The 72089-nt window shown below is 41.4% G+C and overlaps 2 protein-coding genes and 1 pseudogene across 2 annotated transcripts; 1 reads left to right on the forward strand and 2 right to left on the reverse strand.

The window, feature by feature from the left end:
- The first annotated feature begins 23429 nt into the window (after positions 1 to 23429).
- On the forward strand, positions 23430 to 27351 carry LOC133918555 (receptor kinase-like protein Xa21). The gene is made up of 2 exons (XM_062362481.1): positions 23430 to 26609; positions 26709 to 27351. The coding sequence occupies exons 1-2, from the start codon at positions 23705 to 23707 to the stop codon at positions 27098 to 27100; spliced, it is 3297 nt and encodes a 1098-aa protein (XP_062218465.1). The 5' UTR covers positions 23430 to 23704; the 3' UTR covers positions 27101 to 27351.
- Positions 27352 to 30006: 2655 nt separating this feature from the next.
- Positions 30007 to 34764, reverse strand: LOC133889319 (uncharacterized; annotated as a pseudogene).
- Positions 34765 to 41751: 6987 nt separating this feature from the next.
- Positions 41752 to 58213, reverse strand: LOC133918562 (uncharacterized). The gene is made up of 27 exons (XM_062362494.1): positions 57804 to 58213; positions 56768 to 56927; positions 55095 to 55187; positions 54654 to 54756; positions 54373 to 54535; positions 53688 to 53862; positions 52764 to 52883; positions 52072 to 52659; positions 51399 to 51986; positions 50791 to 50859; positions 49964 to 50077; positions 49617 to 49859; positions 49256 to 49303; positions 49022 to 49162; positions 47603 to 47749; positions 47461 to 47523; positions 47243 to 47353; positions 47071 to 47154; positions 46906 to 46953; positions 45660 to 45734; positions 45194 to 45289; positions 44884 to 44964; positions 44732 to 44803; positions 44289 to 44333; positions 43372 to 43455; positions 43177 to 43280; positions 41752 to 42504 (listed from the first exon to the last, which is right to left on the reverse strand). Exons 1-27 carry the CDS (start codon positions 57929 to 57931, stop codon positions 42384 to 42386), a joined length of 3864 nt encoding a protein of 1287 aa, XP_062218478.1. The 5' UTR covers positions 57932 to 58213; the 3' UTR covers positions 41752 to 42383.
- Between the last annotated feature and the right edge of the window lie 13876 nt (positions 58214 to 72089).

The following is a 72089-nucleotide window of genomic DNA, read 5'->3' on the forward strand; positions in this document are numbered from 1 at the left end:
GTCCGCCCCTCACCGCGCCGTCTGAGAAGCCAGAGGGCGGTTAGCGCCCCTACTGTCCTCTCAGAGGGCGGTAAGCTCAGTTTTATTATAAAAATAATAAAAATCCCAGATATTATCTAAGATAAAAATAATAAAAATCCTAGAAAAATATTAAAGTGAAGATAGAATAAATCCATATAAGTGAAATAAAAAATCACACTAAATGTTAGATAGAATGTGTATATGAGATGAGTACATAGAATTTAAACATTATTAATAGCATGTAGGCTATATCTAAGATACATACACAACTTAGGTAATAGACTAAAATGATATAACCATTACAGACGAAATGACCCTTGAAGCTGTCTGTACCTTATATCTCATTCCATCCAATGGTAATCGTATTATGGAGATTTTAGTCTACGTGGTGCCGGTATATACAAAAAATAATCAAAGTTAGGATCTCAGTTATCTGCCCTGTTGTCAAAGAATTCGCAATGGCGTGGAGTTCTCTGAGGAGTAAGCAAGAAGTCATTATCGTCAAAACCAACCCCTTCGGTTGTGGCGGAAATAGTAGAAGCACGTCCTCTTGTGGTTGTTGTCGAACAACCACCTGTTTCATGGCGACTCGAACCACCGCCTCTTTCACAATGGCGTGAATGTCTCGAATGACCACATTTGCGTCTCCAGTTATGTCCGAGTAGGCAGCCGTCACCTAAGAGTAGATGCAGCCCAAAAAAGTTCTCGATGAGTTTGTTTAGCAACTCTTCATCATAAGGGAATATCTAGTATAAAAAAGAACATACAAAAATATAAACATGTTTTAGAAGTGCAACATAACAATTAAATGGCACATGTAATAACGATGAGCGTACCTTAATGTGCTCCTCGTACCGCTAAAGGTGCATAAATATCATGTGTGCTCGCTTGCTAAAACACTTTACTATGTCGGCTAGTTCGCACACCCTGAGGCCACGTGGTCGGAAAACTCCTAACTCTGTCTAGTGAACGGCAGAGAAGAAGCTACGGTGCTTCTTGTCCACTACAGGGTCAAGAAGCTTGGGGTCGGTGGGTGCACCATATCTGCATTGAAACCAAATTTAAACAGTTTGTATTATACATATAAACACAACTACGTAAACAACATATAACATACAGGTACACACAGTTATATGAACATATTACAACATATAGATACACAATCAAATAGGAATGTAAGGTTCAAATACAACATATATAGGTAAGGCGGTCAGCTTACAAATATAAAATCAAGATACACTAAACACATTCACACTTGACTACCGTCATGACCCCATCTACACAGTAGGTGCATTTTTCGGACAATTTTAGTATGTGTGACCATTTTCATCACACTTGCTGCATCACTTTACCCTTGGACCTACCTCGGATTCATCTATATTGTTCCAAATCCACTGAGTTTGTCGATGTTCCGTTGTGTACTTCATATTCTCTTTATCTACCACGTACATTCGCGCGGGACCTGGATCACTTGTAAACATGTCAAAATACTATAGCTATAAAGCTCATAATTCCATGTCTTCAGTATCCGATCCTTCATAAAGTAGCGAGAACATATTGTCAGTCCAATATATTGGACTCCCCGCATGTAGATATGACGTGTGTATATGTCTTGTGTATCAATTGTGGCTTTTTTTCACGTATAGATGCATGTTCCATTGCTAAGCACATACTCTTGCACATGGTGCTCATGTCTACCACCCCTACGAGCCTTATCCCAGCACAAGACACTAAACATGTGCTCCGCAGTTCCTTCCTGATTTACGCGGTGCATATGTGCATTCTTTCTGACCTTCTCCATATAGTCACATAACATCGATCCATCTCGCATATGGTTATCTGTCATTTCCTTTGAAGCAGCTATGTAGCGATCAATGAAATATCTGCAAGTTTCATGCATAATGGCTTCAACAATTCTAACAAGTGGGAGGGACCTCATACCTCGCATAACCCAGTTGTAGATTTTAGCAAGATTTGTTGTCATTATGCCATACATTTTCCCTCCAGTGTCGTACATCAATGCTCATTTCTCTTTTGGCTCATTTTGTATCCACTGTGAGAAGTTCCTAACTATTGACCCTGACCTTCTTACTATCTAGGGAGTATCTGCTGGGATGGGTCCAAGAGCAACCGGCTCATCTCTAGTATATGCTACCTTAGCTGTCTGCTTCGTGGTTGGTTCGTTCAGTCTTACCCATAGTGCGTTGAACTTTCTCTGCTGGTTTTGGCTGTACAATTTCTTGAAAAGATTAATGAAGTCCTTGTTTTTGAATTGTCTGTAAAAGTTTCCACCCATATGCCTTATGCACTACCTGCTCTTCAAGTCGGGCCATTATGCTCTTACACATCGTCGAACACCGCCGTATTGCATATCCAACAAAGCCTGCAATAGCCCTACATGTCTCTCATGAATCAAACATACATCAGGTTGATCCAGAACAATAGCATTCTTGACCTGCTCAAGTAACCAATACTAGTTGTCCCCATTCTCGCTCTCCACGAAGGCAAACCGTAGTGGCATGACTTGGTTGTTCCCGTCTACCTCAATTGTAGACAATATCTGTTTTTTATACTTCCTAGTGAGAAATATCCTGTCCAAGCAAATAATGAGTCGACAGTATCTAAATGTCTTGATGGTTGCCGCAAATGCAAAGAAAGCATACTGCAATACTCGCTTTTCAGGCTTCTCACTCGAAGGGTAATGCTTGATGTCAAAGTAACTTCCAGGGTTTCTCGCATATATTGTGGCTAGTTGACATGCTAAATTGTCATATGAATTTTTGTATGTTTCAAACTTCATCTCAATAGCTTTCTGTTCCTCCCTCCATGGCTTGGGATAGTTTATTGTGTATTAGAATCTTTTCTCAATATAACAAATTATTAAATGTGGTTCATACTTTAGGTTGTTCACAATCTCTCTGTACATAATATTGGAAACAAAAGTAGATGATATGTTCATATGGAACAACTCTATTTTCTTAATGTGATACTTATGCTCCCTAACTATTGAGCACTCCTATTGGTCAACCTACTTCCCCCTGAATGCGTGCACCCATCATGGATAATCAGGCATTAAACACTTGACGTTGTACTCCCTTTTCCTTGACTTCACAACCTTGAACTATCTTTGAAGAGACAACGATTAGAATTTCACTGCATCAATAACAACCTCCTTAGTAGAGTACATAGCATCATGGGACACCTCGTTCTCATGATATTTCTACGGTATCCAATGACCCTCACTGATCACTAGCTTTGAAAATTCCTAATCCCTCCATTCTGTAGAAACAAGAGTATTTTCCTTCTCGTTAGATAAATCCTTATCGGCAATGGCTTCCTTGAGCTCCTGATCCTCCCTCTCCATCTCTTCAATTATGCTAGAGATGTGCCCCCTCATTGGCTACACCCCTCGGTTGCTCGTCCCCAACAGTTGTCGGGTGTGCTTCGTCCACCACTATCTGACTTGTTCTTGCTACTGCTTCCATAACATTTTTCTCTGTTAAATCCTTCCGGTACGCCTCAGCTAGTAGCACAAGAGGGAGACCATGTTCACATGCTATATCTACGTATTATCTCCGAGTAGATGTCGTATTAATCGGGATGAGCTCCCCGAAGTACCCTTGAGTAGCACGGCTCTCATCTGAAGCTCATGTTGCCAGGGATCCAATTGAAAATAGCACATCAACCACTTGCACACGCCCACTATGATTCTCTCATTGGCTCTACTAAGTCCCTTGATGACATGCTTACATCAAAAGAGATCTACACTGCTAGGACCATAACCAATATGAACTTCAGCATAATATATCTGAAAATATAGCTTATCGGACATCTTTGGAAACATCCAAAAATATGTTCAACGTTATTACTGGAAAACTATACTTATGATTATCGAAACTCTGACAAAATTACTGAAACTGATGATCACCTAACAATACATTTAGTTCGCTACAATCAATATTGCTCCTAAGAAAACTAACCAATTTAAACTAATTAAACCCCCATATACTTAATACAATTTCTAATTATCAATAATTATTACCTACATCACTATTTTGTAAAATCTAGATAATCGAAACTACCATACTATAAATACAACTATGCATCTGATAGATATCCTACCATGTTGAAATAGATCTTTATAATATACTAAAAAACAGGAAATCCTCATTTTCTGATTACCTTCTAAACTCTAGGTCTCATATAATGTAACTACTATTATGTCACTAAACCCTGGATTAGTGGTATTTTAATTACTAATAAAAAATCTAGAAAAATTACCGAAAACCAATATCCTAAATCCACATATAAAAATAATAGAGCTTTGCCATGCTGCCTCCCTCTCCTCTCGTCCCCCTCTCTTTCTTTTTTCTGGGTTTAAATGCCTATTTTAGCTGATTTTCATCATATTTATAGTGTGTTGGGTGGGAGAAAGACGCGCGGTGGGGGGCTAACCGTCTTCTGAGAGGGCGTCAAGGGTCCTAACTGACATCTCAGAGAGCGGTAAGAGGGCGTTGGAGGCTATTCGCTCTCTGAGTGGGCGGGTAGGTGCGGTATGGGCTTTACACTCAGGGTGGAGCCTAACCGCCCTGTGAGAGGACGGTAAGAGATACGCATGCCACCGCAGCATGATAACCGCCTTATGAAAGGTTTGCAACTTTTTAAGGGTGGTAGACGTCTATTTATGTAAATTTTTTCATCAGAGACTTATTTATTTTAATATTAATATTAGAAAATGTAAAAAACTATATTTAGATTCAGTAATTTGGGCCTACTCTTTCATCCGATCCATTACCCTTTTTTTGATTAAAATAGAGCCTGAATTGTTGTTAGGATTATGTTGGGAAAAAGTGATATTTAAAACTGGACAAGATGAACCAAAATCCAGATTTTTTTTTCTTTTGAAGAAACACATGCCCGGTTGGTAACTTGATATCTGGAAGAACTGGCTGGTGCCGAATTTTGGGTACGAGCATAAGAACCAAGAAATTCATATATACACGCCTGTTTGACAGACATACCACTCTAAAATTTTTAGACCGGAGTATTTCTAGCTTTGAAATTTGTAAGTTAAAGTTGAGGATATATAAAAATTGTTTGGGTGGGTTATATTATTCCTATTTTAAATGAAAAATAAACGTGGAACTATAAGTTGATGCTACTGTTTCCTTTAGTCGTTTAGTCCCAGCTGTATCTTGGCCGGGCCCGTCAAAGCAGGTAGAAGCTTGTGCGAGGCCTGGACGTCCTTCACGTCGACGTTGCCTGCTTGCAGATCGATTCTCCGGTGAAATTAGAGAACAAGGAGCCATCGAGTTCCCATTTACCTTCTCCAAACTCCAACCCGTCAAATGGTTCTATGTCTATCCATATCAGTTCAGCCCAGGTCGGTCGACGATGCCATGCGTGTGGCCGCCCACGCTTGACGGACCCGCGGGTTTCAGTCCAGTTGCTTTCGCCCGGAGCCAGTAAGAAGAGATGATAATCATCATTAGTAATAGGTATCATACCTATTAGTCTAAAAATGTCACTGATGATGACATATTAACGATGGATCTAATCTATCACTAATGATAGTCATCCGTGACGGATTACGACTGAGACTCGTTACTAACATATGTTATTAGTGATGGGTCGAGATACGACTCATCACATATGTACAATCACTAGTGACGAATTAGATTTAAACCCATCATTGATTTGTGTTTAAAAAACAAAAAGAGAGTTTTTCGTATGGGTCAAACGAACCTCTGCGACCTCCCGTCGCTTTTTTGACCTGTGACGACCTCGGCGACTCATGTGGTCGCTCTCACTCGAACTGTGCAAATTACGTGCCCGTGTATTTTCAGGGATTCGAACCATAGACCTTCTCTCGCACGAAACTTCCTTATCATCTCACCTCATAGTCTTACCTGATGAATATATCGAAATTTGTTATTTTGACCTTTCCTACTCAAATGTTTAGATGATTATTTGAGCATCTATGTAACTTTAAATAAAAAATTTATCAACTACAAAGTTGTAAATCACATCAAGTTCTATAATATTCATATAAAGTTTGCCTCCATCCGACTCTGTATTAAAAAGTTTATATCAAATCCATACAATGTTCAATAAAACAAACATAATTTTTTATACGGTGTCTGATTTTGACGTTCGACCTTTACTTTCGAAGCTAATGAGGAGTCGCATCCCAAAAAACACTACTTTTCTTGACCTCAAAAAAGACTCGAAAGACTCTCGACACGATCTCTAAAGTTTTTGGTTGAAAATTAACTTTCTCCAATTTATCTAAAAAATTTTGGAAACATAATGCTACATCTGAAAGTTAGTGCTGTGCAAACGTTTCATCAATCCGAGTTATCAAACTCACGATGAAAATATTTGAATTTACAGTTTTCAAGTTTGTGGCCATGTACGCGGTTTTTTCAATTATTCCTACTAGTTTTACACTAGATCTAGCAATGTAGTTTGGGTTTCCATCGATAGTCTTTATATATTTATTTGTGCATCTATATGGCTTGAAATAAAAAAATGATCAACTAAAAAGTTATAGATCTTGTCAAGAGATATAATATTCCTATAAAGTTCTTCTTCATCCGGTCCTGTATGTAAAGTAATGAATTTCCAAAATGAGTTGTATTTAATCGTCAATGATGGATTATAGCTATTATCCATCAAAATCATCAGTGATGGGTGATAGCTGCATCTATCACTAACGACTCTATTCAGATTTTTAGGTAGTTTTCTGATACTGGTCGGAAGGAAAGGGGATGGGCAGAAGATGCCCACTGATCGTAATTTTGATTCGACCAGTTGAGACTCAGACTGATAACTTGGATTCTCGATCACAATTTATGCTACTCTCATCAGTGATGGGTTATAATCATCACCCATAATTAATAACTCACTCATCAGTGATGGGTGTAGTTACCACCCATCACTGATGAGTTTGTGATGTGTGACGTGTGACTATGTCATTAGGAGCTTTCATATAAGCTGTTACTGTAGCCTTTGGCGATGGATGATTTCCTCTCCTGTCATTAATGACATATCATTAGTGACTGGTCTTGGTCCGGTCCTAGCCCAGAGTCATATTAATAATGGGTCCATGTTATTAGTGATGGGTTTTGATCGAGTCCCAGCTCAGGGTCACATTAGTGATGGATTGTTATTGAATCCGTCACTGATCTCTAACAATATAAATGTCGTTGCGTTTTGGAGCAGGAAGCTAGGCCATGTCAATTTTTTACAGCTATAGTCCGATAGTAAACCAACGATTAGGATTTGCGCAATCGCTCGTCATTGCCACCCTCCTCAAACCCTCTCGATCACGTGGAGCAGTCTCCCGTGGCCTCCTCGTCCCCTCAGCGCTGCTTTGCCCCTGACCGTCTCCCCTGTCAGTGTCGCCGCCTCTCCTCTCCAACCTCCTATAAGCCCAAGGCGAAGCCCAGGGCTAGGGCCAAGGCTGTTGTGTGCTCGTCGCTTATTGTCACCTCCTCTACCCTCTCCCTCGGTGGCGGTTGAGCTCACTGTGGCCTCCTCCCGCAGATCTAGATGATGACGGCACGAGGGAGCTACAGCTGCTCACTGCAATGCTCTCGGATGGGGAGAGAAATGAGCTGCTGCTGCTCGCTGCTGTGTTTTCAGCTGGGCAGAGAAATGAGAGAGACAGAGAGAAAGAGCAGAGAGCAAGCAAGCGAGAGGATAAGTGAGAAATGAGAGAGAGGGGCTGGCCGTAGGGTCCGGTGTTTGTCGGTGCTGTCCAGCAACTTGCATTTTGTTTCAAAATTGCATTCGTTCTCCCCTCTTTCATAAATTCAAAAGGTTACTTTATAGAGCTCATAAAATCACACCTATTATGTGCTAATAGAATAAATAACAAAGAATCCATTTTAACTGCATTCAACTCAAAATCTCGTACGGATTTTTAATGAAAATTCCCCAAAATTGATTATTTTTGTAACTTATTTGAATTTTCAGGCATCAATTTAATTATCAAAAATCAGGGAAAAGCATATCAATTAATGTTAATTGATGCACTAATTTATAAAATTAATTTCCATGCTAAGCTATATAAGGAAATTGAAAGTTCCTTAAGAATGCACCATCTTAACTTATTTAAACAATTCAAATTTCAATTCAATTTCCTTTAGCATGCGCGCAACAGAGTGGGATATAGCAACCAAGAAGTACTAATACTAAAGACACCTCCTTGTATCTATACTAAATGTACCTGTTTTCAGATTAAGCATGAGAGATAGGATATGCCGATTGAGGGATCGGTTCACTTCCTGGAGAGTTTTTCTGCGTTATTGTTTGTATCGTCTGTACTCTAGATAAATGGTAAGTGTTTCGATAATTAATGATAATTATATCATTGTATCTAATACGTATGTTTTGAAGGAATTCTAATTCTTTAATTCACAATGATTGAATGGTTTTCTTAGTCTCTTATGGAATTCTATTGATCGATCAAAACACTTTTAGTGAAGATTAAGGACCTTCTAGTTCTAAATGTCATAAGATGATGAATGACACTTGGAGTAGTTATATGTTATTTCTTTTGTCTTTTTACCGTATTATAAAAGGGGCTAAGTGTTGTAACTTGATATAGTTGAGAAAGAAATAGTTTGATGCACACTTGCGAAAATCTAGCACTCGTTAGCTCAAATAAATCCATGGGTGAGAAGTCGAGAAGTTAGAACTCAAAATCGATTGAATTAGACGAGTTCCAGGAAGATTGCTCTCACCGGATTGTCCGGTGTCAGAAGGATTTTTACTCACGGACTATCTATTGTTTCTGAGAAAACATCAAATTGAACTCACCAGATTGTCCGGTGATGGAAGGAACTACACCAGAGTATTTAATAGAAGAATCAGTTTTTCAGAGAAAAGTGAAATTATATGCGCCAGATTGTCCGGTGATCTGAAGGGTTCAAACATCAGACTATTTAACAGAAGCTCGGTACTTTTGAAGAAAATCAGAGTTGAACTGACCGGATTATTCGGTGACTTAAAGGAGTCATCACCGGACTATTTAACAGAAACTTCGTGTTTTCGAGGAAATAGAGTATAACTCACCGGACTATCCGGTGATGCTATATGGAAGAACACCGGAGCATTTTGCAACGACTACTGACAACTGTCAAATTAGCAGACTAAAAAAGTTAACTCACCGGATTATCCGGTGTTAACAGAGACGTGTGCACTGGACCATCCGGTGTTCACAGAAAAAGTGAGTGGTTGGGCAACGGCTAGATTTGGACCTCTAGCCTATATATACCTCCTCACTTGATTTCATTTATCTCTCTTGCAACTCAGAAGCATTCATACACATTGTGTGTCATCTAGAGGCAAGGGAGAGCATTTGAAGTGATTTGCAAGTTCTTAATTGAAGATTAAGGACTCTATTAGTGCTCCAAGAGAAGTGAGTGTGCATCTAGCTGATGTTTTACGCTTGATTGAGATCAAGTGAACCAATTATCTTATTACTCTTGATGGTTGGTAACACCTAGCCGGTCGTGGAGATTTGAGGTGTTCTCGGTGAGCTCTTGGAGGTCTTGCGGGAGCCCCGAGAAGCTCGTGTACTTGGTTTGATGCCCGCCAATCCGGAGATAGAGAAGTGACAATTACCAGTGAGCACTTGAGTTTCGGTGACTCAAGGGGGAGCGACATCCTTGTGTGGATGCTCCAACGAGAATTAGTGGAGAGTGCTAACTCTTCGATATCTCGGGAAAAATTCGGTGTCCTCTTTCCCTACTCTTATACATTCTGCATTTAGCTTCTAGGATTTCTCTCATGCAAGTTTTAATTCCGCACTTTACTTATGTTTTATATGCTTGCATGTGTGTTCTTCTAGCTTGCTATATCGTCTAGTTATTTTCTAGGTTAAAGTTGCTTATTGTTCTAGAAATCGGTAGTTGATTTAGTTTTAAATTAGTGCCCTATTCACTTCCTCTAGGGCCATTAGATTCTTTCATTGTTTCAAATCCGACAACAGTTGGAGGTACAAGACCATAAAGGGAAGGCAATTGTTCTCATACTTCAGTATTTCATGAACATTTAAGGCTACATTAATTTGAGAGGATCTTCTACCTCTCCCAGGTTACTAATCTTAAATTATATATTGTGGTATCAAACCACTTTTCATTCGTTTTTGGATAACTGTCATCAGCTACGATGCATTCATGCTTCAGTCTTTCATTAAGTTACATCACTGATTAAACATATGTGCTCTATAGAGATCGTCAAAGTAGCTGGTGCACTGCTCTCTTAGGATTTGTCTACATTCAAATGTTGAGTATTGAAGGCCCAAAATGCCAAGTATTGTCAAGGTCACCAACGTTGTGCTTAAGTTCTTAACATGCAATTATTTAGTCTAGACAATACACACCATTTCTTTCCTAACAAGGGAAAATACATATTATTTTGTTTAGAAAAGACTTCATTTCAAGAAAATTTGTAAAGACCACATTTTATATTCTACAGTTAGCATTTGAAGTTTTTTACCAGGAAACTGTATCAACGTTGTACAATAATGTGTACTTTTTATGTCAGTTTCAACGTACAATATGCTGTAACTAAATAACTATGGTAGGTTTGTACTGAATATGAAAAGAAATTACGTTCTGCACACTATGGTGATAATCCAAATGTTGTTGTTCATGATCTAATGAGCAAGTGCAAATTCACTTCAAAGTTGTTGCTGGGATTTCTAAACCATCCAAGTTCCTTTTATTTTGTTGATGATTTATTGCCCTTTTCCACTTCTTGATGCCACCTAACATTTACGATGCATGTGATTCAGATGAATACCACATCATGAAGAGAACGTGGTACTGTATTGGAGGCCAAGTGAAGATATGCTGTTCTCAAGTGGCGCAAGATGTTAAACAATTTATTTCACAGAGGTTTGCTATCTGTTGACGGGTCATATGGTGTGCTAACGGTGTACTATTTTTCTAGTATAACATTAGTGATAGTTTCTAAAAGACCGTAAATGTTAGGTGCCTGTGTTCAGTATCAGTCCACAGAGGTTCGGGCACTGATTTCTTACGCAGCGTGTTCTTCTGTTTCAGTCCAGTCGCTTTCCTTCAGTCCAGTTCAAGCCGTGTGATCGACTCCTGTCTGCAACAGTCGTCGCGGTCAAAGTCTTCTCGAGTCTTAACAGGTGTGTTTGGCTTTCTCCTCTTGTAACGTGTTGCTAACTTATGATTCCAAATTCTGTGTTCAGATTTACAGTGCCCTTACTTTCTCTGGTAAGATCAAATCTTAGTGCTCTACAACCAACGTAACTACAGTATCAGAGTCATCAGCCGAGTCTCCAAAACTCGGTCCTCCCACGCTATTCTTCGACTCCACTAGCGGCCACTAGTTCAAGTACGAGGTTATAGTGCATGCCACGCACGCCACGCCAATGCCAACACCATTAACTAGCTGACAGCTGTCCCATCCAGTCCTGAGCTCTCTGCCGTGGCACTCCTCCACCTAGCCTCGCAAATGGCCACACTACTCCTTGCACCTGCACCCGCACCCGCACCCACCTAGCTCGGTATTACGATATTAAGTAAAATTGCTACAAAATGTAATATGTTGCAATATTTAAGGTTATTGCAACGGATATATTTCATGGTAGTAGGTCCATCATATTATAACAAAATGAAGTCAGTCGAAATACTGTTGTTGGTACCACACTTTTATCTCAAGGTAATGTCTTATATGTTTGTGGCGAAACATTACCCGTTGAGACCATCATATATCCTTATTTTATACAATTATTCAAATAATCATCTTTACCGATCGTCGTCGATAGTGGAGTTATCTTGCTCCTATTTTAAATAAAATAGAGACTTAAATCACTTTATTTTTTGATAAAAGGTGTTCTATTTTATTAAAATAATAAAAATATTTTAGCCTCTACATCCATTAATGTATGTAGCTGATACTTATTATAAGCCTTAAAGCAAATATTCTGCCATAAAGATCTAACAATTAACCCAAAAATGTCAGAATATAAATTGCAAAATAACATTAGAAACATATCATATTGCTAAAGTTCAATCTATTTCCCATGAATATCTCCATTGTTATAATCTCCAACTTGTGGCATGCAACTTTCATAGTGTCCCATGTCCCCGTCTTTTGAAACATAGCCTATAGACGGCACCAATATGTCTTTTGACCTACAAACTTCAGATGACCTATTAGTGCCAAGATCCGAGAGAAAACCGGTCAGTAGAAGTCCTCTTGATCGCCTTCCTCCCCTGCCAATTCGCCAACTGTAGAGGATGAGGGCCTCTAAGCTTCCAGAGAGACGGTGCGAGAGTTAGCCGCCGATGCGCTCTCAACATCTCATCTCATCATGGTGTAACGTCTTGTTGTGGCATTCTTCTTCTTTCTCCACTGCTATGCCTCCCTTTGCACGCCTATTGGTGTCGTCTATGGGCTATGTTTCAAAAGACAAGGACAAGGGACACTATGAAAGCTGACCTCGATCTCGTGTCCTCTTGTACCTCCTATATTAGTCCTTGGATCAAGTAGCTGATACATATAGAATTTAACAATGATATTAAATATATATTTCAAATAAAATAATTACCTAAAAAGAGTAAACGATGATCTCATGGACTAGGATACACGACAAACTAGCCAAGTAGAAGAGCCTACAGCGAAACAAAGTGGAACAAAGCAGAACAACCTAATGCCACATGCAACTTGGGTGCAGACACGACCTTAGACTTCTTCTCTTTAACTTCATCTGGATCAAGATTGATCTCCAACTCAACAATATGAAAGCAGCAAGACTAAGTACGGAAGATACTTAACAAGTCCTAACAATCTTCAAGAGGTTGAGTAGATGCATAAGGGAGGTAACTAAGGATAAATTCATAGGGCTATAGTTTGGGCGCAAAGACAGTTTTACATGCAATGTGAATTCATGTGTAACACTTTGGTTTAAACCAGTTTAAATAAACGACATGTTTGATTGATAAGAGTTGATGACCCTGGGGGAAAGTTACATGTTCCCCTGTAGTTCCCATCTTTTAGTTGGTTGAATCCTAGTCCAACCAGTTTCAACAGCATACAACCGGCTTTCTCCAAAATACGAGCACACTGCCCACTCTCACATCAAGGGGTACGCACTCCATAAAACTAACTATTGTGAATCTATAACTTTGCATATCTATGACCGTGGATGTGGCTATTCGAATAGGTTTACACTCTGTAGAGATTATACATTGTACCCATACGGTATACTTAGTCTCCAACTATTGCAAGCGTAGGAGCGAATCGTATCAAGATCATGTACCCATCCAGAATGTGCTACACAATCCACCCACCGGGAAAACAGGGGTCTGGAGCATTAGATTAATCACGGCTCGAGTCCAGCCATTGCAATGTCACGAGCCAACTCTTGTACTGCGCACACTAACGAGTCTTTTCCTAAGTTCCCATGGCACCCCTGCCTCCAGGGTGGTTACTGAGCTTAGTAAATGGGGTGTCAGATCAAGTCCTACTCATAACAGGACACATGGTTGCACAGAGTGGCTTAGTATATCAACTCAACGATTCGGTCCTTACATGACCATGGCAAGCATCTTCATATCAGCAATCCTCCCATGAGGGCTTGCTTACCAGGAGGCATCCTTCCCCCAGAAATACCTGCATGAAATAGCCTCCAACTTTTAGAGGACTACCCTGTTCACCCCCGTCAAAGCGGTTGTCAAGGTTTTCTTAATACCGCACCATTTTCCACTACACACACCATCAATCACCTTAACACATTTTACTCCTTTGCAATGCAAGTGATCATAATAATAAGAAGTGATTAAGTACTCTCTGAGGAGAGATCAACGTCTCCGAAGAGAGCAGAGTAACCAGCGACAAGGGTTCATCTAATATCATTATATCAGGTATTGGGAGAATTCTCGGGTTACTATTTGAATATTGCGAGTAGTGATTGCAATATGGCTTAGTAAATGGGTTATAACTAACATCAGCATTTAAAGAGAAACTGTTATATAGCGTGCATGTATGACTATCAGGTTTTAGTTCATCATTTTATTATATTGTAAACATGAGATCCATATGATCAAGGAGTTATGACTTTCCTTAACAAGGGTTAAATCTTGCTTGGTCTTGTCACTCGAGTCTTTCGTGTTCGTCATTATCAAGCCTTGCCTTTAGTTCCTTTATTGCGTCCTTGCTTACATTCTTGACTCTGAGCCTATGCAGATTAACAATGAAAAACGCATAACGATTAAGCAAAAGAATACCAGAACAAAACCAATGGAAACACCAAAGCGAAAGAAGTACGACTGGGAAAACGATGAAAGCTAACCTAGCGAGAAGATGATTGGCAACTCTTAGCTATGCACAACTGACATACAGAGTCTAGCGGGGTCATCTAGTGAAGCTAGATCAAGTTGTTAATCTAGTTGTTTTATTAACTTAAGAGAAAGCCTAATCAAGCCTTTATCAGCTAGATGAGTTTCTAATAGCGTAACTACTGGAAAACGACAATTAGGGCTTCTACGTGTAGGTGAGTGCACATGTACTGGTGTATATGTACGTGTGATACTTACGTCAATATGTATGTGAGCACGTATACATATATACGAAAGTATACCTATATGCGACTATATGTGCTTAAGTGTCATGATTAATTATTCTAATCTATAGCACTAATCTATGATTATCTAGTATTTATTCATAATTACCTAGTGTTACATAATTGCCACTCCAATGAAGCTATATTTTATTGCTATCATAAAAGCATACATGCAATTAATTAACTAGGTTAAACTACTACATTAATCTAATTAATTAGTTATCAATGTTAATTATTCTATTATATTCTAAAGACTGATATTTATTTATCTAGCAACTACATTGGTTAATTTATTACATTAATTATACTAAGATTAATCTATAGCCTATAGCACGAAATAACAATCTATTCTAAACATTATTTAAAAGCACACCTTTAGTTTATTCTAAAAACTATTCTAATTAGCAAAAGGATTAATCTATACTTAAGCTATGTTAACATATGCGACTAAACTATGATTATAACCTAAACATAATTATTTAGCTAAACTCAACTTTATTTACTAAAAGATAAAATCTATTTTTAGGTTAAATATTGCAACACAAAATAAATACTGAATGTGAAAAAAGGAGCTCCAAAAAATTACAAGACTTGACACGGATGTACATTATGATATTATAGGAATATCGACGAAAAAATCACCGGAATCAGAGTTAAAACTGAGGAGTTATGACTCTCAAAATATTTTCTAAAAAGGATAATCCTAGAGAAAAGGGACACTATTTTGTGGACTCAGTCCACAGAGTTGGTGGGCCAGTGGGGCTTGTGAGGGGAGTCCATCGTGGACTGAGGGCCATGGACTAAAGAGTACTGTACGGTGAACTTGGTGAAAGGGATCGTTGACGTCTTAAGAGGGGGTGAATTAGGATACCTAAAGCTGATCAACTCCAAAAACTTCAGATAAATCTATATCAATTTCTATCTTAAAAAGCTCTAGGTTTATATAATATGGCTACTCTACCGCTCAAAAGGGTTTACAACAGATAGTCAATAATAGCAAACTACTCTAGTAAGGTAAACACACAAAGATAACTTGTAAGTATGTAAATGCGAAAATGTAAAGAAGGTAGAGAGAACAAACTCAGCATAAAAGATTTTGGTCCTGTGGTACTAATGGTATAAATGCCACCTCTAGTCCACGTTGGAGCAGCCACCTAGGCTATTGCTCCTGATCGATACTTGGTCACGACCCTTGAGCCACCTAGATCTCAAGTAGGTTGAGCCACTCTCACCACAAGCCTATTTTTGTCACTTGCCTCTATCTTCACTTCGGAGCTAGAGCCACTAAGGCAATGGTTTTCACGTTCCTATACAAGCTTCTTGCCGCCGCTACACATGAACCCGAAGGGTTGACAAACTTGAGCCACCAAGGCTCATGGTGCCGATGAGTCATCGAGACTCCAAGATACAGACGTACCACTTGGTACGAGATACGATCACTCCTTGATCTTCTCTCTAGGCAAAAATACCTAGCAACAACTATTTTTAGACCTAATAGCACTAATCACCTCCTAATCTTATGCTAATTTTCTTGAATGATCACTTTTAGTACTTTGGTGGCTTGGATGTCTCCTCAAGTGTATGCGAGCTTCTATCGACTCCAACACATTCAAATGACCGAGTGGAGGTATATATATAGCCTCAACCCCACTGTAGTGAAAACGGTCTTATTAGGTTATGATTGTGATTTTGGTGATTAATGACAACATAGTCAATGAAACTAACATGTTTGTCAAGAATATATGTTAGTAGGTCTCATGGATGCAATACATGAAGAAGCCACCGCAGCTGGGACAAAGTTTGGTTGAATTGGAGAAGTTCTAGGAGATTTGTTCTCACCGGATGGTCCGGTGTTAAGGAAATTGTACTCAGCAGAGCATTATGTCCAGAGGCAGGTAGCCTCACTAGATGATCCAGTGATAAGGAATATACACGCGGAGCAATTCTGTCAGAAGGGGTCAGAGTGGATTGCACTCACCGGAAGGTTCGGCGATCAGAAGAGGATGTACACCGGACTATTTCTTGCAGAGAAGAATCCAAGCATAGAAGATCGAAGATCAACTCACCGGATAGTCCGGTGATGAAGTGATGCACACCGGAGGCTTCCCCGAAGCATTTAACAGAGTGTGTGGAAAACCCAGAAAAGAAGAAGTTCTACACACCGGAAGGTCCGGTGATGAAGACAGTGCACACCGAAGGCTTCACCGAAGCATTTAACAGAAGGTGTGGAAAATCCAAAAAAGGAGAAGTTTAACACACCAGAAGGTCCGGCGATGAAGACAATGAACGCCGGAGTAATTTACATAGAGAGACTGTCGAAGATGAGAAGGCTCAAGTGTACTCATCGGATAGTCCGGTGATGGATTGAAGATTACACCGGATAATCGGTATTTAGAAGAACTCTGAGTGGAGTTCCAACAGCTAGTTTCTGAGAATGTACACACCAGATGGTCCGGTGCTTGTACCTCTGTTAGCGCCAGATCATCCGATGTTCACAGAATATGTGAGCCGTTGGGATAACGGCTAGTCCGTGGGGTTGAGGCTATAAATACCCCTCCACTCATTCATTTGAAGGGGTTGGAGTCCAGAGAAACCCTTGTACACCTAAGAAGATATCCAAGCCATACAAGAGCATAAAGTGTTCATCCAAGGCTATTAAGCACACCATTAGTGAGTGATTAGTACATATAAACCTAGAGAGAAGAGTTGCTAGGTGCTGCAACCTAGATGCGGATCAAGGAGTGATCCAAACGTGTACCAAGAGGTACGCCGGCACCTTGGAGTCTTGGTGACTCACCGGTAACTTGTTAACCGTCCGACTTGATGTTGAGCGGTGGCAAGAGGATTGTGCAGGGACGCGGAGGCCCTTGTCTTTGTGACTAAAGCTCTGAAGTGAAGACGGCGTATAAATGATCGGAAGAGAGGTTAGTGGTAAGACCTCGCCTTGGTGGTTTGGTGGCTCATCGTGCTTGAGGCCTTGTCTTAGTGACTTGGTATCTCAAGAGCCGTGACCGGAAGAGACTTGGCGATTGGAAGCATATTTTTTGTGGAGCTCCAACGTGGACTAGGGGTGGCTTGTGTGCCACCGATACCACGGGATAAAAATTTCTCGTGCCGAGTTTGTATCTCTACCTCATTTACGTTTCCGCATTTACTTACTTGCAATTTACCTTATAATTCTCTTAAGTAGTAGAGTAGACACACTAAATAAGCATATAACACATTTAGATAGAAATTGATATAGGCTTATCTTGTGAAAGTTTTGGAGCCAATAGTTTTTAAGTGTCCTAATTCACCCTCACTCTTAGTACGTGCTCGATTCACTTCAATTGGTATCAGAGCCTCGTGCTCTTCAATTAGGCTTAACCGCTTAGAGTTGTGACGTTCGAGGTATGGGATAGATATTGGTAGTGCTCCACACTTTGACGTGCACCTGATCTAAGCACCGAACCAGCAGATCGATCACAAAAACTAGCCATCAGAACCACTTATTCTCCGACGAATCCTCTTTTCTATGCGTTAGACCATCCGACATGTACATGTCCATTTTCCACTCAATAGGAACATCCTGTACTTTACTCTAGCGATGCTTCCAATATATACGTCGGACCATTCGTCATGTATAAATCCTTTTTCCATTGAACACAAATAATTCTCTTTGGACTTTGCTCCGGCTATGTCTCCGTTGTGTACACCGGACCACCCGACGTCTACAACTTGAACCTGAAACACTTTGGCATGTTCAATTGCTTTATCACCAGACCATTCGATGTGTACACGCATTAAAACTTGCTTTTAAACAAATCCTCTGGCGTGTACAAGTTCTTTGGCGCTGGATCATCCGATGTATAAAGTATTTCCAGAACTCGTCCAATTCAAACTTCTTTGAGTTCCACCTTCTCATCCAATTTCTCAAGTGTGCACCTATAAAACCTACTAAAACATATACTTGACAAACATGTTAATCTTTTAACTATGTTATCATTAATCATCAAAATAACATACATCCCTAAAAGGTCCATGTTCGCTACACTTAGCTCATGGGTCGGTGGACTAGGGGCAGCTCGATGGGGTCCACTGTGGACTTATGGCCATGGACCAGAGGTCGGTTAGGCCAGGCCATTAGGCCCACCTGTCAGTGTGGACTAGAGGATAAGGCCGGCCTGCTTGGGGTGTTTTACAGAGAGAACGAGAGAGAGAGAGAGAGAGAGAGAGAGAGAGAGAGAGAGAGAGAGACCGGAGATGAAGAAGTTGGCCGGGAGAGAGGGGTGGTTGGAGGGGGTGATTGACGGTGCGAGAGGGAGAGAGGGCGCGGGGAAGGGAGATGGCCTGGGGGAGGAAACACGCAGAGAGAGGGTGGCAGAGCTAGAGAGTATGGAGGCCGGCTAGGAGAGAAAGCTCACCGGTGGAGTGTCAGCACGTTGATGGGGAGAGGCCGGGATGGCACGCGCGGCTGCATGCGGGTGGCGAATGGTGCACAACGGCAGCTCGACACGGTGCACTCGGTGGCAGCGCGCATGACGAGGAGGCCAGGACAGCCGTGTGGGCAGCTGGGCAGGCTGTTGTTCGAGATGGCATGTGCGAGCAGTGGCATGGCATTCGCGGCTGTGAGCGGATGGTGAAGGGTGCACGACGGTGGCTCAGTGGCAACACGCACATCAGTGCACTTGGCAGCAGCGCGCATGGTGGAGAGTGCAGCTCAACGGTAGCGCACATGATGAAACACGCTGGTGGTGCAGAGGGAGGGGCCTTGGCGGCAACACACACGGTGACGGAGTGAGTTGGGCCACCGACCGAGCCAACCAAGCAGCGTGATGAGGCAAGGCACGATTGGCAGCAGGAGTACGTGCGGCGCAAGGGGAGCAACAAGCCAGTTGTGCCGGAGCTTGGTCGTGGCAGAGGAAGGGAGACAGAGGGTGAGAGGTAGATGAGCTCACCGTGGTGACGAGAGGAGAGGTGGCACACTGCTGCACTGCACGATAGTAGATTCGTGCACAGCAGGGCGATGGCCGCACATGGCGGCACACACCGGTGTGATTGCACCGAGCGCATGCAGGCTTGGGCACGGTGAACGGCCCTTGAGCGTGTGATGACGAGCTACTGTTGCACTGCTGAGTGTTGTGGATGCTTGTGTGTGTGTGTGCAGGTGAAGGGAGAGGAGAGAGGAGCAGAGGAGTTAGGGAGGGCTATTGCTCTTTTTTGGGGAAGAAAAAGAAGGCAAGTTTGCTTTTGCTACTCCAGTGAAAAGATCAAAGGGAGGGGTGATGTGAATGCTGCCGGCGACGGTGACTTTTGTTCAGTGAACAGTGGTAAGTGGCAGGAGGTGGTCGGTTGCTTCTTTTTTGGTTAGAGAGAGAGAGAGAGCTCAGTGAGAGATTGAGAAGGCAGGTGGCCTATATGTGTGTGAGAGAGAAAGATCTGAGAGCGAGAGAGAGAGAGAGAGAGAGAGGAATTTTGGATGTTAAATTCAATTGATGTATTTGAATTTGTAACTAGATGTATGATGACTCAAATTAAATAACTTGAATTTGAATTGTGTTGTGGTAATTCAAATTGAATTCAAATTAGAATTGGCATGACTTTGGAATGAGGATTTGAAATATAATATTTGAACTTGAAAAAAGATTTGAAATGAACTAAATTGAATTTATGAATTTATTATACTAGATTAATTGGATAAAAACTCGAACTATTCGAGTTTGCATTCGGATACAAACTAGATGAGAATTTGAATGAGTCTGAGGTAGGTTGAATTGGGATTAGAACCAAGATTGAGATTCAAATTTAAGAGACATTCTGTAGGACCGGGATTGATGACTAGAAGAGAGTGAATAGGCACCTAAACAAATTTCTTACGAAATTGATGGCATTCTCCTATTCTTGAACCCAACACCTCAAAATCACATGCGGAAGTAAGAGAAACAAGAACAGATTGTAAGACTTCCAAAACCAACTCCTCTTCGGTGGGTGAGAACTCTAGGTTTTATTTTAGGCCATATCAAGAGTTATAGTGCAAGAAAACAATCAATTTGAAGGAAAACTCATTGACACAAGAGAACTAGCCACCGAAAAAGGAGATTCTTTAAGTTCATGGATCCAAAGGGTTGGGATAGTTCAAGACCAACTCATATGAGAAGATTGACCATCTAGCAACAAGAAGAACACCTCTCGCAAAACCCAAAAGGAGCATCTCTCAAGGAAAATACTCTCCTCATTAAGCTCAAAAGCATGAGACTAGAACGAGATGAACTCAAGGTTATGCAAAAACACTCTCTTCATTAAGCTCAGAGGAACGTCCTCTTTTGGCAGGTTACAAAGTGTTTTTCTCACAAAGGCTGTCACCTAAACATAGGTTAAACACTCCTTTCTCCCTCTCCACACAACACAACTAGAAGGCTCTTAAACCTCTCCAAAAACTCTCAAAGGCTCAAGTGTTTCTACTAGCCATATCCCTCTATTTATAGGCATAGGGGGCTTGCTTAACTATTAAGCAATCCTGTCCCTAAACTGTCGTTCACTTACAATGCACTCCCACCTACCATCGGGGGTAGTTTTGTCTGAATTTTTCTCTGTCCATTGGATGACTGTGGCACCTTCATGACTTAGTTTTATCTTGACGCAAGCTTCATGATGATGCCATGAGCACTCCACCCTCCTGCGGTTTTTGTCGCCAAACCGAGAAACCACCTTGCACTCTTCTCAAAGCGTGACTCACAGCCACTTACTTACACCTTAAGCAAGTCTTCTGATGTCACCGTGTGTCCTCCGTCTTGCGATCTTGACCGCCAGCAAGTCTCTCCCGCTCTCAATCCCTCGGATTGTCTTGTCACTTGCACCAGAATCTCTTTCACTTGACTTTATCAACACGCTGTCTTCATCCTCTATTTCATGCTTTGCTTGACTTTCACGCATACAATTAGGATCGCCCTTGACTCTGCTCACTCCCACGATCGTCCAGTACCAAGCTCGCCGCTTAGCCCCGATCTCCCCGCCGTCAGCCGCCAAGTTGCATCCATCACATACATATCATAAGACAAGCAAACAAGTATCCCCAATACCTTCCAACTCCATCACAAGTTAGTCAAAGAAAAAATCCATGCAGAAAATCGTATCTCATTGAAGCCGTGAACGCTGGATGATCCGATGTTCACTCCTCCAGAGCGTTGGACCATCTAGTGTGTTCAACTCAGCAGACAAGGCCACCTGAAATCCTCTCTGCAAGAAATAGTCCAACGTGCATTCATGTCCATCGCCAGACCATGGCGTATTCATTCTTGCCAGAACCCGTTTTGCACCCTCTTTGGAAAAATTACACCGGTGAAGCATCCGACATACACATTGCCCAGTGCCAAACCATCCGATGTATACAAGTCCACTAGAGCCAGTTTACAACCTCTTTGCAAGAAAAGCTCCAGCGTTCACTAATGCCCAACGCCGAACCATCCGGCACGTACTGCGATTTTTGCTTCTTCGTTGAAATGCTCCGGTGTGTACTGCATATGGATGTCATATCATCCGATGAGTTTATTTTATTCAACATTGTATCATTTGGCGTGTACAATTTTCCTAGACTCAATCACAAAAATACCAACTCTATTTTCTTTGTAAGTTTGGTTAGTCATGAACATAATTGCAGTATATATACACGCTCATACGATCCAGAATCATCAAACCAAATCAACACACTTGTCAATCACTCATTACATATAAACTAAGTTATATTTCCACTTGATTTCTCACATTCAAATTCGAGTCGATCAAAGTCAATTTAGGGATAATTCAATTTAACCTTGAATTATGGATTTGAGCTGGATTGGAAGATCTATTTTCAAGAATTGAATTGGATTAGGAATCAACCGAAAAGAACTAAAATGGATTTGAATTTAAGAAACATTCAAATTCAAATCACCACGCAAAGAAACAAAGACACCGAGAAAGCAAAAAAAAATGCAATTACTCAATTGACTATGGTGAATTTTGAAATCAATAGTCCAATAATAATATATGTATATATACACATACATATATATGAAGTCATAGTTCAATAATAATATATATACACATATGAATATATACATACATATATATATATATATATATATTCTGAATTTTATGTCAACTTAATTAATTAAGATTTTTTTAAAAATAAAAGTGATTTTTTACTATTTTTTAAATGCTAAAACACAAGATGTTATAAAAGCTACACCAAAAGATATGTTTCTGATGTTATTTTAACCTACAACTTCATCTAACGTGGATGCTGATGCTACTATTTCCTTTAGTCGTTTGTCTCAGCTGTACCTTGGCCGGGCTCGTCAAAGCAGGTGGAAGTGGAAGCTTGTGCGAGGCTTGCACGTCCTTCGCGTCGACGTTGCCTGTTTGCAGATCGATTATCCGGTGGAGTTAAAGAACAATGAGACAGTGAGTTCCCATCACCTTTTCCAAACTCCAACCCGTCAAATGGTTCTTTGTGTATACATATCAGTTCAGCCCAGGTCGGTCGACGATGCCGTACGTGTGTTGACGGACCCGCGGGTTTCAGTCCAGTCGCTTTAGCCCGGAGCTGTTTTGTTTCAGTCCAGTCGCTTTCCTTCAGGACAGTTCAAGCCGTGTGATCGACTCCTGTCTGCAACAGTAATTATGGTCAAAGTCTTCTCGAGTCTTAGCAGGCGTCTTTGGTTTTCTCCTCTTCTAACATGTTGCTATCTTGTGATTTCAAATTCTATGTTCAGATTAACAGTGCCCTTATTTTCTGGTAAGATCAAATCTCAGTGCTCTACAACCAGCGTAACTACAATCTATCCACCGACGAACCTTCCAGTAACATAAGGTTGGACGGCCGCTCTACTTAACGCCGGCGAGGAGACCCCTTCTCCTCGTCCGCCGCGGCCAACGAGTCTGTCAGAGCCATCAGACGAGTCTCCAAAACTCGGTCCTCCCACGGTATTCTTCGGACTCCACTAGCGGCCAAGTACGAGGTTATAAGTGCCTGCCACGCACACGGCACACCACGCCATTGCCAACACCATTAACTAGCCGGCAGCTGTCCCATCCAGTCCTGAGCTCTCTGCCATGGCTCTCCTCCACCTAGCCTCGCTAATGGCCACACTACTCCTTGCAACCGCACCCGCACCCGCAACCGCACTCGGCTCGGCATCCAACGCCAGCACCGCCGACCTCTCGGCCCTCCTCGCCTTCAAAGCCCGGCTGCCCGACCCCCACGGCGTCCTCCGCGCCAGCTGGACGGCCGGCACGCCCTACTGCGGCTGGGTCGGCGTCTCCTGCGGCAGCCGCCACAGGCTGCGCGTCACGGCCCTGGTGCTCCCCGGCGTGCCGCTGGTGGGCACCCTGGCTCCCGAGCTCGGCAACCTGTCCTTCCTCTCCAGCCTCAACCTCAGCAACGCCGAGCTCACGGGGCCCATTCCAGCCGACCTTGGAAAGCTGAGGCGCCTCCTTTCCCTTGATCTCTCGAGCAATTATCTTTCGGGCGCTGTTCCGCCCGCTCTCGGCAACCTTACCGCGCTTTTGATTCTCAATCTTGACTCGAACAACCTCACCGGTGAAATCCCATACGAGCTGCGCAATCTGCAAAACGTTGGGTTCCTCAGTCTAAGCAGGAACGACTTGAGCGGGCCGGTGCCTCAGAACTTGTTCAACGGCACATCTCAGCTGCGCTTCTTGAGCCTTGCACTTAACAGCCTGACAGGGAACATTCCTAGTGCTATTGGTTTTTTGCCAAACCTTGAGGTCCTCGAACTATCGAGGAACCAGCTTTCAGGGCAAATACCATCCTCACTGTTCAACATGTCCAACCTGCAATGGCTGTACCTCTCCAAGAACAATCTCTCGGGGCCGGTGCCGAACAACCAAAGCTTCAATCTTCCCATGTTGCAACGCGCGTATCTCAACAAAAACAATCTCACCGGTATGGTGCCCCCGGGCTTTGGGTTGTGCAAGAACCTGCAGCAGTTCAATCTGGCCTACAACCACTTCACCGGTGGAATACCGTTGTGGTTGTCTGCCATGCCGGAGTTGACGATTATCTCCCTTGGTGGTAACGACCTTTCCGGGGAAATCCCTTCCAGCTTGAGCAATCTTACTGGTCTCACCGTACTAGACTTCACCACGAGTAAGCTGCATGGGAAGATCCCGGCGGAGTTGGGGCGGTTGACACAGCTGCAGTGGCTGAACCTTGAAATGAACAACTTGTCAGGTACCATTCCATCCTCCATAAAAAACATGTCCACGATCTCTATTCTTGACATATCCTTCAACTCATTGACTGGACCTGTGCCAAGAAAGATATTTGGGGAATCTCTTAGCGAACTCTACATTGATGAGAATAAGCTTAGTGGAGACGTCGGTTTCCTGGCTGACTTGTCAAGTTGCAAGAGCCTCAAATACATTGTCATGAGCACAAACTACTTCACTGGTAGCATCCCCAACTCTTTTAGCAATCTCTCCTCCCTCCAGATCTTTCGAGCATTTGAGAACCAAATAACTGGGAACATTCCTAAAACGCTGACAAATCAGAGCAGCATCTTATTCATCAATCTTCGCAACAATCGATTAACCGGGGAAATTCCAATATCAGTTACGGAACTGAAGAATCTCCAAGCTCTCGAGTTGTCTAGCAATGAGTTGTCTGGGACTATTCCTGCACACATAGGCAGATTAGCAAACTTGTATGGTTTGAACCTTTCCAAAAACAAGCTCCATGGCACTATACCCGATAGCATTGGTAATCTGAGCCAACTACAAATCTTAGGATTATCAGCTAACCGACTCACTTCGACAATACCCATGGGGCTATGGGGCCTCCAGAATATTGTGAAGCTTGGTCTGTCTCTTAACGCCTTGAGTGGCTCTTTGTCAGAAAATGTGGAAAATCTGAAGGCAATAACACTAATGGACCTTTCTTCCAACCAACTCCATGGCAATTTACCAGCTTCATTGGGGGTGCTCAGTACACTAACCAACCTGAATCTATCAAAGAACATGTTCCAAGATCAAGTACCGGATGCAATTGGCAAGTTAAGCAGCATTAACACCTTGGATCTTTCATACAACTCCCTGTCTGGTACCATTCCAAAGTACTTCGCCAACCTTAGCTACCTCACTAGCCTAAATTTATCGTTCAATAGACTGTCTGGCCAAATCCCAGTTAGCGGTGTGTTCTCAAACATCACCCTCCAATCATTGGTAGGGAACACCGCACTATGTGGCCTTCCGCGCCTTGGGTTCCCACACTGCCCAAATGATGAACTCAACCTTCACCACCGATCAGGTTTTCTAAAATATGTGCTTCCTAGCGCCATAGCGACTGGAATAATAGGAGTTTGCTTGTTCACTATGGTCAGAATTCGTGTTAAAAAGAGGTCAAAGGAGGTGCCAGTCACTAGATTGGCGGCAGATAACTACAGGCCACTCTCCTACTTTGAACTTGTTCGCGCCACAAACAATTTCGATGATGATAACTTGATAGGAGCCGGAAGCTATGGTAAAGTATTCAAAGGCAAGTTGGACGATGAGCAGATCATCGCGGTTAAAGTCCTTAACATGGAACTAGAAAGGGCCACCATGAGCTTTGATGTTGAGTGCCGTGCGCTTCGCTTGGCCCGGCATCGAAACCTGCTTAGGATACTCACCACATGTTCAAATCTGGATTTCAAGGCACTAGTGCTCCAGTACATGCCAAATGGGAGCCTAGATGAATGGTTGTTCTCTAGTAACCGGCGCGGACTGGGATTGGTCCAACGGGTGAGTATCATGTTGGATGTGGCATTGGCGATGGCTTACCTTCACCATGAGCACTTTGAGGTCGTCCTTCACTGTGACCTGAAGCCAAGCAACGTGTTGCTTGATGAAGATATGACGGCTCGTGTAGCTGACTTCGGCATCGCAAGATTATTGCTGGGAAACGACACTTCCATAGTTTCGAGGAACATGCATGGAACGATAGGCTATATGGCACCAGGTATGTAATTCCTTGCACGTCGAACGGAAATCGATCCATATATAACTTGTCTGCACTGCCATAGCTGATTTCGCTATTTCTTGTGCTAAAACAAAACAGAGTATGCCTCAACCGGTAAAGCATCGCGGAAGAGTGATGTGTTCAGCTACGGGATCATGCTGCTCGAAGTCATCACGGGGAAGAAACCCACCGACACCATGTTTAACGAAGAACTGAGCCTCAGAGAGTGGGTCAACCAAGCATTCTCATCAAGACTTGCTGATGTCGTGGATCATAACATCTTTCTGGACGAGGAGGCAACAAGCAGTGGAGATATCCAAGAAGACAATTGGTCATCACGGGAAGAATCTCCCAACGGATGGAGCTGCCTAGCGCAGATGCTGGATTTGGGTTTACAGTGCTCCCATGACTTGCCTGAGGAGAGGATGACGATGAAGGATGTGGCTGCGAAGCTCGAGCGGATTAAGAAGTGTTTATCGTCCTCCAGGTGATCCGCTCTGCAGCTGAAGGCAGTTGCGTTTTCAAGATCCCCTAGTAGTCTAGTTCTAATTGTTTAAGAGTGATGTTGTGAAGTTAAACAAGGTCAAGTCAAATTGGGACCTTTTTTTTTTCTTGAACGTTGCCGCATCATGGCTCTTCGGGCTCCGGCGACGGCGTGCCGCTCGGCGGCGCCGTAGAGGCAGAGCTCGGCAACATCTCCGAGAAAGTACTATGTAGGATTGAATATGGGCAAATTATCCAATCAGAGATGTGAAGTATTACGGAAGTTAAATTTAAATTTAAATCATCTTAATTAAATATTTAATTTATTCGTGAAATTCAGTTTGTTACAGACAACTATCACGTCACTAAAAACGATATCGAGAAAAAACCAACTGTTAGATTGCACTCAGTTTTTTTTAGAAACTAGACAATTATACAAACTATTCCTATAAAAATCAAATTAATTGGATCTTTAATTTTAAACATATGAAATTTGTAAGCAAACTATGAAGAAAAATAGATCAAATATAAATGACGTAAGATTTATTAAAATTTGACCAACCAAATTTCTCAAAAAGTTACCTTGATGCTTGATGATGATTTTAGATGAATCAAATCAGCACAAATCGTAACAAACAAGTGATCCACCGAAAATCACTGTAAAATGACAAAAGCAATGAACACGGAGAAAAACTTACTAAAAATTAATCTTCATTATATAAATAGATTCACAAGATTTATTATAAAATATCTCTAAAAGGATTCCCGCTAAATCCAAAAAACTAGATTAGTTTTACTCCCCGAAATCTATTTTTCTTTCTCTGTTTCATTCTCGGTTTCGGGGTACTGTTGCAGCGCTGTTCCTTTTATATTCGGCCGACACGGCACAGTAACCCATAACCGAGTACAACTCCACGACCGACTCCGCCTGGGCTACACCTGCCCACGCGTTGGCCCGCGACCTTCTCCCCACCTGGGCTCGGCTCCCGAGAAGCACCCAGCCGCCAGGCCCAAGCTCGCCCGCATGGCCACACAGTGCCCCTCAGCAGCCCAAGCACGCTCCACGTGCTGCTCCTGTGGGCTCTCATGTAGCAAAACGACAAAGCAAAACAACACAGTGCACACGTGCACTTTGTCCTTTTTTTATTCCAAGGCACGCACGCGTGCATGTTTGGAATAAAAACTTCGCCCCCATCATACGACGCTTTATACCATAAACCCTATCATCTTTTGATATTACCATCTCTATCACACTATAGTCTATATAATTACGTATACGTTTTATAGTGTGATCATCTTCACGTGCACCATTTTTAGCTTGAATGTTCCACGTAACCTCTTGACCAGCTTGATCTCAGTTCTTCCCTCAACTTAGTCCCAGTATTATCACCGACTATGTCTGCCCTCAAGACAACATCTGCACATAAATAAAATCAATAACCAATTGGCGATCAACTCAGCCTGCCTAGAGTAGGGATGAAAACAGACATGAACGGTCGAAAAAACCCCCTAACTATTTTTATTTTCATATTTTCTCTAAAAAACGGATACAAACTCGGGGATGTCGAGATATCGAAAATTAACCAATCTGAACAGAAACACGTCAGTACTGGTTGGAAACCGATAATTCAAATTGAAAATATCGATCCTTAGAACCATGATTTTAAGTATCGACACAATATATAATTAATTCACACCAACAAAAATAATTTATAATATATACAAATAGACCTCGTAATGACATAAGTCTCAACTAAAAAACAGCCACCATGTCATAACTCGAGCACTCGTCACAACACATAGTCACACAAAAACTAGGGTTGAAGAACGCAGGCGCATGATCTTGGACGACATTGACGGGTTGGCAGCCAATGAAGACTAGACCATTAGGGTCTGGGTAAAGTTTAGTATAGGGCTAATGTTTGGACTGACCCGTTAGATATAGCTTGTGGGCTATATTGTGATTTGTGAGGTTTAATCTCAATTTGAAAAATAAGAATACCAATGAAAAATTCCTGATTAAAAACGAGATACCAACAATACGGTCGGAAAAACAGCAAAATTATTTTCATCCCGCTTACGCGTTAGTTTTAAAAATCTAAAAACGATGAGAAAAAATATAGAAAACAGATCAAAATAAGATGGGATTTATTCCGCCCATTTTCATCCTAGCCCAGGGACGTTAATCCGGGAGGCTGCCTCCTGCCTTGGTGTTCCGGCAAGGTTGAGAAATACGGGCCCCACGGCATTCGGAGAAATACGGGTCTGCCCCACGAGACTTCCAGCTGCCAAGCGTAGGAATGGCTTGCATGTCGAATTGGAACTTTTGATTCCACGCCACCGCGCTGTCGCCGCCCGGCGGCCACATACCGGCTGAGCTCAGCAACCTCTCCAAGTAAGCATATGATCGCACAAGTGTGAATTGTTTCGAAAAAGGGTGCCGGAATTAGTGGAATATCACAAGGTAGCAGAAGAAGAAATCACTGGGTCTAGGTTTCTAGAAACAAGCACAACTAGAACTTCATAGCAAGCTCACATCATGGAAGTGCCACGTACTAGGGACGCCTTTTAGCATTCGGTCTAGCGTAAGCCTGACCACCTTAGAGGACTACTACATTATTCGTTTCTGAGGACCCCAGAATTTGGCAATTACACGGAAGTACCCAGTCGTCGACTCCATCATACCTTGGTCCAGTCCTTGAACTACTGCGAGATCAACAGCATTGCCCAGCACCAGATGGATAGTCCCATAACTGAACGGCTTCGGGATGATCCACACTCCATGGCAGCTGAGCTGAGCATGAGCATAGAATTGCAGCCTCACCTTGTTGCAGCCGTAGCAACAAGGATTGCAGTTGTCCTCGCATGTAAATGTGAATATAGAGCAACTGGGTCATTATACTCCGCCACTCCGGTCTGCTCATAATCTGGCCTCACCTGTTCAGAAATTTCCGTGAGCTGTTCTAGAATATGGCATTGTAATTTTGCAATTATGCTTGTAGATAGTTGACTAGTTCACAAGGTAGAGAATGCCATGCACCTTTCCAATTCTTGCTGTCTGCTGTGGAAGTCATGAACTTTTCATCTGCTTACTGAGATTAAATATTAGTGATGCCCATAACTTCAAGGACAGGTGGATATGTGCATTTGCAAAATAAACAATGTTACAATTCGGAAGAGAAAGGGGGAAGTATTAGAAAGCAACAATTTAGAATGGTATCAGAAGTGGACAAAACAACAACAGTTGCTAATTGCTGAACTCACCCTGTATTTAGTCAAAACTCCATCCAAACCTATAAATTCATAAGATGATCTAAACAGCAGTGATGTCTCCACCTGATATCAAATGAAATTTCCAGGTGCATGCTGGCGCAATTATTGCAAGACAGAGTGAAATGACAAATTTGTTATTTGAATATACTTACCACACGTGATAATCAACCAAATTCAAGCAGTTCCATACAGAAACATGTTGCCTGCAAGATATATTTATGACGTTAGGAAAATTTCAAAAACGAATAAACAAAACAAAAATATCCAGAAAACCACATGTCTGGCAATCTACAATGTCAAGCTTCAAAATACGTCACCAACTCCTCTTACCTTTGACCAAGGATAAGGACTGAATCCTTTGAGATAGGCACAATGTCCTGAACTTTTTCAATTGTAAATATTGCTTCAATAGCTGCAGGAAAACATAATTTAGGAATGCCTGGCACGGATGATTATGATGTAAATGTTATACAACATAATAATTAAACCAAATGACCTTAGTACATTAACCAACCTGGTAAAATTGATCAATAATTTTTTTAATAGGTAAGCACCAGTGCAGCCAAATGAAAAGGAGAACTGTTAGGCTAATCATCCACCGGAAGGATAGTCGGGTGGTGTCAGCTGCTAGAGAGGGATTAGATTATATATTAGAGAGACAGAATATTGAAAGAGACTAGATTAATTCTTCTTTACTTGATTACAAAGGGTGACAGTGCCTTATATGGGCCTACAAAGACCTCATTCAAATCCAACTTTAATCTATCTGTAACTCTTATCTAATTTAAACTAACCGATTTCTAATCTTATCTCTAACTGAATCTGATTTAAACTAACAAACTGAATAGATAAATCCTAATTCGAAGTCCTGCTGCTGTCATGGTTCCTGTTCACGTGCGTAAACAGTAATCCTTACGCGTGAACAGTAGTTCTGTGTGACCAGTAACCCGCACATGACAAAGAACAATGCAAATTATGCACAGCCAGCCAAAATTAAATTGCATTTTTTTTCAGTGAAATTGCAATTATATAGTACCTAAATTAACCTTTTGTACAGATCAATCAAATTAAACTAAGAATAAGATATTTAACAGAGAAGTCACATATGATTGAAGAATTAGGCGAATGCCACAACCTGAGAGCTTGATAGTCGCTAATTCTCTTTCTCCGATACGACCTTCATTGTCTCCATTAGGGGATTCAACATCAAATGCTGACATTACATGTACAGTATGCCCACCATCTGAAACCCAAAAAAATTGTGTCTCTGCACAAAAACTCTGAACAAATTTATTAATGAAATAAACAACAACGTGAAAAAAAAAACCCAGAAAATCCAGAACAAAAACTTACTTGTAGAGCTACTTGGGAAGACAGCAGACAATTGCACTTTCATGGGATAATCTAAACGATATGTATGTATATTTTCAGAACATAGCTTGCTAAAAGCTCCTGAGCCGATTTCTGTATTTGAAAGACAGAAGACATGCAACAATCCAGATGAATCCAGTACCAAAAACTTGTTCTTGGAAAGAGGATGGATCGAAACTGCTTTCACTGATTTAAGCAATTCCATGCCGCCTTGTGAATTATGATCATCATTTTTAAACATCAACAAGAAAGAGCAATAGCTCCCTGAACTCTGTTTTACCCTCAAAGTTGTGAGTTTACCTGAGAAAAACAATTTCGGACCATAGCTCAGTTGATTTTCTGGAAATTCTGCTGCATGTGGTGCAAGCAGGGACGGAGTTTCATTAGGGCCAAGCACCCCCCCCCCCCCCCAAAAAAATTTTTTTTTGTGTGATTACCTAGTAAAGTACTAGTATTTAGGTTAATTCATTAGTAAGGCTTTCAATTGATCGCATCTGGATTATCTAATTTTCAGCATTGTCCCCTCTGATTTTTGGTCCAAGCTCCATCACTGGATGCAAGTGAGAGTCATAAACCTTGTTTCTAGTAAAAGTACACTCAGTAATCCCAGATGTTAGTACAATTCTACTTTAAGTCTATTTTTAGTATCAGTATCACCTGCTTATTGGTATACTATAAGGAGCCAAATCTGAATCTCAAAAGGTTTATTAACAAATCCAATACAGTTGACATGGTTGTGTCGCAATGATCATTCCCACACAAAGCATCCTTGAAGGAGGCCTTCCTTCAAGAGACTAGAGTCTAGTCGTATTAGAATACTGTAATGAAGTATGAATGCTGAGTTTGCTTCATCCCCCAACTTTTTGCAACCATTTTTTCCTACTTGTTGGATATACAACATCAAAAGGTCTAAACGCAAACTTTGCCTTGTTTTCTTTCCTTTTCTCATTGTGAGAACAGATATATATCCATGACCCATCGACAAAACACATACAATGATCGCCGTCTCTGCATGGATAGCAATATATACCAATAGCCATAGACCAACTAATGTTAATAATCATTGACCTCTACTATAATTGTCATTTACATTTGCAATCTCTAATAAATATGCATGCAATGCACATATGCACCTATGAGTAACAATAAACACAGAAATTTAGAAGCAAAACATTATGCATTGTTTGTATCTTTAGCTTCTGTGAAAATTTCAGTTATTGTCTAATTGACTGTTCACCGTTGGATATGCACAAACAGACCATGAACCCTGCCAACGGACATGGTATGCCAATTTTCAAAAAGATCACATTCTAATATTATATTTGGCATTTTATAGATCATTCATTCCACCACAATTACTTCATCTTGAGAATTTTAAGTAAACATTTCAATATAATGCCCTGCAAATGACAAAACGACGCTAATATGAAGATTAAAGCTAGCTTAGATCCCCATTCACACTCTCATTGCAAGCATAAATCCAATGCTGCCTAGCTGTACTTCCTATAGGTAGTGCATCCTACATACGATCAAATAATAGAACCAAAGCTCTAAAGAAGCGTGAAATACTCACAAGTGGAAACAGCGTCTCCTTCACCGCCTCCCCTGCAACTACCACGCTTAACCGGCACAACCAACCCGTACAGAATCCCGTTCTTCTTGTGCAAGCTCTTCCTTCCTGCTTCCCCAGCACCTTCCTTCTTCCCCTCCCTCTCTTTCCCACCCTTCATCAAACTCCGCAGCAGGAACACGCGCACGCCGCCAGCCTCGCCGAGCAGCAGCCTCCCCATGGCCGCGTGCCGCAACGGTGATAGGCTTTCGACTGTGGATTTCGAGCTACTCTATATACAGTGTCGATCGCTATTCAGATAAATTTCGCCGTCATTTACACCTTGGTTGCAGTGTTCAGGGTGTTGTGAGTTTGACTGAGCTGTACTTGAATGAATTCGCCCTGTGCAGTTGAAATAATTATGGGTTTGTTTGGTTGTTTGAATTTTCTTCGGTCTGATTCAGTGGATGTTTATAATCTTAGAAAGAAATGTGCTTAATTATTCACATCCATTGTTCCAATTTGGCTTAGTGGATGGAAATATACAGTCTCATCCTAGTCTAGAAGTGTTCACTACGTAGTGTGGCCCGATGGATACATGCTCTGTATGTGTTCATGCAGATGAACTCACTTATTAATATCATAAGACATCTTCATACGAGTAACTAATTATAATCTCAACTCTTTCATCCGTTTATGTGGATTCAGGTTCACTCAACCAAATAGAAATTTGGCTCAGTCTGTTCAGACAAATACAACCACTAAACACTCTTCATTTCAATAAATATGACTTCACTCAGCTTACTTCCCCTCAACCTGTTTATACGATACAGCTCTACGAAACCTCATCTGGAGAATCGAACACACAGACCTCCATGGCGTACACGGGACACGCCGGCTCGAGCTCGACGACCGCGCACTTGTGCAGCTCCACCGTCTGCCCGTTCGCGGCCAGCCTCGGGGCTAGCACCCAGATCTGCCCAGCGGCCAGGGAGAGAAAAGCAACGGCGTTGACCCCGCCCGCAAGGCCGACGCCGAGGCCGAACAGGAGGCCCTGGAGCGGCAGGCCCAAGGCCGAGACGTAGCGTTTGAAGGAGAGCGGGGCCGGGACGAAGCGCGTGAAAGCGGACGCTGAGCCGAGGGAGCAGGCACGGAGGTGGATCGCGGGAGAGGCGGGGGACGGGTGCGCGGAGAGGAAGAGGAGGTGGGAGGATGGGAGGAGAGCGAAGCAGGCGGCGGCGGCGAGCGGGGAAGGGACGGCAGTGGGAGCAGGCGAGGAAGCGGGGGCGGGGGCAGGGAGGGAGGTGAAGAGGTGAGCGGAGGAGTCGGGGAAGAGGAGCGCGAGGGCGCGGGTGGGGGAGGAGGGCGGTGCGAGGAGGAGGGAAGCCGGGGCCGAGTGGATGGGCGGGAGAGGGAGAGGGAAAGCGCTGAGAGGAGGCGGCGACGTAGGCGGAGGTGGGGGTGAGGTGGAGGCGGCATGATCGCCGCCGGTGTTCGAGGGGGTGGTTCGGCGAGCGACTAAGCGGAGACGGCGCTGGGTCGTCGTGGGGATCGGTGTCGGGTCGGAACAGATGGTTAAGTAAGTGGGTTGGGGGAGGCCTTGCGGTGCGGGGTAGGGTCGCGTCGGGTCTGAGTCCGTTCCGGGTTGGTTGGATTTCTTGCTTGTCTGCATTAAGAAACCGTTACTACCAAGTATAGTCCAGCGATCCCTCAAGAGAATAATTGTAAAAGGAGACACAAGTGTAGGGGAAAATCTGTCTATTCTTTATTCATCTGTGTTTACAATGAGGTGTGCTGCCCCGTATATATAGTGCCAAAAACCCTTAAGAGATAGAATCGAATCTTTCAAGAGATCGAGGCGGGCCCACATTCGGTTGTGAAACTTCAGGTTTCCTAACACTACCCCTTGGACACTTCTCGTGAAATGCATATGTCTCATCAAAACTTCCCAAAAACCCAATGGAAAAAATTGGAAGAAAGAGTACATAGCTCGCGACATGGTTATACGAATTGCCTCGTTAAAAACCTTAACATGAGAAACTTCAAGAAAACTCATCTAAGGGAAAAAGAGTACAATCCACCTAAAATACTTCATATAATCTTCATGATTAACTTTGGACACTTAATCTTCTTGACTAACATTTAATTATTAATATCGATATTATGTGAAAATTCTCCCCTTGAAATATGCAAATCTCCAAACCTCATCATCCCAATGCCACGAACACATCTTTCAAAACTAGATGCAGGGAGAGATTTAGTGAATAAATCTGTAAGATTTTCACATGACTTGGTATGTATTACCTTTATTTCATTCATTTTATGCAATTCATGAGCATAAAAGAACTTGGGGTTGATATGTTTTGTTAAGTTACTTTTCACATATCCCGAATGCACTTGTGCAACACATGCAGCATTATCTCCATAGATAATGGTAGGGGTGTTAGTAGTATTCAAACCACATGACTGCTGGATATGATTGATCACTCTTCTAAGCCATGCGTATTCCCGTACGGCTTCATATAAAGCTATTATTTTTTAGTGGTTCGTCGAAGTAGATACAAGGCTTTGCTTCGACGATTTCCAGGATATTGCAGTTCCACCACATAAGAAAACATAGCCAGTCTGTGATTTCACTGTATGCGGGTCTCTGACAGGTACCCAGCATCTGCGTATCCAACCAGACTTAGATCCTGATTCTTTCTGTAGAACAGGCCTAGATCTTTGCTACCTTGAAAGTAGTGCAGAATATCCTTCAAGCCCTTCCAGTGCCTTTTAGTGGGTTCTGCACTATATCGTGCAAGTAGGTTTACTGCAAATGCTATGTCTGTCCTAGTGCAATTAGCCAGATACATCAGTGCACCTATTGCACTTAAGTGTGGGAATTCCGGTCCCAATATTTCCTCCCCATCTTCTTTAGGTCTATAGGGATCTTGATCTTCTTGTAATGACCTTCCGACCATGGGGGTTTTAGCAGGAAATGATTTTTCAAAACCAAACCGCTCTAACACCTTCTGAGTATAGTTTGACTGATGTATAAAGATTCTATCTGCCACATGCTCTAGCTGCAGGTCTAAGCAAAATTTGGTTCTACCCAAATCTTTCATTTCAAATTCAGATTTTAAGTAGGAACTTGCTTCTTCTATATCTTCTTTTGTACCAATGATATTTAGATCATTTACATATACTGATATTATACAAAATCCATTCTGGGACCTTCTTATGAATACACATGGACAATCTGTGCTATTTGTGTAGCCTCATTTTCCAAGAAATTCACTCAAACGATTGTGGTACCACATTCTACCTGACTGTTTCAACCCATACAGCGACTTCTTCAATTATACGCTATAAAGGTGTCTATTTCCTCTATCCTGATTCAGCAATGGTATTCCTTTAGGTACCTTCATATAAATGACCGAATCTAGGCTCCCATAAAGATATGCGGTCACAATATCCATCAATTTCATTTTCAACTCCAGGTGCTTCTTCATCTTGCTCTTCATAATTTCTTACTATTGGAGCAAGGTCCTTTAGTTTACCAGCGTCGATTTCAACACGCGCATTTTCGCTGGTTCCTTCCTGCGTGGGAAGATTCAAATCTGGTATACCTACTTCCTGAGATTCCATACCATCATCAGGTCTCAACTAGCTCCCCTTCTTTTTTCTTTGGGGCACTTTTGCGATCGGCTATGGTAAGCTCTCATTTCCCACCTTCGTCAGACGTCTCCGGCTATTTGGGACTTGAGAAACCGAATTTCTTGTCCTTTTATTATTTTTCGGAGCTCCTAGGACAAGATGAGGGGTATCTTCTTTTGGTACTTTCACCCTCTCCGGTGCATTGCGTGCAGGGATATGCGACTTAGTCACACTCTTCAAATCACAAAAATGATCAGGCAGATTGTTTGCTAATTTCTGCAAATCGATAATTTTTTGTACTTCACCATTTGCTTCACTAGTGCGAGGATCATGTGCCGCAATTCCTTCAGCCTGCCATATAATTTCCCGACATTTTTCATCCAAGGGTATATTTCCTGCCCCTAATGACGGAAAATTATTCTCATCAAAAATACAGTCAGCGAAGCGGGCCGTATGCAAATTTTCAGTTGTTAGTTCTAAATATCGGATTATGGATGCAATCTCATAACCGACATATATTCCAACTTCCCGCAAATGTCCCATAGTGGTTCGCTGTGGCGGCGGTATTGGCACATAAACCATACATCCAAATTTGCATAAATGGAAAATCTTCAGAATTACCCCTTGCATTAGTTGTATAGGTGACTGGATGTTGTAGGAGGATCGTCTATAATTAGTGAGAGCTGCCGCATGTAAGACTGCGTGTCCTCAACATGTAGCAGGCAAATTACTGTGTTGCAACAAATGTCTTGCAATGAACTTTATTCTCTTTATTAGCGCTTCGGCTAGTCCATTCTGGGTATGGACATGCGGTACAGAATGTTCAACTTTAATTCTCATACCAGTGCAATAATCATTGAACGCTTTAGAAGTAAATTCACCAGCGTTGTCCATTCTGATGGATTTCACGCGATGATCCGGAAAATTATTCCTGATTTGTATGATTTGCGAGATCAACTTTGCAAAGGCGTGGTTGCGGGTAGATAATAGACATACATGCGACCACTTCAAGGATGCGTCTATTAATACCATAAAGTACCAAAACGGGCCAGAAAGCGGCTGAATAGGACCGCAAATATCCCCCTGAATTCGGCCCAAGAATGCAGGGATTTCATCTTGTACCTTCAAGGTAGACGGTCTTATTATTAATTTTCCAGTAGCGCATGCAAGGCATACAAAATCTTCATGATTCGGAAAATTCTTCACATTTATAACATGACCTTGTGAGTTAGTAATTATGTTTCTCATCATTCTAAGACCAGGGTGACCTAACCTATCATGCCACAGAGAGAATAATTCTGCACTTCGAAACACAGTCTTCTAGGTAGTGAACACTTCAAGTACCCTAATGCGAGTGTAGTACAAGCCATTACTCATGGAGGGAAGTTTTTCTAGTATTCTCACTTCGCTATCACGCTTAGTGATGTGTAGGTACTCTCTACCACCTTCTTCACCAGTTTCTACATGGAAACCGTTAGCGCGAATGTCTTTAAAACTTAAGAGATTTCTTGTAGATTCAGGGTATAACAATGCTTCCTCAATGTGCAAAGTAGTTCTCATAGGTAGTATGACTGTGACTCTTTCAGAACTTACTATGCATTTATCACTTCCAGTGACAGTCATCACCTTTCCAGAGCTATTTTTAATAGACTGAAAATATATCTTTTCTCTTAAGATGGTGTTTGTGGTTCCACTATCCACAATACAACTTCCTTCATGCGGGCGCCACACATATTCTATAAATAAAACATTCAATCATTCACATGCGAGGAAGTAGCAACAAGATTAAATGTTTCATTAACTATCGAAAAAAATATTGTTTGCAGCTAAGATTTCTCTTCTAGAGCTTACATTTATTCATTCAATCCTCCTAAATTCAGCAACTAATTGAATGGCTAATTACTCTAATTCTAGATAGAGTCTGTGAAATATCTGACCACTTCTGCTTCAATGGCTTTCTTTTCCGCTTCATTATTTATAGCATCTTCTATGTCAGTGGAGGAGGGCAAAGTAGAGGTTTCCGCATCCTTCATCAGGAGGTCTTTTACAGTCATTGCGGGAGCATCATCAACTTCCATGTGAGATGCATCCCTTTCAACTTCAACTGCTTTATCCTCTTCCATCCCCACTGCAATGGTGAGGTGTGCTTCTGGCTGCTCTTTCTTCTTCTTCCGAAATACTTCCACAACATGCTTTGGTGCTTTGCAGATTTGGGACCAATGGTCCCAAACACCACACTTATAGCATGTCTGGTTCTGCTCACCATAAGGCTTGACCTTTTTCTTTGTCTTACCATTATTATCACCAGGCTTGACTTTGCCTGCCACCACTTTCTTTTCTCCCTTCACCTGCTTCATATTGCGGTTCTTGCGTGCTTTGAAAGAGATGTGATTGACTTCTAGACCACTGCTCTTCCCTTGCGGCTGGGATAAAAAGTTCTTGTTTATGACTTCGTCATGAATTTCATGGAGTTGCAACACATCAATCAATTCAGAATACTTCTTGTAATTTGATTGACGGTGATTGCGTGCGGATTATGCCGCATTTGGGTGGAAAGTGGAGAGAGTCTTCTCAATTTTCTCCTCTTCTGTGATCTCTTTCCCACAGAGACACAGTAGTGTGCAAATGTGGTGCAGCGTGGAGTTGTACTCTCTGGCATGCTTATAGTCACAGAAACGGAGCCGGACCCATTCTTGCTCTGCGAGAGGCTTGATGGTGTACTTAAGTTGCTCAAAACGCTCATGCAGTGCGTCCTATAGTGCCTTAGCATTGGTCATTGCCATATACTCATCCTTCAAAGTGGGAGAGAGATGATGGCGGAGAAAATGAAGTGTCTGATCATTCTCATCCTCCGTGGAAACAATTGTACTACTTGCTCCCAGTACAATCCGAATATCCGATGCTCAAGTGAGATAGTTGCGGCCATCAGCACTCAACTCAGCGAACTCCTTGTTCGTGATGCCAGCCATCTACATATTTAAATGATGCAGGTATTACTACCAGTAAAGTTGCTTCATGTTGCTAAATTGGATTGCTGCAATTTTTCGATATTTTCTATACTATTATGTGAATTTTACTGAATTTAAACGCATAATAGGCAATTTAAACAGCAAAATAACATAGAAATAAATACTGCATAATGGCTAAAACATATGCCAAAAATTTAAATTTTAGAGATACTTTAATGTACGAAAAGGTATCTTCGGGATTTTCTGTAAAGTTCATGAATTTATACGCAAAATTCCAGAATTTACGTAATTTTCAGAAACCATAGGATTTAATTTGTGAAATTTCTGCATACCCTTTTTCTTTTCTATTCCAGCCCTTTCTAGTCGGCCCATCTTCCCTTTTCTTGACCTAATTTCCTCTAATGGGCTACCGGCCCATTTGGCCCAATCCTCCCGGGGGTTAGGTTTCCATCCTAGTCATCGCAGCCTTCATGGCTTGGCGTGCTCCTGCAATGCGCCATGCATACAGACGCATCGGCCATGGGATTTGCATGCATGTAATCCAGCCTGATGGTTGCATGTGATCTAATGCATTCATGCATATGATGTTTTGACTGACGTGTGGGTCAATTCGTCAGAGCGGCAGGCGATGAGGTCTGCTGTTCCTCACACGCAACTAGAAGGTGGTGGGAGATGGTGAGATCCCTGGCCAGCAGGGCCTTAGTTTTCTTTTTTTCTTTTTTATTTTGTGCCCCATTCTTTGTGGCTTGCAGGGCCGCTGCAGGGGCGCGCACGCGCAGCAGGGCGGCGACTTCAGGTGCGGCAGTAGGCAGATGGTGTAGCGCATGCGTGGCGTGCAGGCCAGCAGGGGGGTACGGCACGGATGTTGCGCTGGTCATTCGGCGGCACAGCACATCAGGAGCAGGGAAGCATGGAATCTTCGTGTGCTTCATTACTTGCATTCAATCGTTGCTTGCATGGCCTGGTTTCCTTTTTCTTTCACGCGGCAGCAGGCCATCTGGCCAACGGCGGCACATCAACAGAGGATGCAACACTTCCTTTTTCCCCTTTCATGTGGCAACAGGCTGCGGGCCTGTTGGGTAGCGGCACATCAGTAGAGGCGCAAGCCATCCGGCCAGGGGAGGCAGCACTTCGTCTGATGGTTGCTCGGTACTGTTCATACATACGATGCACGTTACTGTTTATGTAACATTTCAGATCTATTTTGATGCAAAAGATAGTAGTTGAGAGGATACATACCGAACCGATCGTACCTTTCTATTTTTGCGAACAATTCGTGCCACGTAAGGCATATAGGCTAGACCAAAGACCTGCCCGTTTGACGACGATATCGATGCACTGCAGATCGGTCACAGACAGATTCGTTCCGCTAGCTTGATCTCTGGCAGAGCTTTGTGCCGATAACGTGTTGAAAAACCGCTACTACCAGGTGTAGTCCAGCGATCCTTCAAAAGAACAATTGCAAAAGAAGACACAAATGTAAGGAAAAAATTATCTATTCTTTATTCATCTGTGTTTACAATGAGAAATGTTACCTCATATATATAATACCAAAAACCCCTAAAAAATAAAATCAAATCTTTCAAGAGATCAAAACGAATCCATATTCGATTGTAAAACTCCAGGTTTCCTAACAGTCTGGAGTCTATATTATAGACGCTAGATGGCGTCCCACACGTAGTTGCTGAGTTTTTTTTTTTAAAGCCTACTGCGGTGAGACACTCGACGATAGAAGAAATATACCAAGGGCACAGAACTGCATACATATCATCATTACAGTAGGATAACCCCATTGGGAAACCTACCAAAAACATGAAATCAGATAATTAAACGACATGAAGCGGTGACGCTAAGATAATTAACAACGCCAATATTTGTCGCTTTTCTTGATTAGCAGCTTCTCATGACGAAAAATTATTGTCGTCGGGGACCATAACTAAACAATAGAAAACCATATGTTTGCTGACACAAGCAGCGAACACAATTCAATAATGTACAGACAAATTGTTACAGCAATGGTTAGAGTAAATTAGTCAAATGCCGGTCCCTATAAAAGGAGTGCAGCTTCTGCAATCCGACTTCTTTGTTTGGCGGAAGACACGATGGTGATCAGGTAATACCGCTTACTTTCCTGTAAATAGCATAGGCTCTGTTCTTTTGCTTTGCCTCAACCTGCAATTGCAGGACTCCTTGAACTGACGATGGAACTACATTTTTTACCATAACAGTACAGCTACTGTACAACTTGGGTTGACTTCCACTCACAGGAGTAAACACGCCAGCACATACACTGTGTACTTCTCTCCAAACAATCATCTCAGTGGCTCCTGTCAATATCTTGTGGAGTTGCTTACAGCGACTCCAGTCATTACAAATTGCAGGCACATCAGAGAAAGCATCTTCATCCGTTCTGCAGTATCACTACTGTCTACAAGGCTCTGTATGTGCATGGAACTTTATTGCATCTGATTGGTACTGCATCATCATATTTCACATTAGGGTTGCACCAGGAAGAGAGGATGTCGCATCTGTTGTTTGTAATGTAGCAGGCACAAACGACATTGGTGCCTGCTGTGGTTCGTTAAAGAAGCCCAGAACTTTCAAAATCTGTCTGCGATTAGGAGAACTCATCACATAAGGCACATCAAAATTAAGAAAGAATGCAACGACTTGTACTTTGATAAATTTTCCAGAATATTATATTGATCAATTCACTGATCGAATACTGAGATGACCCCAATAAAACTGAGATTAAAACTTACATATAAGAATGAAGACAATTCAGGACCATTAAGGCAAACATTATTAAGTTGGCAGTACAACACAACTATAAAACTCAAGGCAATCTTCGTTACAACTTTGAATCCTTACTTCCAAAGGAAATTAGGAACCATACTTGTAGTTTTGTGTGATTAAGCCAGGGAATATTTTTGTTTGCATAAAAACTAGAAGGCCACCGCAAACTCCAGGAATGAATAGCAAGGAGACGAGTTACAGCCCTAAAGGAACACTACCGTAGGATTAAATTATAAAGTCCCGAATTCACATTGAAGCCCAAGACACCCAGCACATTAAATAATATTTTTAAGAGCCCTATTTTATTATAAGCAACACCCCAAGAAAACTGAGATTAAACATAACATACAGAAATGGATGCTAGTTTGGGTGACTCGGTCTTTATTACACCTAGCTGGAAATTGAAGTATTTGCTGCTCAAGCCATCAAAAGAGGATATGAAAAATCAAGTAAGCTTATAACACTAATAACAATAGCACAGAGGTACCTGGGCAAGGTGTTCTGCATGTTGCACTGATTAACAAATGAAGAAAGAGGTGTTCGAAGATTGGGATGCTTATTCAACGTAAATTCAAGCTGTTGTGGAGGTAGCTACAGGTAACAACATGATGCCATATCCGTAAAACAGAATAATTGATATCTAGGAATACTTCAGTAACATACTAACATAACAGGATAATACCTGTAATAAGACATCAAAAGAGCGTGGCTGAGTCTGGAATGTCAATTTTAAGAACCCAACCCACAGCTTTGGCATTTTCCATATCTGCAGCAAGACAACAAATTCAAAGGCTCAGATCTCAATAAGTGATAATAAAACACCTACTGAATGACTATCCCTACATTTCTTAGTAATTCTAAAACAGACAATATGATATGATTTTGCTAGGGTAGATGGGTTAGCAAGAAGAAATAGGCTAGTCGCCCTCCTCTCGGAGGCTCTGACTGCTCTTTACATTTCTTCTTGCTTGATTACAATAGGTGCTACGTCCTCCTTTATATAGGAGTGGCCCTAACAATTTAAAGTAACAAATCTTATCTTCCTAGCAATCATATCTCTAACTAATCCCTGATCTTATCTCTAACCCGGGCTACAGTACCGTACTGCTACAGTGTAGTCGGTGAACAGTAATTGCAGCCCATACAAACTAACTAACTAGCTATATCTCAGACCCAAGACCTAGCCCATAACACAATAGTTCAAATTATGTGTCAATACACCAAAGAAAGGTTCCAATTAAATAATATTAGCGCACTTCAGTTATAACTAATCTGCTGAACATAGCAAAATGGCACTATAAGGTCCCCTTCTATGTTTCACACAAAAAATTACTGTGAAGAATGCAAGATTAATACACTCATAAGAGAAGAGAGATTTACCAATTGAGTTACAACACTCTGGGGATATCTATATATTAAACTAGCTTGTTTTTGCTAGTTAAGAATATAATGGCAGAAACAACTTTGTGGGGTTGTGGTAAAGCAAAAGGTGCCATAATATAACATTGATTCTTGTATGGTCAATCAATAACAGCCAAGGAAATAAAACATGCAATAAAACAAATGCATGACTGCTTGAGACACTGGAAATTGACAGACCTGCTTATTGACGAGCCTGGAGAGTATCCCCATGACAAAATCAACCTGAATAAACAAACATGATCAAATGACTGAGTCTGAAACACAATGCTCTTCAGACTTTGTGCTGTTTTGTGCCCACGATATAATTATTTGGAAAATGGAACACAATGTGAACTGGCAAGAAAGAGTTGTTCATAGTTTCTGAAACAGAACTACAGAGTCTTTGTAAACAATGTAGAGAGGAAAAGTCAGTTACAATTTAGAAATCTATGCAGCATCTGGTAAGCAAGCGCATACAGTACCAATAGGCTGGTTAGTAAGTCATGTCTATATAGTTAGTATATTAAAGTGTGTATAGACTGATTCCCAAAGGAATAGGTAAACTGGCAAGCAAGTTTTCTTCCAATAAATATAACCAGATCAAATTCATTGTGTATAAATCAAAATGAGAATCAGCATACCAAAGCTGGGAATGCATCAAGCGCTTGAATAACTGTTCTCATAAAAAGAAGAGGAATTGGTACTCTGTCAACCTGCACAACAGCCCAAATAATTGAGCAAAAGAAAAAAAAATGCACAAAATTGCACAGTATAACAGTGCTAATGTAAGTACCAATTGATTCAGTGATTTTTCCAAAACTTGCTGAGTAAATACCGTACGCTGCTCAAAGCAAGCTGTGCAAGCATCTGTGACCTGAAATGAGTTTCCATCAGCAGCTGAAGAAACTTCATGACAACAAATAAAAATATATGATGCAAATTTTCACAAATGCATGTGGGTGTGTTTGGGTATGAAATCTGGAATTCAGACAATGTTCCTGAAAAACAAAATCTAGAGAACTCAATTACTTTGGAATGCAAGTACCCTATACTAGTAATGTCAGAATACATGGTAATAAAACAACTATAATAAATGATATTACCTTTTTTAGGGCAACTTTATCCTTTTCAGGGTTAATATCATGAATTGCAATCAGAACTTCAGCAGGAGTTAATGCTGGACCGGTATGAGCTGTTCCCTGTCAAAAGTAAAGTTATTTAAATCAAACATTTGAAAAAAACAACTCATGACTTGCTAAAAAGAATAACTCAACGGTGGCATCCTTAATAGCAAATCAATGACATCATTGTCTCAACCATAAAAATACAAAATCATGCTGAACAACATAAGGATGGTGTATCAGATCAGCACTGAAAGGGAGTCAGTCTGCTCGTACTTCAACACTTTCCCTATCACATCTAAACTCAAACTATTATTTGACTGCTCATACTTCAGCACTTCCCCCCATCACATCTAAAGTTCAAACAGGCCTATGATGTGAGCTCAAAATGGGCTGGGGGCTACGTAATGCTTATTAATGGAGCGTTGTATTAGCACAATAAAATCACCTGCAATATCCGAGCAAGTGCATCTTGGAATCTGACAATCGGTAGATCAACTAGCCTCGGAAATATGGGCAATACCTGCAACCAGTGTAATAAGAGAAAGTTAGTGCAATCAACAAAGCATGTCAGTTATATAATGATCTAAAAAAATCGAAATCCATAATAATGAGACTGTAAATATACAAAATGCATATGACGTACATAGAAAAATTGCATTTTTTAAGGATCGCACAAAATGTGGAATATTCCCAAGAAAAAAAAAACCCCCAATAAGATCAGTACTGAATTTTCAAAATGATATTTTGTACATACATTTATTATCGGCTGCAAATTAATTTGGCACTCCAGATTGACGTGTAACTCCTAAGTAAATTTACATTTATTTCAACTTTCAAAATAGTCCAAAGTTAATATCAAACAGCCTAAGTAATCAAATTTGCAGCTCCATAAATTACTCTATCATTCCATGGTGCAATAATATTAGAAGGAAACTGAAAGTGAAAACTGCAGAGCCATGAGTAATGAACTAATCATTACATCAGGATGATAGCAACTTACTTGGGCATCTTACAACAATTAAGAAAGCAGTGTTTGACTATCTAGAAGCTAAAAATAAAAAGATCCCATACCCTAAAATCAACACACTCTAGATCACACAATGAATAGCTGAAACTGATACGAAAAATAAAGTCATAAAATATGACATATGCATTGATAAAGTGTTTTTTCAAGTCCCTTGATAAAATATTTTTCCACGACAAAGAAAAATATTTTATGGAATAGATTTACTGATGGATTTATTGCACACCATATGATCTGGATCAGACCACCAGCCAACTTCCAATAGTGCCACACAATCTTGATGGAGCAACCATACGTACCAGCCAGTTGAGTCTAAAAACTCTAAATAGAAGTAATGTCAACCAATCAGCAAGTTCTGTTTTGCAGGCTAGTAGCTGCCAAACGAATTATCAGATTGACTGGGAAGCCCAATCCATGATGTGCAGAGTATACATGTCCTTGCAAACACAATCATGGTGGGAAAGCATTTCATTTCGTTTATTTTCTTTCTTTTTTTTGGGAAATAATACCAGGAACTCTGGCGTTCACATCAGAAGAAGGTAGGCACCCTGGTTTAAACCCTGGCGGGCGTGGTGCTTGACGGGACCCTCTACCAAAGCATTTCTATTTCTTGGCTAACAGAATACTAGACAGGCAGAATATAAGTAAAAATAACAGAAGCATATACCTCTTCCTTTGGAAATGAAGACAGCAAAGGAATGAGAATAGATGCATCCTGCCAGAGAAAATTACAAGATTCAGAAAACACATTAAATAAACAAACAACTAACATGTTAAAGTGCGAACAAGAGAATTTGCAGCAGTACAAAACACAGGCTGAAATTTTACAGACCTTCAGCTTGGTCATATATAAATGTTTAACAGCGGCAACTAGGTTGGCTGAAGGATTTGATTCTTCGGTCAATGTTTGCAGTATCTTTAAAACAAGAAAATAAACAATAAGCACAATGAACTTATTTGTTTCGAAATAATGTAGAAGAGAAGTCAGAGATTTATGGTAGTACCATGGTAACAAGATGTTCACTGCCTTCAGGTGGATTATGAATGATGTCCAGCATCTCAGAACATGAGGACCCCAGATTTCTTACAAGGCTGGGTATATGCCAATGGATACACTGGGCAAATTTGCACCATGATGAGCAAACAGTAAATCAGTAATTGTAATTCACTGGTCAATATTAAAAACCATAAAGACTAGCAAATTGCAAAATAAAGGCAGCACCTGCTTGACAACTTCTGGAGACCTTCCATAAACATTGAACAGATGTTGAAGAAGGCTAGGCCTCTGGAAGAAACAAATTGCTTTTACCACCACTCGGAGAGAAGCCAAAGAAAAGATCAAGGTACTATTTTCATATGGATACCTTTGTGCAAAGTGCAAAGAACAATGAAGTATGGCGTTTCGCCTCAGATACAGATATTGCTGATTGTTTCGGTGACCCACTTTCAGAAGATCCAGCATCTGGAATCTGGGAGACACTAACTGAAGTTTCCTGACTGCCTACCTCAAACTGCTTTCACAAAAGACCATACATCAGTGAAAATTCAACTAAAATGCAGTAACCAGTGCAAATCTTAAGAAACTTTATCCCTATCTGGAGAATATCAGAACATTTATCTCCCCCTATATCATAAAGTAAAAGTTACAACTGTAGTACAGGAACTGTAGGAGAGCTGCAAAAATTTAAGTTCTAAGGAACCCAATCCATTCTATATTTCTATAAAAAGGTAAAACAAGTCTGTTACTCCCATAACTGGCAACCCAACTACAATATATTTTGGGTAAACGATTGAGGGATTTAGGGTTCCATAACCAAGTAAGCTGAATGCTCCATCAATTAGTGCAAGTTTCTTTTCAACCACATAGGCTTCTGTAACCTGAACTTTAAACAAACTTCTGGACCTACTAGATTGATTTCATATATCCTTGGTAACTTGTCAGAAAGATAAAAGGAACAGCAGATGAGACCGAAATCCCTGTTTTTTTCCTTTTTCAAGGACGAACTACACCTAAAAAGCAAGCACTCAAAGCGCATCCACATAAGAACATAATGGTTGAGCCTATACATGGAAACAGATCAAATACAAAGCTGATATAATTCAAACCGTACTCGCGTCCATGGAAACCCTTTTTTTTTTCCTTTTTCAAGGAAAAGAAATAGAACTACTCCAAGAAAACAGGAACTCAAAGCACATCCACATAAGAACATAATGGTTGAGCCTAGGCAAGGAAACAGACCAAATACGAAGCTGATATAATTCAAACCATACTCACGTCTATGTTCTTTAGTTAAATTTGAATATCTTCGGACTCCAACCAAAATTCTTCTCATTTTGGTTGGATTCAGGACATCCATGTAATTCATATTTTAGGCGCTAGCCAGATTTATAATGGTAAAATCTCATGTGCAGCAGGGTAAAAGTTATGATATGCCGAGTCAAGCTCAAGGAACACGACAGCAAATTGAGAAAAGGTGTTTAAATAATAAGACATGCTACAACAGAATGTTTATGTTACTTTCTCGAATTAAAATTCAAATGCAAATAATACAGATGATACAGCATTTTGGATGGATTCACATCCATATTACACTTTTAACTGAAATACAAAATCAAATGGAACAGAAACTACAATTCCAACATGAAACTCTCAACACATTTGCTGAGTTCAAATTAGGTAGTTGAATAATTAGGATAGTTCATGTCTCATTTTTCACCCCCTTGCAGAGCCTGGCCATGAAAGGTACCTAACCATGACAAGTATCAAAATCATGAAGAATTACCTCAGCTGTACATTCTTTTGAGGATGTTATATTAATATCTGTGTCCACACCATGCTCATTAGCAACTCCCACAAGACTTTCTGTGGCGAACTGCTCGATTTTTTCTGTTGCATATGTTAGATCACATAGCTTTTTTACAACCTAAAAAGAATGTGTGTATCAGTGTTACATAACCTGGTATAACATTAAGTCCAAACAAAGCAAAGAAAAGATAAGACAATGCTATTCCCATACCAATCTAACTGCCTTTCCCCTGACTTCATCTTGAGAGTGGACGGCACACTGCAAATTCATAACAAAGGATAAGTGCGGCCCAGAATAGTGTAGTACCAGCCACATAAAAAAGCCATTTTTACCATTATTCTGAACAAAGATTGGTATTCTCAAAAACTTAAAATTACAGTAGCACAGAATGTAAGCCATGCATACCACATGCCTGCACTTGAGATTAATGGAGATATTTACACAGAAATGAATATAAAATAACTAGTAAACTCTAACATCAGCATGCAAACTTAGAAAAAACCGCCAAACTATTTAAGCATGAGTCAATGATTTTATAGCATTCTACCAGTTGAAAAGGAAACATGCAAACCTTCAGAGCAATATCCAAGCAAACATGTCGAAGTGAAGGCCGCCCCAAGATAAGGCTCCATACAGTTCCAAGGCCTTGGGTGACACGGTCACCATACCCGTCCTTTATTTGTTGGTTGTCGCTTTGTGACATGCAAAGACCCTCTAGTAATCTAAACAAAGACTCTGGCAGATATGGTGCATCACATAGAAGTTTGCTAAAAGACTTGTCTGAAGCAGGCCGCAAGTCAATCAAGGACCTCGCCTAGAGATGAGAGCAAAGGAAATGACAAGATGTTATTTCTTCCCTTATTTCAACTCTCAGAAAGAACATATAACGAGATACAAGGGTATGATGAGCATGCTCACAAGTGATATAAAGAACTTCTCATAATGTTTAGAAGTAGACGTAGAGCATTCTGGCAGATCAGCAACACTGATACTCTGCAGCTGATACAACACATGCATTGCCAGTTCGTGCCCCTAAGAAAACACATGCCTCAGAAGTGAGAATCTTGGGAGGGGGAGTGACTGGACAACTAATATGCTTGTATGATCATGATGCATGCTTTGTTTGGGAGATGTTAATTGTGATTTACATGACAAACAGAAAAAGCTTAACCAGCTCAAACATAGCTAAATTCATGCTTGAAATCAGCTTGTCTTGTGGATAAGCTCCATTTAGCAGCATTGGCTCAATTTGATGGACGCTTGAACTAGCTCAAGCTCAGCAGAAATGGGCACACAAATAAAAAAGACACAACATCACTTCAACAGTTGAACCCTAGTCATGAGGATTGCCCACATGTACAAAAGATCAAACGAGATTGGAAGGACAAGAATCAGATTGGCTCGAATAGGCATAATTTATGCACATGAGAGCCTATTCAAGCAAATCTCAGCTCAGCTCAAAATCAGCTAGAAACCGACTTTAAGCTTAGTGCAGTGCTGACGATCAGCTTGTTTATGATGAATTCAAGCCAAGTTCACCCCAACCAAAATATGGACCTGATACCAGTTTTAATGTCTGAACTTACATCTGACGAAAATAGTATGATCGAAATGTGCATTACAATCTCAACAAAAAAACTAATTCAGAATTTCAGATCCTAAACTCAGCAAAAAAACTAATTTCTAGTAAATTGACTCATCAAAAAGTCAGATGTTTCTGCTCCAGTTCACTGTTAGTAAAGTACCTTCTGATCATTAGAGTGAAAAATAATGTGCCTCTGAATCAAATCCATAATATTATCATCAGCAGCACTCTGAAGACACAAATTATGGGAAAAAGTAGTGTGAGAACAAGCGAAGTAAACAAAAGAGATTTGAAGAATTGAAGTACTAAACATTTAGCAAACAGAATATTTAAGACTAAAGATTACAATACCAAAATGATACCTGGGCAATCAAATGAGCAACCAAAGAAAATCTTGCATTAAGATTGTTTTTCTTGTAATCGTCAATTATTCGCCTAATGGCTACTTTGTTCATTGAGATTTTCTCAACAAGCGAAGTAAACAAAAGAGATTTGAAAAATTGAAGTACTAAACATTTAGCAAACAGAATATTTAAGACTAAAGATTACAATACCAAAATGATACCTGGGCAATCAAATGAGCAACCAAAGAAAATCTTGGATTAAGATTGTTTTTCTTGTAATCGTCAATTATTCGCCTAATGGCTACTTTGTTCATTGAGATTTTCTCAACAAGCGAAGTAAACAAAAGATATTTGAAGAATTGAAGTACTAAACATTTAGCAAACAGAATATTTAAGACTAAAGATTACAATACCAAAATGATACCTGGGCAATCAAATGAGCAACCAAAGAAAATCTTGCATTAAGATTGTTTTTCTTGTAATCGTCAATTATTCGCCTAATGGCTACTTTGTTCATTGAGATTTTCTCTTTGTCGCTTAATTCCAAATGAGATGGAATAACCGGCAAGTCATGACCAGTATCTTCCAGTGTTGATGCCGTGGGAACTGGTAAAAAGGGGTAAACCTCCAGGTCTACACTATCAGATTCATCAACTGAAGTAATTTCTGAAGACAAGGGATTGACCATTTCTTCATCAACGTCAGAAGATTGAAACCCGACATCCACTGGTGCCATGACTTCAAAGGTTGGCTCTGGTTCGGTGGCAACATCCAGAGGCTCAGACTTGTCTCTGGCAATTGTTTGATTGGGCTGAGAAGATGTATGCTGTTCATCTTCAGTTTTAGGTAAATCTCCTGAATAATCCGAATAGTTTTCAGCCTTCCCAGAATTGGAGCAAGGTGTATTTGGCAAATTATCCGTTTGATGCATATTATTCGTTTCCACCTTCACCTGTATCGAATTTGTAGCAGCAGATGAAACTGTCCCCCGTGGATCAAGGCGACGAGGGTCCTGCAAGACATCAGCATCCTCAGAGTAGGCATTTCTGTTGACCTCAAAAAACACAACCTGAAAATCACCAAAAGATAGATCATACCCTTCTCGGGTCACGCTTAGCATCATGAACACTAGGCATAACAAAGGCATCAGATGGTGACATGCTGACTCCATCTGCTGTGTGTGTTAATTGTGCAGCGAACAGCAACGAGTCTGAATTGGCTGGCAGGCTCTCTGTTGAGAGACCGGAGGAAGATTTAAAAATTGGTTGCTGAACACCGTTATTTGTTGCTAAAGGAAATGGAGGTTCCAGTAGATGTTTCATTGTTTCTATTACAATGTCAGCCATGACATCTGTCTCTACTGTTGAGACAAGAATACCAAGGGATTCAGCTCCTCGTTCTCCTTCAGCAAGTAAAGCGCCAATCATTTCGATCATCTTCTCAACAGGAGATACATCACTATTCAAGATAGCTGGATCAGACAAATGACCTAAATTGGCATCATTGTCAACCTGCATAACATAATAATCAGAGTATCCCTGAACTGGCAGATTTGAAGTGGCAGATGTGTCAAATCTTGCTCTCTTAGCTATGCCATCAGGCATAGCAAGAACATCACTTGATCTGGCAACAGGCTTCTTCCGATTAATATCTCCATAAAGTATCTCCCATGTTGGAGGCTCATCCTGTGACATATAAAAACAACTTATTTTTTTCAAAAGAAAAAAAATACATACTTTTCAAGGAAGCACATTTTCAAGAGTACATGTATAAGCATGCAGACATATACCTTGCTAGCACGAGAAGCACGCTCTATGTTTCTAGACATCTTCTCTGCCTGCCTAATAATTTGCTCTATTGCTTCACCAGGGCTTAGAGCACGAAGCCGTCTAACCAATATGTCTTTGGACTGCCCAGAGGAGAAAGGCTATGGTTAACTTGACAAGTAGCATACATCAAAAACAGTTCAGGTAGAGGAATGAAAGTCCACCAAATGACATTAAAAAAACAGGTACTACAGAGATATGTAAATCTCTACGAGATGTAATTACAGAAAATTAATGGTAAAACTGCTCTAGGATTCCTTAAAAGAAAACAAGACAGGTCTCTGAAAAATAGCTCATAAACATACAATACAATTTATTTTGTTATAAACAGATACAACAAAGAGGAGCAACACAAGCAAGCAACCTACATGAATATCATAAATTCCAGGAAGCGATGACCAGGATTTATTAATTTATTTATTGAAACTCAGACAGCTCCCTGATGGGGAGCATCATCCTTGGTTGCAAGGACCTGGTCAAAAGAATTTATTTTATTGTTGTTAACATAGTTCTCAAAGATTTAGAATCCAAAGATACTAGAGCTGAACTGTGCCCTCACTTGGTCATTTATTAATTGGTATATGACCTTCATGCTTGGTGCCATGAAGACAACCACACCTTCATCTTCAGGAACCATATTTACAATCAATGTCAATCAATCATTTCATCACAATTTATAGTTAGACTACCATTAATTAATTAACCATAATCTGGTGTAACAACATAGCAAGTTAGCCAAGTTACATTTCGTCACAAATTAAAAATCACCATCCCAACAATTTTAGAATCTTTTAGCTGTATCGAGGGGCTTTTAGTATGAAATATTCCCATTAAATTGAATAGTTTATCTATATTAGACAAGTCCAACCTATATTAGATGAGTTCACCTCAATCATTGCCTGGTGAGGACTCCGTAGAAACCCCAAAAAAGCTGTTCTTAGCGAATACTGCAGGCTTCCTGCATGGGCACCCATTGCAGTCTCCAAGCCAGGGTCAAAATCAAGCAACACTGGCAGCACGCGGTCATAGTAAATTGGCCGATTCTTCACAACTGCTGTAAGACTGCCAAATGAAAAATATATTATATTTCAGAATGGCAAATACATCTTAGACAGCTATGCAGCCTTGTAAGATAAACAGCACAAACAGATGTACAGCCCCAAAGCTTCACCAGCATAAACTCTAAAAGCTTCAAAGATATACTCATCTCCACATATGGCTGGGCTGGCAGCAAACAAGCACGCACGCACACAGGCATAAAGGTCAAAATAAGTGGTCAGGGGACAAAACCAAAATGGGATCACAAAGTACCTAGATTATGGGGTAAAACAGTAAGACACCAGTCAAGCGGCTAAACTATTTGAACTATTATTCCATGATGATTACCTATTTAGCATTCAAGATAAACATGTGCATAACTAGGGAAGGATGTCATGCATTAAATAAGCTCATGTTCATCCTCATATATAGAGTAAGCTAGTTAAACGAAGACAGGAGGGAATGCTGGAATAATGGGAGTTTCATGAATCATTTATACTCATTGTATGCAAGACAGCCGGTAGAAACTCTTACGAATTAATGGTGCCAAGTAGGAAGGACCCTCGATGAGCATAAGCTGATTGCAGAATATCCAGTAGGAGGATGAGAGCTCTGTTTGCATCAGCCTCCAGAACAACAGGATCAAGGCTAGGATGAAACTGAGACAATCGTGAAGTATCAAATCTCTGGTTTTTTCCTGTTTGTAGGGTGACGATGTACTTTGTTAATCTGAAAGCACATTAACAGTATGGCCCATTGCTCTCAAAAAAAAATATGGTCCATTTAATTGTTACCATTTATCTAGCAAATGATACCTTCAGTTGGAGTTGTTTGGTCACTATTAGCTTCAGGCGTGAAACACAAGATCCATGTTTCAACAAACTTTACAGCGAGTAGTTTAGTTGCAATAGGGCCAGGCTGTTACATGTCACACGAAGAAGAGTGTCAGATATAACATAGACTAAAAATACAAGCCGCAGCACTAACCATTGTATTTTATCTCACAGATGTCATTTTGTATAAAAATTAGTTATAATCTCAGGAATCCTGTGGTAAAGTGCAATAGTATCATCTAGGGACTTACTGTTCACCCAAAGCACTAGATATTATTATACAAAATGAAGGGACCTATCACAATGATAACATCACACTTATACAGTTTTTAGGTAATTCCATGATGTGTCAACTACTCACAACAGAACAACAGCAGTTTCACCTTATTGAATGTATACAGCATAAACTACGATTAAACCAACCTCATGCATCACATCACGGACTGCATCTTTGAACTGCTTCATCCAATCCCACATCATTTCAAGCCAAGCATCAAGTTTTCCACACTTGTTGATCTGGATTTTCAATGGCAGTAGAACAGTGAGTGCCAGGAATGATGATATTAGTAGCAAGTTACTAATATTCAAATGATAACTTTATAAGTAACATCAAATCCAAGCAGAAGAAAATGTGGCAAGGGAAGCAACTATTCAGATTTATTCAATCCTGACTCCAGACAATGCTTCACATTTTCAAAAACAAGGACAAAATGTCATGAGCTTCATCTAAAACAAACCATGACTTGATGAAAAGTTGCCTCATTAACTATTACGGTTAATCATAGATCGTCCTTGTAAATTAGTCCAAACATAACAAACAATCTAAGCTATGGGGACTGTATGTCTCAATTAGTTTGACAAAACTTCGTTTCGTTCTTGGTAGCTGGAATTCTAGTTGTTGCAGGGTAAGAAAACAGTTTCATTTAAATTGTAGCATGTATTTTACACTCAAGAGTATAAAATGTAAATTCAAAAGTTTAATATGTACTTCGTAGTCCAGTGGGAACATTTTTCTACGAGCTTCTTGCATCTTGCACAATCATATTTTACAAAAAGAATATATTGTTCTTACTACTACTAATTTCTGAAATTCCAAACAACTCATGGATATGGTCATGTATACCACTGGGAAGAACCAATTTTAAAACTAACTTGACAATAAGCTAAACATATAGAATTTGACGATATTCCTTCAAATATTTAACTAGGTGATTGGCTGTATTTCTTTTTCATGGCAATATGAATGGTACAAGAAAAATTCAGTGCATTTATTACCACTTTAATGCTGTTATAATTGCTAAATGGTTAAGTTAGTGCAAAGAAGCCATTTTTTTAACTGGCTTTTTTTCAAATAGTAACAAACAAGCACCAAATTGTCATGCAAAGCTTTGTTCCTGCTTTCTAGCATTTCTTGGATTAGGTCTGCTCTTCCTCCAGTTTTCTTCATGGGGAGACAATTAAGCAAAGATCAGAAAACTGGGGGCGGGGGGAGGGGGGGGGGATGAATGAATGGTTGAAGCAGACTTGACTAGGATTTGGAGGTTTGGTCAATGAATGCATTAAGGCCTTGAAAAGAACTGAAATGGTTGGCCTTTTAATGGTAGAACAAGAAGCTTTCTGATCTTCAGTTCATTGATGACCAAACAGAGATGCATGCACTCAACATGGTGACAGTCGAGAACAGACAACAGTGCTTTCATCAGAAGCACTTTATGATAGCCAGTGGCTGTTACTGTTCTGCATGAACTGACAAAGTGGAAACAGATGAAAACAACAAAGCGCTGGATCTATGCACTGTCTTCATTAAGTCAAGTAGAACATGCATTGCAGTCAAAGTGCTTTGCATTTGGAGCTTGGAAACTTTTTTATGAAGAATAATTTTTAAGTTAGAAACTTCCTGTAGCGAAGTTTTTCACTCGGTTGAATTTTGTGAGACACTCCCAAAACAATTAGGATAAGCAAGTAACATCATCGAATGATAACAATTAGGATAAGCAAGTAACATCATCGAATGATAACAGCAACATCACGACAGTTGGCAGTTACAGCAACAATGGATTTATTCATTGATAAATATCTGTTTTACAAAGAACAACCTGAAGTGTCATCTCTTCCAATACAGCAGCAAATAAATTTGTCCCACTAGCTATAGATTGCTTAACAACTGCAGGATCATCATGCTTCAAAAATGACAGCAAATTTGGCATCAGCACAACCAAATCTTCTGTTACATTTGTGCCAAGCTCTCTCAGCAATCTGCCAGCAAGAAACAAGTACATTAGTACCACCAAAATAGTTTTCCAAAGCAGGAAGCAAAGGAATACAGAAATAAATACAAATTTTGTTTTACTTAATTCATTGTAGGCTAAACATTAGGCCCAATTTTATCGTCTCCAATGAATTTCAACAAGTTGATCGCAGGTCCACTAAGTTACTTAAAGCAGATCAATTACATTTCAAACAATACAAACTCCAAACCAAGAGTAAAACCCATCAAAAAATAATATATCAATTTAAAGACATTTCTGAACCAGACTTTGTTTTGACCAAAAAATATGTAAAGATCATTAAAAAATTAAAATGTCTGGATCCTAAAGGCATGAATTATTCCGCTTTATCATTCCAGAGTTTCATCCTTCAATAGAAGTATTGCCAGAAAGGTATCCATCAAAGCTTTTCCATCATTGCTTCGTCGTCCTACCAGATGCCATCAAACAAGTCATGCTAAATCAATTGAGTATTCCTCCTGCTATTGCCAGTTCATGAGAAAATAATTCATTTCTCCGTGCCATTGCTGATAGCAGACTCCAATACAGACTACCAATTTTCCAGAGACTCACTCAAGAGGCCATCCGCAATCCTAATAAAAATCACAACTTGGCCAAGCCCACACTCATAAATATCTCTCAAGAATAATTATGCATGCACGGATGCGGAACTAAGCATGTCAGATCTACAAAAGTAAATCCTACAGCAATTTCATTCACATCAACTCCGAGTAAACTAAACCAAAAGTCCAAAATTCATGAACAGAAACGACCTAAACATATAAATAGTTTCTCCAGAGCGCCTGCGAGAGGGCTCATCACTCATAACAATTCGTAAGTACAGGAAGGCCGGATTGCCGCTCACCTTAGGGCACGAGACGAATCGAAGCGGGGTGAGGCGACCTCGCCGCGGTCAGACAGCGTCGGCGGCAACGCCTCAGCGACCTGGCCTCGCGGATGCGTCCACCGGGCGCTGTCCGCGCCGAATTCCATGGGCCCGGGGTCTAAACCCTAGCTCCGGGGCGCAGCGCCTCGCAGACCCCCGGAGGGACAGCTAGGGCACGGGTTCGCGGCCGGAAAGAGCAAGCAGCGGCAGTGGCGATTGGTCTGGGGTAGGGTTTCGGTAGGGGGGGGCCGCGACGGAGGCGACGCGGCAGCGGGGAAGGAGCAGGAGCAAGCGGCCGCGCGGGCTACTGGTCTGCACGATGTTATAGGGCGGAGGAGACCGACGAGTGGGTACTCTTGTGGTTCTCCTCGGCCCCACGTGTAAGTGTCTCTGAACCGCCGGTTTCGAAACGTGGGGCCTGTCGCGCCAAGGTCCGGCGCCGCCCCCGGACAAATAGATCCCTGACCCCCTCTAGTTCCAGGGCTCTATCACAGGCGTTCAATGCTCCTGGGATCAGAGCTGCATTTCATTTTCTGTTTTTTCGTTTATTTTCGCTGAACTCGTCTGGAGTAGGCATAACAACATGGCATGTTCGTAATGTACATACATATAGGGAGGCAAGATTCTGAACTTTGGTGCGGGTGGTGGTCATCCATTCGGTTCCCTCCAACAAACCAACAATTTGCTTCCTGTTCATCCCACCTGTGCTCACGGTAGAGGACTCTGTCTGATGCGATTCCAATTTTCATTATGTACTCTAGCTCTTTCATTTAGCTAGGGTTATGCATGGCGCTCCACAGTCGCTATTTTCCTAATCCCCTTCGCCTTTTCCTATGCCAATTTTGGTCCGACGTACACTGCAACGATAGATAAGGCACTAAGCTCCTCCCTGTCAATTTCTCGTAATCCCTCCATTCCATCCCCTTCTACTTCCAACTGCATTGCTTAATATTCATTGGTTCAACCTTGTATCTCGTCTGATATCGATGAGGAGGTCGAAGCACGAGTGCTTGAAGAAGTGACCGACGAGGAGGACGGCGATGTGTACGGAACCTCATTGCCTAACAACAACCACGAAGAATGCAGCGTAGATAATATAAGTGCTCATGCCTCGCCTGCCACTACTTTAAGGAGCTCGGTAAAGCATTTATGCATGATTGTAGATATATTTGATGAGTACAAAAAACAGTTGGTCCGGGAAATTGAGTTTGGGGGGATGCTTGAACTTCTAGCAATCAAGAAGCTTAACATTAGGTTTAGCATTTGGTTGATGCGCAAAGTAGACTACATTGCTCGTGTTGTTGCTATAGATGACAACTGAGTTCTGCATCAGTACCATCTTTGGTATACCCTGTGGTGGAAAGGCCATCAATGGTCCCCGTGCATACATCTCTCGGGCAGCAGTTCGGTTTGTTAAAGAGAGCATTGGGCTTATTGACAAAAATTCTCACAATCTCAAGGTAGTGGAGTCTTTTGTCTATATAGATGTCTCAAGGAACTCATCTCAGATGGTTGCAAATGCTTTCAAAGTTGCATTTGTTGTTTTTGTCATGTCCACTGTTCTTGCACCATCCACAAAGCATGCATATGCCTTGTTGATTACTAGGGAGCTCTATTCAGGGTTGATGAAATTGTTGAGTTCAATTGGGCTGCCTATGTACTCAACTCTATTATGGAAGCCGCTCGAAAAGTTTAGTGTGATGTGGCACGCAAAAGTGCAGTCTCCAATATTTCAAGATGCCACCTATTTCTGCACGTAATTTTGTGTTGTATTGTAGTAGATGCTTCACGTAATATAGGATGGTTTATGTCACTGATTTTTTGGCACACTGGTCTACAGGTTATTTATCTTGACAACCTGGAACTTGGCCCACTAAAGCTTCCTCACACTTCATTGCCGCGTATTAAGGATTTCACGGGTGACACATTCAGCAAGATGATTGTTGCTGACACCTACCATTATGCTTCCAACACAGATTCTAATTTTGGTGCTTGTAAGGTATATTCAGTATTTGCATTTTCTATTGCAATTTTCATATGTTTCATTTTGTTTTGGTGCTTGTTATTGGTTCATCTTTTGCAGTTTCGCGAACACTCCGAAGTTTGCTACCGACGCCAGGAATTGGGTCCCCTGAAGCAATATGTTCCCCTAGGTGAAGTTAATGAAATTGGTTCCCTAATTCTTCAGCAAAAAAACATTCCACACACGTCCCCTTTGCATGTGCTAACTCCTCGTGCAATGCAGTCCCCTACGTCATTGGGCACCAAATTGCTTGATTTCGGTGACGTGCCCAAGTTCATTCAGCAACACTACCCTGACCAGGTCTCACTCTTTTTGTCTCCTTCATGCACATGATTTGTTACAGGTCTTATTGTACTTTTAATATTTCACCATCTCCCTTCTTTTGTGCAGCAAGGAACCACCACTACCATTGAAGTTCAATGCTCAGCAACAGAAGTGTATGGTTAATCTCAAAAAATCACTTACTGAAGCTGCAATCGAGCTCGCCAATTCCATTCTGAAGCACGAGTAAGAAAAATCTTTTCTTACTACACCTGCCACCGTGAAGAATGCTTCTGTTGCTGCTCCCACTCATGGTGAGAACTGTCCCATCCCTTTTTTTAGATCAGAACTACCACAGTTATTCATTGTTATAGGGATCGGTGACGTCCTAAGAGGGGGTGAATTAGGACACTTAAAACTATTTCGGCTCAAAAAAAAACAACACAAGATTAAACTATATCAATTTCTATCTAAATATGCTCTAGATTTATCTAGTGTATCTACTACCGATCAAAGAGCTTGCAACCTATCTAATAAGGTAAATTGCAAGTAAGTAAATGCGGAAACGTAAATAACGTAGAGAGAGCAAACTCGGCACAAGGATTTTTTTTCCTATGGTATCGATGGCACGAATGCCACCCCTAGTCCACGTTGGAGCTCCACAAAGGATATGCTCCCGGTCGGCACCGGTCACGGTATTTGAGCCATCGAGTCACAAAGACAAGGCCTCCACAAGCCACCAAGACAAGGTCTCACCACTAGCATCTCTTCTGGTTCCTCACCGCCGTGATCACTTTGGAGCTTGAGCCACAAAGGCAAGTGTCTCCGCGTCCCCGCACAATCGTCTTGCCGCCGCTCCACACCAAGTCGGAGGGTCAACAAGCTTACCGACAAATCACCAAGACTCCAAGGTGTCGACGTACCAAAAGGTACACTATTGGATCACTCATTGATCCACTCTCTAGGCAGCAATCACCTAGCAACTCACTCTCTAGGCCTATAAGCACTAATCACTCACTAATCTTGTGCTTAATCACCTTGGATTATCACTTTAAATACTTTGATGGTTTGGATGTCTTCTCAGGTGTATGTGAACTTTTCTGGACTCCAGCATGCTTAAATGATTGAGTGGAGGGGTATTTATAACCTCAAACTCGCGCACAAACCGTTATTTTAAGCCGTTAACATCGGATGATCCGGTGAGAACAGTAGTACTAACACCGGATCATCCGGTGAGTACACTCTCACAAACTAGCCGTTGGAACCCCACTCAAGCCTCTGTGAACACCGAATTATCATGTGATGACTCACTAGACACCGGACAAATGCACCAGATTATCCTATGTGTATATGTCATTTTGGAGCTCTTTGAAAATAATAGTCTGATGTGTTCATTTTGTGAACACCGGATCATACGGTGGGCAAAAAACTCCACTTCAAACTTTCTGTGAACACTAGACTATTTTTTTATTGTTCTCACTGGATTATCCTATGTAGCACAGGACTAATTTTTATGTGAGCACTGGACTATCTTATCAGGCAAATTTTTATTAGAACAACGTTATGTATTTTGGGCATAACTTTTCGCAGGTAAACAAGTCATTGTTATCAACTAACATAGAATTGCCCGCCTAGCTGTACTCTGTATTATAATGTTCTGTCCTATGTGCTGTGACTCTACCACCACTCATGTTTCCTAGTTGCTCTGAGATCCACACTCCTCGTAACAATTTTGTTCCATCGCCTCCATGCAACTCGGCTAAAAAGCCTTCCACTCCAAGGGAGAAGCTGAAACTGGACACTGAGTGCACAGTTGTTACTCTAATGTGTAATGGTGATCAAGCTGCATGAGGGCAAATGCCTATTTGGTCAGTGCAGTACTGAACCAATCAAAACCAAGAAATTAACTCTCGGTGACAAGGCAAGGTCTCCTTGGAACATGGGTTGCATTCACCCGGTCCATGATGGCAATATTACACAGAAATTAGCAGACTGGGTTTATGGTGCAAGCTTTGTGATGCTTAAAAGGTATATTATGCCACTTCTATTGTTTTCTGCATTACTATACGTATTTGTTGCGTCCTTGTCTGACCTACATGTTTTCTTACAAGGTACTGGATCATCCATCACACACCAAAGTACATCCAGCTCAATGGAGAGTCATTCAGATGTTGGCTCGTTGTATCGGACCCTATGGGACCCGAACTATGTGATGTGCTCATTAGGTGGCTCACCCAGCTCGATGCTGACACGCACGCAAACAGTTGGAAATGCCATTGGAGGCATTTCCTGGAGTCCGATTTTTCTATAAGCTTTGTCTGCTCATAAAGTATTGTTTACTATTCTACTAACTAATAACATTTAAAAATAAGCACCATTGCCTCACGTAGACATTTGTATTAGCTAAATATGAGGTTACAGACCTGATTTCAATCTGTGAGCAGTTTGTTGGGAATAATGTGCTGTACAATCTGTCTGCATGCCGAATGGTACTGCTCATTGCCGAAAAAGTTATGTCATTGATTTTTGTGTCTAATCATATATGATATCATGTTTCCACAATTTGTTGTTCCTGTCTACCTATGTTTGAGCTGCTGTTGTTTCGTATGGGACATGGAGAAGAAATGCATTCATGTGCTTAATCTTCGAGGACCAAATCCAAACATTGAATTGAAGAGGTTGGTTGCAAAGAAATTACACGATACTTTATTCAAATGCATTCATGCATTCTTTGACAACTAAAAACCCGGACCTAATGGATGGAAAATCGAGTTCCCCTGCTGAAGATGGATGCTTGCAATCTGTAAGCATTCTGTTGGTGTTCTTTCTATACTTTGTTTGATGTGTGACAACTGAAATATCAATTTCATTCTCCTGTGTAGGGTGGACTCAGGCGTATGCATGCTTTATCGTGCCCGTAATTTCAACGGATAAAATCTTCAAGTCCCTTTGAGTCGAGTATAATTCATCTTCATATATTTATCTTACCTAACCTTATGCAGTTCAGCACAATTAAAGGGGGACTGCACTCACATGCCTAATTGTGTATGTAGGCTCAAATCCCTTCAATTCGGAATGACCTTCTGTATGAAGCTTTTACAATTTCTGGCAACAACACAACACTTCCTCTTGCTATCACCAACATCATTTGCGACTCATGCTACTAAGTGATGCCCGATGTTCGTTGTACAGTTGTCGCGTTATGCAATATTTTACTATTGTATTGTATGCTATGATTTAGCGACGAACTTATCCTAATGTATTGTAACATATTGTCTAACTTGTCTTCCGACGAACTTGAAAGCTTATGTATTATTCTGGATGTATTGATGCCACCAAACTTAGGAACCACTACCGACCTGATGTCTTCTCATTGATGTTTCCAGTTTCATACCGGTATTTCTTATTCTTTTGCGTGGATCAATTGTTGGAATTTTTATTTCGAATCTCTTCTCGATCTTCATGCTACTAGCAGCATTAGTGTAATTGTCAAACTTGAATTTGTTCCTCATTTTCTCATTGCACGAACTATGATAATATCATCATTTCACTCAAACACCTACCTGCTATCCCATTGCATATTGACCATATATTAGGCACCGAAAATCACAAATTAAACTACATAACTCCATTTGATTTGCCAGCAACATGGCACATACCATGTGCGTACCAACAACTATTACTCATACATTACAAGTCCTTAATTGACACCAGCTTAGTGCATATCCATTACATTGCAATTGTTGCATGGAAATTACTACTTGGACTATTGAATTCCATAATAGTGCACAAAATAGACTACCTTCCTCCTTTTCTCCCCAGTTGTGCATAGTCAAGTCAAAACACATGATTGATGGTAAAGCGCCGAAATTCCCTCTCGTCAACAGTAGCTTGTACAGCTAGTATGCCCGTGTTTTGTCACAAAGTCCTACAAGGCAGGACACTACCAACATCAAATAATGACATATTAACATCAAAATTAAATACATGCCTTGCCATTTGTTACCTCAGGTAAGCTGTAGTGCAACTTTTCACCATCAAAGTGTCTAGCGTAATGGAAAATATACACTGTTGAATCTACCCTGCCACAATAAACGATTCTTGTTACTATCATTATTCAGTGTATCTACAGCATTACAACATCCTTACTTAGTGCTACCTGGATGGAGGTTGCAATGGTACTTAATAGTCCAGCCCGATGCACCTAAATCCCAACAACCAAAATACTTCTCCTTGAATGCCCAGAAACCATCGTCCAACATGCCTACATAGTGCATGTGCTGTTTACATTGCTGCTCATGTGACGATGCTGTCATCACTGGATCAAGGATATGCAAACATCGCCGCTTCATGTCCCAGATATAGCATGCCCAGATATTCTTTAAATTATTTAATACACACAATTGGAATTTGTTGAAGGTTCCTGACCAACTCACTCTTTGTTGGGTCGATCACAAGCCCTGTACCAGTAAACAAATCTTTGACCTTCTTGGACTCAAGGTAGCCACATTGTATCAGCCCATGTACCTAACACAAAACCAAGCTTCTCAGCAGGTCTTATGCATGCCACTCATGATGAATGGAAGCACTTAATCTTGAGATATTACCGCCCACTCTGATGAAATGTAGTGGCGCACTCTGCCACATGGAAGCGCTATATACAGGTAGCTATCCTCCCTCTCAATTAAATGGAAAACCATTGAGCATCTCCTTTTTAATGTGATTGCCGTGCATGAACTGGTCCTTTAGCTTCGCCCCCTTTAAGCGTATCTTCCATATCCGATCATGTACAACCCAATCCATGCACAATGTCTAATTAGTTTTCACCTTTCATCCAAATAGTTGTTGCCAGATACTCATAAAGTATAGGAAAGATTTCAGCACCTCTTTAGCTCATGGCTGCGGTAACGCATCACTCACTTGTGCACTTTCTCTACTCTCCATGAAACGTTTTCCATTCTGTAGCTCTCATACGGGAATATGCGTTCATCGCCTTCATCATTTGATTCAACCAAGTCCGATGAAGGTCTAGTTTCTTCTATTATATTCAACAGTTAATATAATTCCCAGATTGATTTCTACTTACATTAAATTGTATATACAACTAATTATATTCCTATAATGGCAATACTTTAAATAATTACCTCTATGTTCTGCTGCGCCTTTTCTAACATATGTGGTTTCAGTTGGCTCAACCCACTCATATATTTGGCACATTTTGCACTTTCGAAAAAGTAAATACTTCCGGCAGTTTTCTCCTTAGGCCTATGTCACGTCATGTAATTGTCACATTACCACAGTTCCCATCAATGTAACAAACTTCTATGACATTACGACAACGACGAATACATTAAAAATATGCCGTACCTCCCACTATTTCATCCTCACTACTTCCCATAATCATTTTTCTCTTGTGAGTTCCTGCCCTTTGTGTTGATGATTGATCGGCCTCCTTGCATTCCCTACGAATGATCCTTCGCCCTGTGTCGTCCTTACATTGATTCTTCTTCCTTCAATGCCAGAGTCACGCCCTATAATATTAGTAAACCTTCTATTACACCTGTTATAGTTGTGGAATAAATCAATTGGCCACCGAACCAACATACCTTTCCTTCCTCGCATAGCGCACTGTTTGTACCTTAACCCAGGCGCAATCACTATGCTTCCATTTGATGGAACTGTTGTTTGGGTCTGATTCTGTGGTGCTTCTTCCACAGCTGAAGCAAGATACATAAAGCACAACAATGTATTTTAGCCACAAAAATTATGGTGTTATTACAAATTGCGTACCATTTTCGTTGGTCAAGTCATTCGAGTCATTCATCGTTCCATCCCCTTCTACATCATCAAATAAAACTTTCATGAATTCCTCCCTTCGTGACTGCAACAACTGTGAAATCTGTATAACTAGCTCACTATCTCTCTCCCTCAACCATCCAATTAAAGCGGACCTTTTGTCTGCCTCGCTTCTATTCTCTTTTTCCTTACCCTTACTTGCTTCTCCAGTCAGCGAGCTACGCATTTTCTGTCAAAAACCAATTTTTATTATACTTCTAGCCACACATAACCTTCACGACATAAATAAGGACCACACAAGTGTAAGACCCTAAACCCGGGATCTCTTGTGCCTCCTGTATCAGTTCTTGGATTAAGTAGCTGATACGCACAGTATAACAGTTATAGTATTACAGTCAAACTTCGTACATAAGCACTAAGGTTCAAAGTACAAAGGTTACAAACAACACCATTAATACAAACTTGGCTAAATGACCAACCAAAAGCCCAGCGGAAAGACGACAACCCATGCCACAAGCAACTAGGATGCAAGTGTGACTTCTAACTCAACTCTTCATCCTCGCTTTCACCTCCGGCAAAGTCGGCATCAGCTTTCTCATCTGAATGATAGCAAGAGTGAGTACGAGAGGTACTCAGCAAGCCCTATACTACTTCAAAGTATTGATAGATGCATAAAGGGGTAACTCAAGGATGAGGCTTTACGGTTTAGTTTTAATGTGTAAAGCAGTTTATTCAAGTATTCAATTATATCATCTATGATTGACTTTAAAGCAGTTTAATTAGTTCAAAACTAGGTAACAAACTATATCTTGGGCTTTTCGGTCCTAGGAGGGGCTACACCTCACTCCGCGGTCTCTATCATCACCGCTGGTGTACCTCTAATACCACACAGCTTCTAGCAGATTGAGCCAGGAATCTCATCACACAAACATCTAGTCCACACACTCACTAATCAAGACACACGCACCCTGTCTAGTCATCAGGGTTATTGCTTTTGCATGTCCATGACCGTGGATATGGCTATTCAAATAGGTTTACACTCTGCAAAGGTTGTACACTGTACCCATGTGATATGCTCAGCCTCTAACCATTGTAAGCGGAGGAGCAAATCATACTGAGACACTCCAATCACCTTTCCTGCCATGCTTTTCTACGAGATTTACCCTCAAGTGCTAGAGTCCATATACTGAAGGTCGGTCCCCTTTTTAAGCCTAGGCCACTAATAGTAACTTTCAAATAGAGGAACAAATGGCCATTTGACTGCTCGCTGCTCTCAACCTCCTAATATAATGCCCAACTCAGTCCGGTGAAGGAGAAATCAAGTCCTGCCCATTCAGGACGCATGGTTGTACGGGGTGGCTAAGCATGATGGCATAATGACTCGATCCTTAAATGGGCAAGGCAAGTATCTTTCGACAATGAATATCACAGAGGTAACTCAAGCCCTCAGGAGCATCCTCATCCAGAGTACTACTCCACCTGCCCCCACCAAACAGTTTTCACCCATTTTTACATACCACCTACCACATCCCACATGACATCAAGGATTTCACAACCATCATGGAATTCACAACCATCAAGGATTCATGGTATATGAGCTATCATTGATAATAGGAATCTTATATCCAAGGAGAGGTGTTTTAAAAGCAACATCTCCGAGGAGACGTATTCAATTCTAAGCATGCTAGATATTAAGGCGTTGTCTGTCATTAATATATATAACAACAGATAATCTTAGCGTGATATGTATTTTGGATGATAACATTTATGATATGGCAAGTATATAATAGGATTAACTATTACAAGCAGATTGTAAAAGTGTAATACATAGCACATGCAATATAAGTCCAGTTTTAGTTGATCATGTAGATTAGTTGAAAACATAGGTTCAATATGATCAAAGAGACAATACTTGCCATCTATGAGGTTTTCTTCAATATCTTGGCTGTAGTCAGGATCTTCCTCGCTCCTAACGCTTCCTGTGTAGCACTCGCAGAATTCTAGAAGTTCTGCAATTATGACTACGATAATTAACAGGCTATACTAGGGAAGAATCAAATAACACAAAATAGAAAGCTAAATAATCCCTAATGGATACCACACTATTATGGATAGATAGACCTCGAATTTGAATGAATTTTGGTGAAAGAATCACCGGAATCAGAGCCAGAACGGAGAAGTTATGACCCCCGAAAGATTTAATCTAAAATTATATCAAGAAATTATGAAAGTGCACTATTCATGAGTGGAGCCCACGGGTGGGACCCACTGAACAGTGGTCTAGGTAAACATGAATAGTGACTTGGTAGGACCCACATGAACGGTACCAGCTGAGCCGAAATAGGCTTGGATTGGGTTGGGTCAGGCCTGGATGGGCTGGGCTGGGCCGAGCCAGGTTGGGCTTGTGTTGCATAGTGCTGGGCTGCATAGTGCAGGCCCGCTTGTGTATGGGCTTGTGTCTTAGCGAGTTACGAAGCTGGGTCAGCCCACTGGTGCATGGCCTGTGGGCGACTAGGCCAGCCTGGCAGGTCGGCCGCTACCGGTCTGAGCCAAGCTTGTTGGCGAGGCCGAGCATCGCACGGGCGTGCGGTGGAGAAGAAGGGGGAGGGGGTAAAAAAACGACTGCGAGGGATTGTGATTGAACATTGTCGAAAAGCTCACCAGAGAAGGGTATCCATCGGAGTTCCTCGATGATGAATGGACATCGGGCTTCTACGAGCAGAAGCAGCGGGGAGCTCATCAACGGCAACCAGTGGTGGGAGCAATACTAGATGGCGGCCGAAGCAAACGACGGTGGCGCACACAAATTGGGCAGCACCACCCCACTACTATTTGCTATCTTTCTGCAAGGAAAAGGGGTCTAGCACCCCTGTACATCACGACGCGACAACCGGAGCACACACGAAGCAAATGCACACTGGTGACGACAACATCACGACGACGGAAGGCAATAAGCACGGAGGCATAGGGCTACATGCTAACAGAGAGCTCGGGGCAGTGATCTTCTATCTAGGTGGACGCGAGAGGGGACTGGGAGGCTCACCGTGCTCGGAGATGGTGAGGAGATGGATGGTGGTCGATGGAGAGTCGATGTGTTGGCGGCGGAGCGGCTCAGCTTCAGCTTGGACGGCCTCCCGTTGGGCTTCCAATTAATGGAGAGCGGCACTGGGATGGTGTTGGCTCTCTGGTGCTCTTCGTTGGCTTGTGGATGGTGGATCAATGGGGGCAGAGGTGTGGTGGTGAGAATGATGATGGTGGCGGTGGAATGGGGAAAGGGGAAAGAGAGGAGCTGGGCTACGCTATTTATAGAGGGAGAGGAGAACAGAGGTGAGCAGAGAGGCGGTAGAAAAACTTACGTCACACAATCGTTGGCGGTGAGGTAGTGGGGTAGCGCCCACCATATTTCCTGGGGCATGGGCGCCCTGCACCGTCCACGTACGGGCATGGACGCGGAAGTCACGTGGCATGGGCGTGTGAGGATGGGCAGAGAGAGCGAGCGAGGGCGCAGAGGCCAGGCGGGGATATTTTTCAGCAGGGGAAAACAGCGGCCAGTGCAGCAGTGAGGTGGAGGAGGGAGGAGAAGGCATGACGGACGACGGTGGGATGACTGACACGTGGACGCCCGAGCGACGCATGGTGCGGGAACACACGTGAGAACTGGTCGACGTAGCGGTGCAAGTTGGGACGAGCGCACATGGGCCGGAGGAATGGCCGGTTAGGCTGGACGGCTGGGCCACGCCTGAGAAAAGAGATAGGAGAAGGAAGGGAGGCCGGGCCTGGTTGCATGTGGGCTGAACATGAGATGGGAGGGGGATTTCGGTCCGGGGTAAAAAGAAAAGGAAAGAGAGAAGGGTTTTGGGATTAAATTCAAATGGGAGATTTGAATTTGAAATTTGACTTTGGATTAAGATCAACTCATTGAACATATTTGAACTTTGATTTGAACTTGGATCTTTATTTTTTGGGGAGAGGATTTGAATCCAATTTGATTTGAGCTAAATGGAGACTATGAGTAGATTTGAAAGTGAGAGACATTCAATTTCAAATCTCCACACAAGAACCATAAAAACCTCACACTAACATACATTAATCAATTTTCAATGCAGAGACCATTTTGGAAAATGACTCTAGTCCATTTTGGAATACCTAGTTAACTTGATACATTTGTTACATATGAATGTATATATATAGTGATATACATATCCCCTTGACTTTTGTTAGCCTAATTAACCCCAAAAAGTTTTAAATTGGAGTGAAATTTGCAATTCATTAACATGTTTAAACTCAGGATGTTACAACAAGTATTTACCATTGACCTCCCATATGCCTCCCAGGTTCATGTGTGCCGTTGTTAATTGATCTTGTCTTTCCGTATTAGCTCTCGGATTTTCTCCGATATGTAGGCATGCACCCTTGGAAGCATAGTGTCGGGGACTGAAGCATTACCAAAGTCTAGATGGTCTAGGTAGAAGATTTGTGAAACCAAAATATGTATTAGCGTTGGATGATCTGTATTGCAGTAATTTGCATGCATAATTAGCCAAGCAACAAACAAACATGTAAGAGTAGCAAACATCCACCAAGGAAAACTGAACTGCTACTGGTGCTTATGTCATGTTGAATCTTTGAAGCTGACAATTTGAGTGTTCTTATTATGAACTCTGCCCAATTGTATTGGTGTAGTTTAGTAGGTTCTCCACATGAGACAAGCAAATCTTTGCATACTGCTGCTCTGCCCCGGTTGTTAGCCCATAGCAAATAACTGAAGCAGAACAAGATTATTGTTGAACAAAAGGCATTCTTCTCTATATCATTCAGCATTTCTTTTGCGTTGCATTCATGAAGAATTGACCTCACATTAACCATGCTCAGTACAACACAACCTAACACTCTTTTAACATTGCGCTCGGCAAAAGAAACATCTCTCCTAGTTGTTCCAACAATCTCTTTACCGCTTATGACACCAAAGATCATCTGTACATCTTCCTCATGGATTATTCTTTCTGACCCATCACCAAAACACATGCTCATATCATTTAGTTTCAGACACCGGAGCAACCAACACGAGAACCCACAATCAAGAATCCTAATGCGTGGCAACTTCAACAATCCACCCATCCCAACCTCTTTTATCAAATCTATCTTATCACATGCAAGGAATTGGAATTCCTCATACACGATTCTTGGACTGATGTAGCTCAGCAGTGTTAGAGATACCTCAGGAATTGAATCTAGCTTAGAACCAAAGTCCAGTGGATGACTTCCTCCCTCTCTGCATTTTGCAGGGTCAACTATTTCGTCGGCCTCTAGTGCCGCCAATCGGGGCAACCTCCGAATCGACGCCATCACCAGCCGACTCCACGAAAGAACATGATCAATTAACAACGGCACACATGAACCTGGGAATCCCTTGTTCGTCTGCTAAGAATCCACTCATCACTGAGATGGAGCTTCCAACGTCGGAAGAGAACCAACTAGATGCCCTCTGTGTCCTCCGAATCAAGGATGAAACCTTGAGACAGAGTGAGTGAGAGAGAGAGACAGAGAAAGCGAGCAGCAAAGAGGTGTGTAGAGTCGGGCCCGGGACAGAACCATGCCTCTGACGGTGACACAAAGGATAGAAATACTGCTCAGCGACCATTAAACTAATCTAAGAGGTCCTCCCTTGGGCTAGATAGGCTCCAATAGTGTCCCTGTACCACTTCTGCTGCCATCATTCCTACCCAGATGTGTGGGGCAACTTTTTGACCACAACATCCAATCCTCTCTCCATGTGAGCTAAGCTTACACATCTCTTCTTGGATGTAGTTATGGCCACTAAAACAGATTTTGCATCACTAATATATTAATTCACATTAATTTTTTACACAAAATACATCCGCAAATCAAAATAAACCATTTTGTCTGTTCTTATCATAAGAACCTCATGTCCTTCATCCTACACCTTCTTAACTCACCAGCACACCACCACGTACCACTAGGGGTATACTGATATACATCTATAATTACAAAAGACCTAAATTCACAACTCTTGTCCCTTACATAAATTTAACTCGTTTAACACTGCCTGAATCGTCGGTGCCTTCTTCTTCTGTGCCGTCCTGCTCTCCAAAAGCTCCCAACCCACCATTCGTAGACATGACATCGTCATTTGCTTCCTCTACGACCTTATCAACCACACCTTT

Source organism: Phragmites australis, chromosome 1, assembly GCF_958298935.1.
Source record: "Phragmites australis chromosome 1, lpPhrAust1.1, whole genome shotgun sequence".
NCBI lineage: Eukaryota > Viridiplantae > Streptophyta > Magnoliopsida > Poales > Poaceae > Phragmites > Phragmites australis.

Excerpts from the sequence above, each read along its gene's own strand:
- LOC133918555 (XM_062362481.1), top strand. The coding sequence starts at position 23,705 with ATGGCTCTCCTCCACCTAGCCTCGCTAATGGCCACACTACTCCTTGCA. Across the intron at positions 26,610-26,708 it reads GATAGGCTATATGGCACCAG|AGTATGCCTCAACCGGTAAA; the intron begins GTATGTAATTCC and ends AAAACAAAACAG.
- LOC133918562 (XM_062362494.1), bottom strand. The coding sequence starts at position 57,931 with ATGGAATTCGGCGCGGACAGCGCCCGGTGGACGCATCCGCGAGGCCAG. Across the intron at positions 55,188-56,767 it reads TGGAAGAGATGACACTTCAG|ATCAACAAGTGTGGAAAACT; the intron begins GTTGTTCTTTGT and ends TTGAAAATCCAG. Across the intron at positions 47,750-49,021 it reads CAAAAGAATGTACAGCTGAG|TTTGAGGTAGGCAGTCAGGA; the intron begins GTAATTCTTCAT and ends TTGTGAAAGCAG.